This window comes from Triticum aestivum, chromosome 7A, assembly GCF_018294505.1.
Source record: "Triticum aestivum cultivar Chinese Spring chromosome 7A, IWGSC CS RefSeq v2.1, whole genome shotgun sequence".
NCBI lineage: Eukaryota > Viridiplantae > Streptophyta > Magnoliopsida > Poales > Poaceae > Triticum > Triticum aestivum.
Genome location: NC_057812.1, coordinates 169,935,199 through 169,997,719, shown reverse-complemented (window position 1 = coordinate 169,997,719; position 62,521 = coordinate 169,935,199). Strand labels below are relative to the sequence as shown.

At 45.7% G+C, this 62,521-nt stretch overlaps 2 protein-coding genes and 1 pseudogene across 3 annotated transcripts; 2 read left to right on the top strand and 1 right to left on the bottom strand.

The window, feature by feature from the left end:
- The first annotated feature begins 7,073 nt into the window (after positions 1 to 7,073).
- Positions 7,074 to 12,075, top strand: LOC123150461 (probable peroxygenase 5). Of its 2 annotated transcripts, XM_044570312.1 has the most exons (6): positions 7,074 to 7,324; positions 7,487 to 7,627; positions 7,785 to 7,870; positions 10,606 to 10,706; positions 11,540 to 11,665; positions 11,757 to 12,075. In XM_044570312.1, exons 1-6 carry the CDS (start codon positions 7,294 to 7,296, stop codon positions 11,914 to 11,916), a joined length of 645 nt encoding a protein of 214 aa, XP_044426247.1. In that variant the 5' UTR covers positions 7,074 to 7,293; the 3' UTR covers positions 11,917 to 12,075. The 2 variants fall into 2 exon arrangements, with proteins under 2 accessions (XP_044426247.1, XP_044426246.1); XM_044570311.1 differs by lacking the exon at positions 7,074 to 7,324 and having other exon boundaries at positions 7,331 to 7,627.
- A 3,458-nt stretch (positions 12,076 to 15,533) lies between these two features.
- Positions 15,534 to 30,153, bottom strand: LOC123151605 (uncharacterized). The gene is made up of 4 exons (XM_044571290.1): positions 29,963 to 30,153; positions 29,784 to 29,873; positions 29,493 to 29,717; positions 15,534 to 16,155 (listed from the first exon to the last, which is right to left on the bottom strand). The coding sequence occupies exons 1-4, from the start codon at positions 30,003 to 30,005 to the stop codon at positions 16,130 to 16,132; spliced, it is 384 nt and encodes a 127-aa protein (XP_044427225.1). The 5' UTR covers positions 30,006 to 30,153; the 3' UTR covers positions 15,534 to 16,129.
- LOC123155177 (uncharacterized) lies at positions 20,097 to 20,235 on the top strand (annotated as a pseudogene).
- Positions 30,154 to 62,521: the final 32,368 nt, after the last annotated feature.

Genomic DNA, 62,521 nt, shown 5'->3' with positions numbered 1-62,521 from the left:
GTATTTCATGTGTACACAAGGGAAAACGAAATAGATTCAGGAAATAAAAGGCCAGCTAAGGATTTCAGCCCGAAAACAAGGCTAGCCCACTTCTCTCCTCACCACCCCGACATGGCCCAAATCGCTGCAGCAAGATGCAGAGCCCGCACGCGCTTCGCTAATGAGGCATATCACACGAGACGAACCGGCGTTTCCCAATTCTGTTCGCACTTGTGGGATCGTGGGTAGGGCATGGCGGCAGGGCTGATCGCCATCCCCTTAACGCACGCGCGCACGGCGGCACAGGCAGGCGGGCGGCAGCGATGAAAGCATCTCACAGCACCCATCCCTCAACCCTCGCAGCTTCGCTTCATCTTTAATCCATTTCGTCAGTTGGCAGCATCAGACATCACCACATCAAAGGCTCTAGGTTTACTTCCAAAGTCACAAATTCAGTCGTTCAAGATTTGATTGATAATTTGATGCGTTCGTGTTTCTAAATCTGCAGATATCAGCGTGTGGTCGTCTTCTTCAGTTGTCTAGCATTGACTTACACCAGTAAGTTAACTTGGTTAGTTGGATTTCTATTTCAGTATTTTAAAACTACAAACTTGTTTGAAATGAATTATGAATTGTTTAGACATGATAATTCGCAATTTTCCACATGAATTACAATGTGGGAATGTTTAAAAATTGGAGAATTATTACAACAAGCATTATTAATAAAAAATAGTTCTCCTATAGTTTGTAAGTTTTTTTCTAATCATTTTCTATTTCCTATCTTTTGTACTCCTATATGTTAAGATGTTGTCAATTTCATATGTTGAATTATTAGTCTTTCTATCTGTTCAACAGTTTCAAAGTATGACCAATTTTATGATTCTATTACATTATGTTATATCTTTTATATAATATACAGTTAGTATAATATGGTGCCAAAAAATGGTGCTATAATCAATTATATACGCCAAAAAGAAAGATTTATAGGATTAAAATAGGCATTAAAATTTTGAATACATTCTCTTTAAATCTTGGGCTCGCCCTTGTAGGCACCTCGTCGTCAATGGGAACGTCTCCTCCCACTGAAAGTGCATCGCCGAAAATTCTGAAATAAATTCAGAAATAATACGAGCATCAGGAATTGAACTCTGATGAACTAAGAATACTACTGTCCCTCTAACCATCCAACCGTACGTGAGCACTAAAAATTGGACATGCAAGGTCGCATACAATCCCCGGGCACCCCATCACGATCCATCAACAACAGTCGCATGAAAATTATAACAGCATGGTGTAGCATCGTGTGGCTCTTAAAAAAATTGGTACAAACACATACGCACACATATACTCACCCATACGAAGAGCGTGGTGTAGCTTCGTGTTGGTCATAAGGGTCATGATAGTTTGGAATAAATCTCGGTGAAATCATTCCAGATTCATGTCTCCTGAAAGCAATAGCACAAGTTTGCATGCATAAAAAAAGAGTAGGTAAAATCCCAATAATTCTAAACGCACGAACAATCATGGATGGTTTACGGGCCCCTTAGCGCTAATTACCTCCGTCCTCATGATTTTCAGGTGGGTGGGCTCCACCACCCTCTCTAAACTTCAATAGAAAATTGTCATCTAGCATCAGTCAGTGAAGTCTGTAAAATATGCCTGTCGCTCTAGCATTGTTCATAAAATCCCCGCCAAAAAGAGAAAGAAATAGTAGGCGCGGCATCGTAGAAATTTGACTGCTAGGCTTTCATTCGAAGAAAACGGAAACACAAAACACGCAGAGAGGAGAAATACAGAGCGGCCAACTTTTCTAGAAGTACTTTTTTTGGACAAACTTTTTCTTTTTTTTTCAAGGAAAAAGGAGTTTTATTCCATATTGAGAGAGTTACAGTTAAGAGGTAAAAGATTCTCAATACATGATGGTTCTACCTGCATCCACACAGCCGTGGTACACTCTATACGACTATAATTTGTCAAACGATCGGCAACTCTATTTTGATCCTTATTCAACTTCTAAGAAATAAACTCCCTATGTCTCATCAACTCCTTAATTTCAGCCAGAAGATGACCATAGGTAGAACGAAGAAGTCCGTTTCCTGATAGACATAACAACATCTCACTTGAGTCAGATTGAACGATGACCGAAAGAGTGGAATGTTGTATAGCTACAGTGCGCAGTTTAGACTGCGTTTGGTGCACGGTAATTCTGCATGCCCAGTTTCCACCGGAATTTTTTCCTTGTAAGCTCGTCCGCTCCGCTGGAATCAACTATGTCCGTTTCACGGGAAATTGCCGTTGAGCTATACTTTTCACATGAAAAGTAACATCTACGCAGACCAAAGGAAATGCCCTGTTGGAGACCTGTGATTTACATTGTTCACCCAACCTCACTTCCTATGCTTTTTTCCTCCGTTTTGAAAAAAAAAACTTCATGTACTTTTTTCATTTCTTTGTTTTGCTCTCCTCCGGTCCGAACGCAGCCATAACTTGCCGTTGCTCGCGCCCCCCTTGGTCCATGGCCGTTGGTTTGTGCCAGCCCGGCAGCTAGACGATTCAGGCCTCATTGGGCCACGGTATAGCTAGCCTACGGCCGGGTAGCGTGCAACGGAGCCCAGGTGTGGAGTTCTTCTTGCCTCAAAAAAAAAAGGTGTGGAGTTCTCCTAGAGTGCGACGCTGAGCAACGGCGACGGCGAGACGATTTTTTTCTTCCTTTTCGGCAAACACGACGGCGACTCGACGGAACCGTGGAATCGCAGCGCGTGGCACAAGCCCCATGCGCATGCATGCATGCACGGGCGGCAGGTGGCAACACGCCAAACACCCATCGAAGGACCACGCGCACGGCACAGTGGGTATGCGGCGCACTCCACAAGAGGTCCAAACCAGAAGCAGTGCACCGCTATCACCTTTGCCATCGTCAGAGGCTTCCATTCTCGTCATCCTCGGCCAAGACTGATCGAGCTCCTTCGGTTCCGTGATTGCTCCTCGGGCTAGGGCATCTCTAGCTGGTCCGTTAAGAAATACAGGTGTAAACCATCCAGTAAAATTAGTGGAGTAAAGTGACCGGACATAGCCGAACTCTTGAATTTAATCGAGTATTTCCCCCCTATATTCTTTTAGTCTAGCCGCATGAACCTCAACCAATTGCATAAGGCAGTACTGGCATAAGGACATCTTCAACGCCGACTTTCAAATCGTCCGCATACGTTCGAACGACGCGGTCCGAATTGCGAAAGACATCCAACGCGGGTCTGCATCGGTTCGCGGGGCGGTTCGGACGTAATTTCTCCCGCAAATCGAAGAAATATATGGAGCGCTTTACGGGCGTCCAGACGGCTGCAATACCCGCTTCGGACCATCCTGACCCACAAAAGACCACCCACCCGCCTCTCCCACGTTTTCCATCAAACGCCCGTGTCGCTTGCCGCGACGCATTCATGCCGGTTGAGACCATGCAGCAGCCAACATTGATGTTGTGATTTGACCGAACGAAAGGGCGGCGCAGACAGACACGACCACTTCCAGCATTGAAGCGGCTCGTCAGCCTACAAAGCAACAAGCGCTGCACGCCCGACTGAACACACCTCCTCGCCGCATTCAAATAGCCGCAGACTGCCCGCCTTCCTCCAGTTAACCCGCATGTGCACTGAGAAACTTATTCTAACCACACGTTAGTTCGTCCGTCATTAAACACAACGCCAATTGGGTCCGGCTGTCCGTCCGCTATTTAAATGATGCCAGACACCAGGCAAAAATTGCACCACACTCCGCTCTCATCTCCTACTTGCACACCATTTTCTCCACAAGCTCCATGGCATCCGGTGAGCAGGAAGTCGAGTTCTCCAGCATAAAAGCTGGTGGTGGCCCATCGAGCCCGCCGAATATGAGCCAGGCAACTCTCTGCTCTGCCTCCATCGTCAGTCCAGGCGGCTGCTAGCCAGCTCGCTAATGCAGAAACTCCAAGTCGTCGTGTTGTTTAGCAACTCGCCGCTCCAAGCCAGCTTGCCGAGGAGTCTAGACGTGTTGCTCCAAGCCGGCACGTGGTGGACCACGACAGCATAGGCATCGTGGATGTCGTGGACAACGCCATGTCGCCCCGCTCCTCCCATGTATGCGACCGCGCCATCCGCCATCAACGTGTTTGTGACCGTGCCCTGCTGGTCGGATGCCATGGAGCTGACCTCCGCCGAGGCGACGCCTGCGTACACAACTGGTGTCTTGTCTGGTTCAGCACAGACCATCGTCGACCCCCTCTCGGCTTCACAGAGCGGAGCCCCCTTTCCCCTTCGGCTGGAGCACCCACTTTGCCACTCCGATGGATACTCGGGAAGAATAAACCTCCGAGGCTCATGAATGTACAACGAGCGGGCTACCGGACACAGGGAAGACAAAGGGATCCATCGCAGCTGGCCGTATACTAGTGCAGTGTATCGGTGTCGTGGGAATGGAGCTCCGCGCGGCCGGACGTGCACGTAATTTTTACCTATTTTATTTAGATATGTTCGAAATGTAATGAATTTCGTCCGGTTTAAATGAAATCCGCTGTGTTTGCATGAATCTCATCTAGTTTGTTGAAGGAGTGCTTAAAATATATGCGGACAGCGTCGGATGGCAGCCTTCCGCATCCGGTCCACGAATTGGTACCCCCTGTCCGGGGATGGATGCGGGAGGAAGTTTGTCGGTTGGCATTGGAGATGCCCTAACATATCATCAATAATTCAAATATTTTAAGATAAAAATGCACAACATATAAACTGTTAACAGTTATATAGTTTCATGGATTGATATTATCCAATTAAAACATGCATAGTTAATCCAAAATGCATCACTTTTGAACCAAAATCACCACAACACAACATTTTATGTTGTGGATCGAGATCAACCAATAGCATGCACGAACTCAAACATCGTCATCGTCAAAGAAATCACAACCACCACCACCATACACAAGGCCACCATCATCACCACCACCACCACCATCCTCTCGGCCACAACCACCATCATCACCACCACCATTCCGAACAGAGACCTCTGTTTGGGTCAAGATGTGTCCACTAGTGATCTCTCAATATTTTCTTGCGGTATCATTCATTGTGGTTGGGTTCATGAACATGATATCACAATCCTCGGCTCTCTTGGAATCTCGAAGTCTCTCTTCCTCAAGTGCTAGCCTACGCTCCTCCACCTTCAACTTCCTCCCTTCAGCTTCCAATTTGGATTTCCATTTCTCGTCCTCCAACATCTTGAGCTTGTTCCATCTTCCCGTATTCTCTTCCTTGTGTTCGGTCGTCAACACTTTTTTGGCCTCAGTCATGGTCACAAGTTCTTCTTTGTATGTGTCACCGAATGCACGTATCCTCTTTTTCTCGTTTACAATCTTGTTGCGTTTCAATCTCTTGTTGGCCTCAACGGGAATGCTCAATCTTGATATCTTTGAACTTCTTGTTTCTTCGTTTGAATAGCTCTTGAATGATAGGACCAAACTCTGTGACCGCCTGACCGGCATACCGCTTGTTGATGCATGGTTCACTTGATCAATGCAATCGAACCATCGGTTGCATTGATCTTGGATGGTGCCCCAACAGTGCCCACGTGAGCCTTGGGTGCGGCTAGATGCGACATCCAGAGTAGTTGTAGTACTCCACAATTCTCCCCCAAAACGATCCTTGAATTGGCTGTTCCAACCATTGCATCCATGGAGATGTTCATCCAAACATTACACAAAGCAAGATCTTCAACGGAGTTGTAGTTGTGAGTCCTACCCTCTTCGTGCTCGCTTGACTTCCGGTCTCCAATGGATTCTCAACCTCTTCTAATTCAGCCACCTTCTCTTCTCCCACCTCCTGTTCGGCCTTTTCTTGGGTCACTTGATCGAACACCAAATTGTAGTTGAGATCCTCAAGGCCAAGCGTATGAGATGACTCCAAAGACGCCAAGAATTCAGCCGTATTCATCTTTGCACTACGACAATAATATCAAAACACTCCATCATCCATCGGCTTCCAACAATCACCGAAAAATGCATAGGCCCAAATAACAGATATTTCTTTTACCTTGTGGGCATTTCATCAAGCACTTTGTGGCCGCAGCCCTTGTTGCCGACTGCAGCGACCCGATGAGCTGGAGCAGTGGCCATAGGGGTGGCTAAAGACGAGCACGAGCCACCGGAGTGGCTTTTCCCTCTTCATCATCGCCACCGCTTTTGACGAGGGCTAATGCGGCCACTGTTGATTTCCAAGCACGTTTGGCAGCGCCACCCTCCCGGCGCCAGAAAGGCAATGGCCACCCCGGCAACCTTGCTATAGGTGGTGGCAGCCAATGTGGTGGACCGGACGGGATTTTTTATGCCCAACCTTTTCTTCGGTGCGGGCAGCGGCACGGGGGTGGATCGCGGCGGCGACACGCCGGCGGCGGTGGTGGAAGGGTCTTAAGATCCATTCCGGACACAACAATAGTCATCGGCGGCGATGGTGGCGCACGGGGAGGCGGCGGCTAAAACTATGGCGATGTGTGAAAGAAGAAAGATGTGTGTAGTAGGGGAGGGGAGGGGGAGGAGGAATGGTTTACTCGGCCAGGTGGAGGATGACAATATTTAGACCCCATGGGCCAAATTTTCGGTGTAGGATTAATAAAAATTACTCCTATAACCGATTTAGAACTTCGGCTAAGTGTGATTTATTCAGTAAAGTAAACTGAAATTTTACTCTTAGTCCTTGAAGCCATCACATCACCGAACAGGAAAAGGTGGAACACGCGGGCGCGAGACTCACCCCATGCGTCAATGCGTGAGTCGTAATTAAGCAAGCAGGTCTCCCTTCCGCGACACCGCGAAGTCACTCGATCCGAACACAGGTGATCACGCGACAGTCTTTCTTTTGTTTCCGGAAGATACACGCGAGATGCACAAGAAATCAGTTACCGCTCTCCTATCTCTCCCCTTTCGTTTACTTATCGGCGACGGAAGAGAACGCCGCGTTCACGGGCACGGCGGGTGGCCGTGCATCGTCGTCGCGCGCGACGTCGGCCGTGCAGGAAACCGACGGGGATATATTCGCGAAGGCGAGAGAAACCGGTAGTTAAGCACTGTGTCTCTGTGCGTGTTAGCCTGGCGAGGGGGCCCGCGCGCGCATCTCCGTCGAGCGCATCGCCTGCATATATACCCCACGACCGCGCGCCGTGGATATCAGTACGCCACCCACAAGCCACCGGTCGCAACCGCACTCCGTCTATATCACCCCCGGCCTCGCCACCTTGGGACCAGTGCCTCTCCCTCCTCCCTCTCTCGCAACCTTTCCCCCCGTCTCGTTGGAATCCATGGCGTCCAAGTCCGCGGTCACCACCGCAGGTTAGTTCGACCTCCCGGCCAGTTATATTGAGAGTTATTAGTGAAGGCTGTTCCACCCCGGATCGGGAGCCGCCATGGCTCTGTTTATCCACGCTCTGTGGGGCGGCGGCAAGCCTCTGGCGCTGGTGCTCACCACGGTGCTCCTCTGTGTGCTGCGGCCAGGTGGGCAGCTGCCCAAGGGCAAGGAGGAGTTCTCCTCCATGGCGGACGTGTACAACCACGAGCTGACGCCGCTGCAGAAGCACGTCGCCTTCTTCGACCGCAACAAGGACGGCGTCATCCACCCCTCCGAGACCTACGAAGGTACGTATTTACGTGGCGCGCGCACAGCGCACACACGCCGATCAATCGCTTTCTACCTGCTTGGAACGCGGAAGTCGGCAGAAATCACGCGAGAAACGGCACAGCTCGTCCCGGATAACTCTCGCGATCGAAAACTGACAGTGGAGTTGGTCTGCAGGGTTCCGCGCGATCGGGTGCGGCGTCGCGCTGTCCGCCTTCAGCGCAGTCTTCATCAACGGACTGCTCGGTCCCAAGACCATACCGGTATATATGCACGCAACAAAAAACTGTGTTTTTTCTCTCTCTCCATGATTGATCCTTCTGTGCATGATTGAGATGCGTACCCTGTTACACTGCTGTCCTAGGTGCGGTTGTGGGGGCAAGGCTTGGGTTGCCTTTGTCATGTCTAGTTGCTTTCGGAGTTAACGTGGGCACTTTTAAAAACACCGTGCAAACACATATTCACACACGCACGCTCACCCTATGAACGCACACACATCATATCCTTATGAGCATCTTGTGAGACCACCGAAGTCGCCACAAACGCCCTGTAGCGAGTAGCATGCCATGCCGCTGAAAGAACAGCATCAAAAAGATTAAAGTAAATCTTGTAAAACACAATCACCCATGCCAAAGTCTAGAACTTAAACTCAGATGGACAGGTTCCGCCGCAAGAAACTTAGTCACCCGAGCATAAATTCACTACTTTTGCATAGTTGGTTAACAATATTCCAGTAGCACACGAACGAGTATTTAACCAAAGTTACCACAATTCATGGAACCGTACCCAGAAACTACCATTTTACGTTTTTGTGCGGAAAACTACCACTTTTGTTCTAATCCGTGGCAAAAAACTATCAAGTGTGAAAAGTGCCTGATTTACCTCTTCTAAACGCCTTTCTGACATGTTGGGCCCACAAGTAAGGTTGACCCTTAACTTTGACCGTTATTACAGATAGGGCAAACACGTCAACCCTCTTCTTCCACCTCTGTCCACCCTCATGTGCATTACATCGAACAGGTTATCTGCGTCTCGTGGCAGGTGACGTGGCCGGCGAGCCACACCCCGATGCAGTCCGAGTGGAAGGCTTGGCTTGGCTGCACTTGGTGAGGAGCCGGAGCTGGTCCCCGTCCCCGAACTCGCTGTGGCAGACGGTGCACTCGAGCACGGCCGTGCCATCTTCGCCCTTGCCTCCCGCTTCCTTCTCCCGGAGCGCCCTCGCCTCGGCGTAGGTCATGGCGGGGAACAAGGCGACCACCTCCTGGTCGAGCCCGCCCAGCCGCCAAGTTGTTAGTGGCTGCGCTGCGCATGCACGCGGCGGCCAGCCAGCAGCAGCTGCGCGGGCTCGCACGCGGCGGCTGCGCTGCGCACGCACGCATGCACATGGCCAGCCGCCGGCGGCCAGCTAGTAGCAGCTGCGCTACGCACGCGCACACGCGCGGTGACCAGCCAGTCGCGACTTCGCATGCACGCACGCCCGCCGCGGCCTGCCAGCGGCGACTGCTCACGCACGACCTCTGTTCGGACGACCGCGTACACAATCCAGACAGGGATACGACCACATGTGGGCAGGGCAACGGCGGCGTCGGCGAGCAGGCCACCGCGCCGGCAAGCAGGCAGGCCGCGCCGACGAGCAGGAAGGCCGTGCCGCTGCGCCGCTGGGCAGGCCGCGCCGCCGGGCAGGCAGGCCGACGCGCCGTGCGCTGGCCTCCGCTCGAGCTGGCTGGCTAGCCCCCGCCGTTGGCCTCTCGTTAACGGTCAACCTGACTTGTGGGCCCAGCATGTCAGGAAGGCGTTTAGAAGAGGTAAATCGGGCACTTTTCACACTTTGTAGTTTTTTGCCACGGATTTGAATAAAAATGGTAGTTTTTCGCACAAAAACGTAAAGTGATAGTTTTTGGGTACGGTTCCATAAATTGTGGTAGTTTTTGGTTAAATACTCCACACGAACAGAGCACAAACTAGATGGTTGCCTGATTTAGATGGAGGGCGGTATAAATAAAAGGCTGCACGAGATTCAAAAGCTAGTTGCTCATTGGTCAAAGGGCTCGTAACTAAACGGCGTCGAGATCTACAAATGACTAGCAACAGGCATTACTAAAACGCACATACGCGCATACGACTATCTCAGCACTAGAAACACATCGCCAGGTTAGCATATGCATGCACCATGCGTTGAGACGCACATGAGAACATAGACCAATGAACATGTTAGTTCATGTAGCATGGGTTCGGTCGCAAAGAGAAATGAATAGCCAATGATTTAGCTACACTTTCCTTTCTACTACAACGAGACAAAGAAACTTTAGCGAGATCTATTTGCACTTTGCTTATTCTAAGCAGGCAATGGTAACATGCAAGCACACCCTATGCTTTAGATTGGACCAACTGAACTCTTCCAGCGATGGACGGTCGGTGTATCATTGTATATCTCTTTCATAGACCATCGAGTTTCCCACTTGACCATCTACTGCCTCCGTTCGGTATTAACTGTCGCTGAAATGAGTGAATCTAGACGCGGAGGTAATAAAAATTAACCCTTGCCGCTCCCAAAAGAGATGAATTGTTTGCCTTCCCGGATAAAGCAGAGGATGGAAGCAAGTAAATCGGGCGTATCTACCTCGTGGTAAGAAGCCGCTGCCAGAGACGAGCTCGGTTCAGAGTATTCGACGGAGTGCCGTATGACTAGACGAGCTCGGTTCAGAGTATTCGACGGAGTAGTGCCGTATGACTAGACCACCTCTGGCCGAGAAACAGAAGACATATTCCTAGCGTGAGGACTTGTACACGCCAACACAGAAAAGATGCATTATTCACCCTTGCTTTTTTCAGAGAAGAAAGCGAAAACACCGAGCAAAGGAGCACTGTCAGGCTTTTCCAGTTTATCGATCTGTTCAGTCTTTACAGCAGGACCTAACATGAAATGGGGATTGGTTCAGTGCTGATTGGCTGGAGTTTTCCGTTAGTTATTAATCGTCGTGTGTCGCTACCGCTGCAGGAGAACATGAAGGTTGGAGCTTTCAAGTTTCCGATCTACGTAAAGAACATCCACAAGGGCAAGCATGGCAGCGATTCGGGCGTGTACGATGCCAATGGAAGGTACTAGCTGCCATCTCATATTTGTTTATGTGCACATCGCCGACAACCTCCATTTCTAATTAGGTGGATCCTCCAAAGTTTACAGTTAGACCTCTCTAACATGGAGTATCAAAATATAAATATGTTATTCAGATTGGTCAAATGAAAATAATGTTGTTCCATTTCTCATAAGTAATATCTCCTTTTTTCTGTAAATTCTTGCTAATATATTCAAATAACAATAGCGATCAAAGATACTTCATGAAGACATACTGATCTATCTAAAATATCATGTATTTTTACATAGGAGTATTTCCTTTATTAGCAAAGATATATACTAGCTGAATTAAAAAAAGGTCAGCTAATTACTCCTACTTGCAACGTAATGTGGAGAGAGAGTGACATAGATGTTAGTCGCAACTCCCTAATAAAACCTAAAAGAATCTAAAGTAGTCTTGCCGCCTTATGATACGGGTGCATGACTGTCAAACCACCTTTTGATATGAAACATAAAGTTAAGAGAAGCAGCTAGGAGTGCTGTGTTGTCTTTGTTCTTTCCCCGTTGTCTAACTAAACTCTGAAGGAAGAGATGCCACAGTGCCGCACACTCAACAATAAACTACTGGCCAATGTGAGTCGCATGAGATTAGTTAAGGTATTGTGGCACATGACAGTGTTGCTATGACGTGTAGAGAAGTTGAACTATCGATAAATTGTGCCGCCCGATGGTAACTAAAAAAGAAATAAAGATAGCAACACAACTCTAAAGCATATGTCTTATCTAGACGTACAAAGATAATGCAACATGTGTTCGGGTGCATATGTGCTAACCTTACAGTCTATCTAACTTGCAGGTTTGTTCCTGAAAAGTTTGAAGAGATATTCAAAAAGCATGCTCACACCAGGCCTGATGCCCTGACAGGCAAAGAGCTGAATGAGTTGCTTCAAGCAAACAGGGAGCCTAACGACTTGAAAGGACGGTAAGTTTCCATTCATCTGGAGTATGAACAATGGAAATGTAAGTTGTGCTCTTTAGCTCATTATTCTCCTTTTCTGGAACCAACAATGCAGAGTGGGTGGCTTCACGGAGTGGAAAGTTCTCTACTCGCTGTGCAAAGATAAGGAGGGATTTCTTCACAAGGAGACTGTCAGGGCAGTCTACGATGGCAGCCTGTTTGTGAAGTTGGAGCAAGAGAGGAAGCAAGCTAAGGAATCTGCCAAGAAGAAATGATGAAAACTATCCCAATACCCTGTTATTTGTGATTGTGCGCAAGTATGCGTAAATTATGGTGTGCTTGCGAGTATGGTTCTGTAAATTAATGTTGTGATTTGATTTGGTGTGTTTGTTTGTTCTTTTATGGAATGAGAATTCAAAGCCTGTTTGTCTAGATATCGCAGTAGTTTGCAAATGAGGATGTTTCCAATTACTTATAATCTTAATGTTGGTGTTTGTTTTATGTCTCCACAAACATACTTCATGCAAGAAGTTGCACAACAATATGCAGCGTGCAGCAGCATTACCTCATGACCATTGTCCATTGTTATATTTTACCATTTATAGTTGGCGAAAAATGTGAGGACCTATTTCGTCCAAAGGAATTATATATAATTTCAGTTCATATAAGTTTTTCCTATATAAAATCTATTTGGTCCAAAAGAACGAGTCCTCCAAAGAAGACATGAATCTCTAAAAACATTTCTGCATTTTTCATACGGTGCAACCAAACAACTACTATTATTGTGTTTCCGAACTATTATTATTGTGTCCTTATCCATGTAGAATCTGTCTACAATGTTATGACATCCTATTCTAGTATATTCCTTATACTTGAAATCCTACAAACCAAAGAGGCACTGAATTTTATTGTTTTTACTCAGATTACCATTAAATTGGTATTTAGTTTCACCACAACATTTTACTGTTAACTAGCTGGTGCATGCAACAATGAACACATCTTGAGGTGAGATTTGTTTAGCTGCTAGTGCACTTATGTAGAAACATAGCAAATAATCCCTCCGTTCACAAATATAAGATATTTTGGATATTTCAGTATGAACTACATACAGACTGAAGTGAGTCAACAAATACATCAAAATGTATCTATATATATATCTGATTCAGAAAAAGGTTTCCGCAAAAAAAAAAGAATCAGAAAAAAGTTAAAACATGTTATATTTGTGAACAGAGGGGTAATATATATTACAATAAAAGATTGTGCAAATGTGAAGAGATAGATACGAGTCAGTGACAGAACAAAATAATTGTGAAACTCTGTATGGTATGGATACACAACTGCCAAACCACCTCTTCAATATGAAACAAAAAAGTCAAGGGAAGAAGGTGAGAGTGGTGTGTTGTCTTTGTTCTCTTCCCCCTTTGTCTCGGGCAAGTGAGTGCCAAGCTGCGTCATGTGGCATAAGATTTAATTTAATGTGAAGCACATAAGGTGGATGGGGTGGCACTAATATTCATCGGTTGTTTAGGACCTGCATGCAGATCATAGGATGCCCTCACGTAGGAAAATCCAACGTGATATTGACAAGTGACATTAGCATATCTGATTAAATAAATGGAAGAACAAATGCACAGGTATGAGGTGTTGCCTGTCACCGTTCTCACTTTCTTGAACTAATTTATGTAAGACTAAAAATAAGACCACATGTCTTATCTAGAGGTACAAAACAAATGCAGCAGATTAAGATGGCTGGTTTGTTCCATGAAAAGTTTGTGGAGATTGCAGGAAACATGCCCACACCTGAAAAGTCTGATATTGAGAATTGAGAGCCTATTTGTAAGTGTTTCCTTGCAAGGCGTGGTGTACGACTGAATTTTTTTCCGGTTTATGTTTCCTTGCGTTGTTTACAAGGTATTGTTACTCTTGCTTGCAACGCGTGGTGTACGACTGAATTTCAGTTTTGTAAGTTCATCAGCGCAGAGTCTGTTTAGCAGCAAGTAATTCTTTTTACAGAAACATAGCAGCTAGTAGAGCTGGACATATGTTACTACTATAAAATGGGAACTAGGAGTAATAAACAGTTCTCCAGTTTATGTTTTTTTATTTATTGTTCGAGCCTGCTTTCTATTAAATTGTGGTTTAGTTTTTGGCAAGCAAACACAAGGACCACCACAGAGAAGCGATGCAACATGTGGCATTATTTTCTTCTCTATCTATGCCTATCAATCATAATTTCCCACTACCAAGATCAAGGACAAGTACCTACTAACAAACATAAGTACCACATAGAGAACATATTCATGTCTGGCTCTTCCCTGAGCTATTTAAACAAGACCATTCGTTGCCATCTGTGAGGTGTGCATTCGCCGTCAAATAGCCGCAGAATAAATAATCGCCGACGATGGCGGGCTGGCGACAATCGTCGGCAGCGGCTTCTCTGCAGCTGTACCTTCTGTTTCTGGGACACTATCCTTTCAGCGGAAACATTTTTACATACAAGTTTCATCTGATGAGTATCGTTGCTATGGTTCTCATCAAGGGGAACATGCGACAGCATCCCCTGATATTGCTAACATGACGGCGCTTCAGAAGCACGCCTCTTTTTTCGACCGTAACAAGGATGGCATTAATACTCATTCAGAAACGCTTGAAGGTGAATGTGGTCACGCAATGAATGTGCAAAATAAAATGTTCCTGCTGAGTGTTCAGAATCATATGTACGAATGAATCAGCAGGTCTTTCAATAAAATAATGTGTCTAGTGTTTGACGAGCAGAATATAAGCTCCGTTAAGTCACCTGACTTTGGGATGACTGACATGTGACCCCACAACAAGCTGGCCTCAGCCACAAGTAGAGCTTCTGTTGCCTATTTACGAAAATCGAACAAGATATTGACAAAGGACATTACCAGATCTGATTAAATAAATGGAAGGGAATAGTACAAGTATGAAGTATTGTTGTCGTGGTTCTCACTTTTCTTGCATTAATTTATGTAGGACTAAAAATAAAAGCATATACCTTATTTACAGGTACAATATAAAATTATAAATGCAACAAATTAAGGAATTAAATGGCATGAAGCTTTCTCAGTTCCACTTCCATCTATAGCACAAACGAAGCACATCACTTGTATCTATTTGCGACTAAGGGTGCTAACCATTTTCTTGATATGACACAAAAGGTTAAGAGAAGCAGCTGGGAGTGGTGTGTTGTGTTTGCTGCCTTACCCCTTTGTCTAAACTCTGAAGCAGGTGATACCAGGCTGTGGCTACGGCACACAATTTCCTTTTAATGTGAAGCACATGTGGTGAATTGGATGACATCAACATCTATCGGTTGTTTAGGACTTGCATTCAGATTATAGGATGTACAGGAGAATCCTCCTGTGATGTGATTTAGGAAAATCCATCTAGATATTGACAAATGACATTTCGAGATCTGATTAAATAAACGGAAGAGAATAGTACAGGTATGAAGTATTGGTGTTTGTTCTCACTTTTCTTGCATTAATTTGTGCAAGACTAAAAATAAGAGCACATATCTTATTTACAGGTACAAAATAAATGCAACAGATTAAGATGGCTGGATATATGTAAACTTCACAACCCTTTCCAAGTTGCAAGTTTATTATTAAGAAGTTTCAGATATGCAAAACCCATGCTGACACTAGGCCTGATGTCCTGGCAAGCAAAGAGAGCTGCAGAAGTTGTTTCCAACAAAAAGGTAGCCAAAATATTTCAAACGATGGCAAGTATTCCTCTGGAGTACAATAATGAAACCGTAACCAGTGCTCTTTAGGTGAGTGTGCTAAAGGCAAATAAGTAAACGAAATATGTATTTGGCAACCCTGTGCCCGATTGCAAAACTGCCACACCACTTGGTGTCCCTTCGATCGGCATCGCACGCATAAGTCTTCCTCCCGTATTCCTCCCCCGCGCCAAGTCCCCAGCCGATGGTGTCTTCCTCTGATTCCTCCTCCCTGCCGCCAAGTCCGAGCCCTCCTCGCCGCATCCTCCTCCGGCGAGCCGCCGCCGGCAAGCCAAACCGCAGTGCCGCCCCTTGCTCCCTCCTTTTCCCTTCATCTTCCTTCCTTCCTCCCTCTCCATCATCTCTTTCTTTCTGCTCACGGGAGCTCCCATGGCGCCGCCCATGGATCCGAGCAAGCTGCCGCCGGAAACACAACCCATCCACTGGACCCCCTCCGCCCCAACGGTCGCGACCTCTGGCGCCTCCCTGGCGTCCGCCGCTGCCTAGTCGTCATCCTCGAAGCCCAAGATTGCAACACCTCCTCCAGGGCCGGACTAGGGGGTGTGAGGCTCCAATAAATTATGTAGTTGGGAGGTGTAAACAAGCTCAGTTGACCAAAAAATGGAGTTCCGAAGGTTCCTGGATCCAAGCAGAGCGAGGAGCCTGTTGCGTCGCTGTAGAGAATGGACGAGACCCGGCGCCACCGCATCGCAGGAGTGTGTTGTGCGTCTCTTGCTCATTCAGTTCAGTTGTCTCGTAAGAAAACCTGAAGGAAAATGTATTGTCAAGAGATGCCAATACTATTGTTGCTTCTTTGCAACTTTTTTGTTCATTTCTTACAAGAAACTCTAGCCTATTCATATCTGGTGCTGCTACAAACTTACAAAGTGTACAGATAAACTAGCCTGGTATATTCAGTACTTCAATTTATTGTTCAGTTGTACCACTTGTTGGTACAAAAAAACTGTGTTAGTTCTACACATTTTCCAGTGTTATGTGCTAGAATTTCAGTGTTAAGTACTACAAAAATGTTCAATTTGGAGAGGTTCCGGTGCTTTGTTGCTGCTGTTATGTGCTAGAATTTCAGTGTTATAAATCGTTTCTTGTGTTCTTGTTAAGTCTATAAGTGAGGCTCTAAAAATGCAGTTTGGATAAGTTCCAGTGCTTTGTTGTTGCTGTTATGTTGTACACAATCTGCACTTTAAAGAGGGTCTAATGCTTGGATGGTGCCGTTTCTTGCTATTAAGCGTGCAAGTGTGTTGTGAAAATCTGCAATTTGAGATATTCTAGTGCTTTGCCGTTGTCCGTTATTCCTGTACTAGCACTTGTAAAAGTCAGAAATCAGGAGACGTTCAAGTCCCATGTTGTGGTTGTTTTCTTACTTCTGCTAAGTCCATAGGTGTGCACTATTTTGTTTTTGAACAATCTCGTGCATTGGATCTATATTGGATGTTAGATAAAAGAGGGCATGTTACAACACGACTTGCTAGAGGCAAGTTACTAGATTTCGGTCCAGATAGGACAAATAATATTAGGGATTGTTGCGTCTGTGTTGTGTGGTGTGGTAACTTAGTTATTTCTTGGCTAGATACACCACAATATTGGTACCAGTTTGAACTTGAGATCAATTTTCACCGCATGGATGAAAATTGATGCTATTTCCTAGTGTGAAGAATTTTTTTTCAGTCACACCGTAATTTTTGTTTCCTATTTTTGAAAGATTGACTACTCCTTTTTAATTCTTGAGGTTGACACCGTAATATCGGCAACAAAAATTGAAAAAGCAATTAGGTGACTAATGGGTGTTCACTTTTCACATCGTTTTTCACATGGTAATTTATGCATTACAACCCTCAAAAAAAATTATGCATTACAGATCTGATAACTTACATAGAAACACTGTGATAACATTTTGTGTATGTTTCTGAATTGAGAAATGTTTTTAAGTGTAAATAGCATGGTCATATATGTACCGCAGACCCGATAATTTAAAGACAAATCCCATGGTAACTTTGGCCCGGAAAAAATTTATTGAAAAAGATAACGTCACTAACTTACATGTAAATAACATCATAATTTATGCTCCGCAGACTTTATAACTTGCATATAAACATCATGGTAACTTTAATAGCGTAGGGTGGAGGGAGTTATTGAAAACATACCCCGGTAATTTTTGTATAAATAACACGGTAATATAAGTACCGCATAACTGATATTTTACATACAAGCACCGTGGTAACTTTTGATCCGGCAAAAAAGTTACTGAAAACACAACCCCGGTAACTTTTTCTGTAAATACTATGGTAATATACATTTTGTAGACATGATAACTTAAGTACAAACACCACGATAAAATTAAACAAGGGGAGTTGTTAAAAAATAAACCCAATAACTTTACGTGAAAATAACATGATAATATATGAACCATGTACATGATAATTTACATAAAAACATCGCTGTAAAATTGACCAAGGGAAAAATGTTATTGACAAATGTACTCTCAGTAACTTCTGTGTGAGTAGCTTGGTAAAATAGGAAACACCGACTTGATAATTTGGGTGCAAACACCATGGTAACTTTGTCCAAAGAAGGGAAAATTGTTGAAAAATATACCTCGATAACTCACGTGAAAATAAAACGGTAATATACGAATCATATACCCGATAACTTACGTACATACACCACGATAACTTTGACTAAAGAGCAAAAAAGTTGTCGAAAAACATACCCGCGATAACTTAAGTGAAAATAGCACTATTATATATGAACCGCAAAATCCGATAACTTACGTCCAAATACTATGATAAGTTTGATTCGAGTGGATGAAGTTGTTGAAAATATACCTCGGGAACTTATATGTAAATAGCACGGTAATAGTCTTGATTTAGGGAAAAGTAGTAAAAAGTGGTCGAAAAATACACATGATAACTTTTTTTATGTAAATAGCATAGAAATTACGCACCACAACCTTGATAATTTAGGTCCAAACACCACGGTAAATTTGATCTGGAGAAAAAAAAATTGTTGAAAAGACTTCTGTGTAAATAGCATAGTAATATACACACCTGATAATTTACATACAAATACCATGGTAATATTTGACTCGGTGGGGAAATTATTGAAAACATACCCCCGTAAATTTTGTGTAAATAGCATGGTTACATACGCATCACATACCTACATACAAACACCACGGTAATCTTGATCAAGTAGAAAAATATGTTAGAAACATACCCCCCGGTAACTTATATAAAAACACCATGGTAATATACGAACCGCAGACCTAAAAACAACATGGTAATATAATAACCGCAGGCCCGATAACTTATATGAATAAAGCATGGTAATATATGAACTGCAGGGTCGGTGAACCATTTTTATGCCTTCGATAACTTATGTGGAAATAACACGGTAACTTGCATATAATGGGCATGGTAACTTATGTAGCATAGGTGTGATAAATTTTGGCTGAAAAAAAGTCATCGGAACATGCCAACATGGGATCTAGTTTCGAAGATCTCGTCGCGACGAATCTTTTATGTAGAAACGGTTTTTACATCGGACCAATGGTTTGAGCTACAAAATATTTTAAAATTTTGGAATAAAGAGAATCTAGAATGACATCAGCTTTTTTATTCTCTAGTGTATGCATATAATTAGAAAGAGAAATGCACGTGAAAAAAGAAAGAATGCTAATGTATGCATGTATTTAAAGTGAATGAAGTAGAGGTGTGGCAGTTTTGCTTATATGGCACACATGTGCCAAATATCACAGTTCATAAGTAAAACATTCTAGACGCCCTCTTAGTTATGACCATGCGCAAGTATTTGGAAACTATTGGTGTTCTACTGTTATTGTGAGTGTTGGACCAGTAAATTAACGATGTAGCTTGATTTCGAGTGTTTGCTGATTCAACTTGCAGTGAGAATTGAGAGCCTGATTGTAAGTGTATCCTTGCAGAGCATGGTGTGTGTTAAACGATAGGCTTATAGGTGTGTACATGTGTTTGTGTACGTGACAACTTGTACGTGGTGTGTGTGTGTGTTGTGCATCGCAGGTACTTAGAGATGATCCTTATCTTTGTATAGCTTCACCTAGGGGTCCAGTCTACTAACTACCTGCAGCCATATTGTAATTCTATTAACCTATATAACACACACACGTCCTTGCTGATTGGCATATGCTTCCATGCATAGAACTTTACATGGTAATCAGAGCTAGCCTTGCAATCATCCATGGCAAGCTCTTCAAGTTCCTTCCCCTCATCTCCATTTGCTCATGCCGCAACCGAGAAGCTCACCAAGGGGAACCAGGTGCTGTGGCAGACGACCGTCCTCTCCGCCATCGGAGGAGCACAGATGGCGGACTACCTCAATACCACGAAGACGGTCCCTCCTATGACCATTGAGGTCGCTCCTCCGACGGGAAGATGACGACCAAGGCGCCAAATCCCAAGTTTCAGACAGGGTATGTGCAGGATCAGCAGATCTTCTCCTACCTACTAATCACACTTCCGCGAGAGATGGCGATCTAGGTGGCTTCCTGTCACGTGGCAGCGGAGCTGTGGAACACCATGGAAGATATGCTCACCTTCCACACTCGTGCCAGGACCGTCAATGTCCGAATGGCGCTTGCAAATCGGCAGAAGGGCAACGCCACCATCACTGAGTATGTGGGTAAGATCAAATCCCTTGGCCATATGAAAGAAAGTTAAAGAACAGGATATCGTCTCCCATATCCTTGCCGAGCTCGATGAAGAGTTTAACCCGGTCGTCTCCGCCATGTGCTTTCGGGTGGAGCCCGTCACTATCCCGGAGTTGTACTCTCAGCTCCTCAGCTTTGAGACCTGCATGAACCTCCGCAACGGGGCTCTCAATCGCCTGCCACAGCACCTGGTTCCTCTTGGTGAGCTTCTCGGTTGCGGCATGAGCAAATGGAGATGAGGGGAAGGAACTTGAGGAGCTCGCCATGGATGATTGCGAGGCTAGCTCTGATTACCATGTAAAGTTCTTGCACGCACGCACGCACGCAGAGAGGAAATCTTCATCCATAGCTCTTCTCCGAGTTATTAAACAGGGCCATGTGTTTCCATTTGTGAGGCGCAGAGCAAATAAATCCTCAGTGAGTCAGTGGCGATGATGTTGAGCCGGCGAAGATCACCGGTAGTGGCTTCGCTACAGCTGCCGCTGGTGACAACTCTTCTGTTTCTATGGGTCCTAAGCTGTAAGTACTTGATACATGCTGCAGTTAGCTACTCTGTTTCTGAGACATAATCCTTTCAGCAAAACACTGTTACCACCAGACAATGATGAATATCATCGTTATTTTTGGAAGGGGGGCATGCAACAGCAGATGCTGATATAGCTAACATGACGGCACTCCAGAAACATGTCTCTTTTTTCGACCGTAACAAGGATGGCATCATTACTCCTACAGAAACATTTGAAGGTGATTTGTGCTTAACTGCTTATGCAAAACATTCTGTAAAAAAGTGTTATCATTGAGAATTTAGACTCACATGTATCTGCATTTTCGTTTAATAGAAAGCAGGTTTACTGTTTGCGGAGCAGAATTTGAGTTCAGTTAGATTGCTTGTAAATATAGAAAGCAAATTCAGAAGCTCCACTTGTGCCGTATAACACAGACAAAATTCTAAGGCATGTTAAGTTCATTTATTTGCCGTGTTTGTATCTTCTTGATTTTGACAAACTATATTTGGCACAAGGGCTAACATTATATTTTCCTTTTAGCATAAGTACGACATGTATATTAACTAATTATGATATGCTGATGTTAAAGAAACAATTTTCAATATGCTTAAATTACCAATGTATGGCCCATGTGTTAACTTGTTAGTTCAAGATTTCTCGGGTAGTAGCTGTGGTGCATTTTGGATTGAGGAATACAGGCTTACCTTTCAAGGTGCAGTAAGGGCGCAAACCACTGGTTAGGGCAGCGGCTTAGGGCTAGAGTCTAATCTCCTTTTATGTTTATTAGTAATTTGATGGAAAAAATATAAATAATCTTAGAGGGATTTTGATCCATCAAAAAAAATCTAGGGATTTCAAAAAGAAATGCTTAAGCTGAATCTGAAGGATAAGGGAAGCACTAACAAACTTGAAAATAAGCTAAACAGACTGATACCTGATTTGAGCATTAAAGAGACTTGATGATGGTGGCCCATGCTCCTTAATCCTTATCCTTGCGCCGAGGGATATATGCTGGGTCCCACGTGCCAGAACTATTATGTTCATGTATATTTATTATTATGGCAATATATTTTATCTTGTAGGATTTGTTGCAATTGGTTGTGATGTTGCGTATTCTAGAGACTCTGCCTCTTCCGTGCATGCTGCCCTTGGTCCTATAACAAGCCCGATATGACTACCTCACAGACATCCATGTGCGCACACAGACAATGAACTTGATATCTAAAATTTGTTGTTCAATTCAGGTTGATGCACCATTGCCCCACATTAATATTCACATAGGCCTAATCCACAGAGCAATGCATGGAAGTGATTCAGGTGCATTAGATGCCAAAGGAAGGTAACTCAAATCACCTACTTATGTATGTGCAAATCTGGTAAATATCACCATGCATGCTGTAAAGTAAACAAAACATGGAAGTGATACAGCTAAATTTTTATTAATTTATTATACATATACTGAACATGTCAAGCTGTAGGTTTGTTCCCCAAAAATTCAAGGAAATATTCATAAAGCATGCAAAAGCCAGACCAGATGCGCTGACATCCTCAGAGGTGGAGGAGATGATACTAGCAAATCGAGATCCACTAGACCCTCGATCATGGTAATTTTTGGAACTTTTGGTTATTTGTTAATTGCATTCTTGAGAACCAATGGAGGCGTGCAGCATGATTCCATCATGTAGGTTCTCGTGCCAACTAAAGAAATGTTTCCTTTGGAACAACATGTAAGAAAGTCAATTGGGGGGGTTGGGGGGGGGGGTCAAATTATAATTTATGGATCTTAAATTCAACTAAGTTTGCTGCATTTCTAATAAATATAGGTCGGCGCCTGTAAATGAGTGGGGCCTGACATACAAGCTCGCAAGTGATAGAGATGGTTTTCTTCAGAAGGATAGTGTAAGAGGTATATATGATGGAAGTGTGTTTGTCAAGTTGGAGGAAAAGAGGTCTCTTCGGAGTGAAATATGATGGGCTATACCATTGTGTGTTTACACAACATTTGGGAAACCTATGTGTTCATATAGTTATCAAATATGATGTATATTGTTCAAGTGTATTTGACCGCACATCGTTATTGGATGTTTATAAGGAAACATTTTTTTTGAACGATCATCGAGGGGGAGAGGATCCCCACCTGTCGGTGTAGTGAAAACCAGGTCTACACTAACCGCCGGGCATGGGCCACGACTGTATGCAACTACGCTAAAGAGGATCCATCTTCGCCGACAAGCGCTACATCGACAAGCAAGAATCAAGCTACCTTCCCGGCAAGGAGCATCCTGCCCTGCTAGGGAGGACAGATACAAGGCCCCGGCAAGAGGATCTTGCCGGGAAGAGACAAGGCCCCGGCAGGAGGAGCTTGCCGGGAAGGCCAACCACGGCACTTCAAGAAACTTGCCGCGATGCACCGCACGTCCCGGCAAGGTCCGGTGAGCGATAAGCTTCTGGACTCGACAAGACGACGACCCCGACAAGGTACTCTCCGGGGGCCCGCTGCCACTCTGTACACACGCTCCAGCGCACCCACCCGCGTGTCGCCATGAGGCTTCCTCAGGGGCGCGTGGCGGGAGCCTGGGCAGCCAGGGGTACGCGGTGGCAAGCGGAGATGAAGAGAAGGCCATCGTGGCAAACGGTGGCGCTCCTAACGGTCACTTTTTGCACTGTTTAGGCAACTCAGACAGGCATTCAATGACCTTGTCCCCTGCCGTCAGAGTTAGGTAGGGTGCACTGTGTCCACAGTAGCGGTAGCTGCACCTACCGCATCCTTTTCCATTTTTACCCTTCTAGTCTACGTTGCCACCTGTCGGTGACCCCTTGAAAGTATAAAAGGAGGCCCAAGTGCAACGTAGAAGGGGTTCGGCTCATTCGAAACACCAGAAACACTCCCACGCTCAGTCTGGCAGCGTCCATCGCTCCTGAGCAAGGATTCAATACAATCTAACAAGCAGCAGTAGGGTTTTACGCATCCGTGCGGCCCGAAGCTGGGTAAAACTGCTCACGTGTACCGCCTCGATCCGCTCTTTGTGCAGCCCCCGCCCCCCTCCGAACCGAAAGGGGCCCTGTCCCCATAGGTGTTGGTGGATCAGCTTCCCCGACATCTTTGGCGCGCCAGGTAGGGGGCTTCGGCGGCAGCTGTTCCGTCCACGTCAAGGCTCAGCTGTTCTTCATCGTCATGGCTCCTAAGAAGCGGGCGAGCAAAAGAACGACGCCAGTGCGGCAACAGAAAAGCTAAGTCATGCGAAACTTTAGATATTTCCTTTCTATATAAAGTTATCCGCCTCGGAGATCTTGTTCTTTGTATGGAAAACCTGTGCGCGGAGGAATGAACTCGTAGCTAGTTGCGCCCTTACTTTGTTTCGAGTCCGCTCAACAACTTAAGTGAGCTGCTAGCGCCCTTACTTTGCTTCGAGTCCGCTCAGCAACTTAAGTGAGCCGCTAGCGCCCTTACTTTGTTTCGAGTCCGCTCAACAACTTAAGTGAGCTGCAACTAGTTGCGACAAGGTTGCTTGTCGGTAGCGACCCCGCCAGCAGGCTGCTGAAGTTCCGCACTCGGCGCTCGCGGCAAGGGTGCCTGCACCGGCAAGTTTCCCTAGAAAGCATAGGGTGGACGTACAAAGAGAGGTTGAACAGGCAGATACCATGCACTATTTATTTGAGATTTCTGCATAGACCTGTATGCCAAGGAGCCTTCTCGGGGCTAGTTGCGCTCCATGTTGCCTCGAGTCCGCTCGGCAACTTGTGCGGTTGCGCTAGAACCAAGAAGGTAAACCTTTCCGGGAGGCGATGTTCCCGAATAGCCGCTAAGGGCCCGTTCCCTCAAGCGCTGCTGGCTGGATCGTACGCACCGGAAAGCATTCCAGCAGGCATAGGGAATATGCAGCAAAAGTCAAAATTCGCAAGCGAGTTAAGTGCACTTCAGATGCTAATCACTTGTCATGTTTAAACGCAGTTATGGCCCGGGGGCTGGCAACGCCCTTAGGACCAATCTTCTTGGTGTCAAGAACGACGAAGTTCTTCGCCATAAGCCTTTCCGGCAACGATCTTGCCGGGAACCGGTGTCAAGAACAACGAAGTTCTTCGCCATAAGCCTTCTCGGCAACAAGCTTGCCGGAAGCCGGCATCGAGAACGTCAAAGTTCTCTGCTGAAGATAAAAGCCTTCCTGGCAACAAGCTTGCCGGAAGCCGGCATCGAGAACGTCAAAGTTCTCTGCTGAAGATAAAAGCCTTCCTGGCAACAAGCTTGCCGGAAGCCGGCATCGAGAACGTCAAAGTTCTCTGCTGAAGATAAAAGCCTTCCTGGCAACAAGCTTGCCGGAAGCCGGCATCGAGAACGTCAAAGTTCTCTGCTGAAGATAAAAGCCTTCCTGGCAACAAGCTTGCCGGAAGCCGGCATCGAGAACGTCAAAGTTCTCTGCTGAAGATAAAAGCCTTCCTGGCAACAAGCTTGCCAGAAGCCGGCATCGAGAACGTCAAAGTTCTCTGCTAGAGATAAAAGCCTTCCTGGCGACGAGCTTGCCGGAAGCCGGCATCGAGAACGTTAGATTTCTCTGCCAGAAAATTTCCATGGAAGTAGGCTCGGGGGTTTGTAGCTCCTTTGAGTGCAACAACAACCATGGCCCATGCCAAGTTTGGTCCCGTCTCCAGCGTCGAATTCATGAAGTTCTCCGCTGCAGCCGGGCCCGGGGGCTACTGTTGGTGTAGTGAAAACCAGGTCTACACTAACCGCCGGGCATGGGCCACGACTGTATGCAACTACGCTAAAGAGGATCCATCTTCGCCGACAAGCGCTACATCGACAAGCAAGAATCAAGCTACCTTCCCGGCAAGGAGCATCCTGCCCTGCTAGGGAGGACAGATACAAGGCCCCGGCAAGAGGATCTTGCCGGGAAGAGACAAGGCCCCGACAGGAGGAGCTTGCCGGGAAGGCCAACCACGGCACTTCAAGAAACTTGCCGCGATGCACCGCACGTCCCGGCAAGGTCCGGTGAGCGATAAGCTTCTGGACTCGACAAGATGACGACCCCGACAAGGTACTCACCGGGGGCCCGCTGCCACTCTGTACCCACGCTCCAGCGCACCCACCCGCGTGTCGCCATGAGGCTTCCTCAGGGGCGCGTGGCGGGAGCCTGTGCAGCCAGGGATACGCGGTGGCAAGCGGAGATGAAGAGAAGGCCATCGTGGCAAACGGTGGCGCTCCTAACGGTCACTTTTTGCACTGTTTAGGCAACTCAGACAGGCATTCAATGACCTTGTCCCCTGCCGTCAGAGTTAGGTAGGGTGCACTGTGTCCACAGTAGCGGTAGCTGCACCTACCGCATCCTTTTCCATTTTTACCCTTCTAGTCTACGTTGCCACCTGTCGGTGACCCCTTGAAAGTATAAAAGGAGGCCCAAGTGCAACGTAGAAGGGGTTCGGCTCATTCGAAACACCAGAAACACTCCCACGCTCAGTCTGGCAGCGTCCATCGCTCCTGAGCAAGGATTCAATACAATCTAACAAGCAGCAGTAGGGTTTTACGCATCCGTGCGGCCCGAAGCTGGGTAAAACTGCTCGCGTGTACCGCCTCGATCCGCTCTTTGTGCAGCCTCCACCCCCCTCCAAACCGAAAGGGGCCCTGTCCCCATAGGTGTTGGTGGATCAGTTTCCCCGACACCACCTGAATATATTGCTCAAAAAGCTGCCAAAGCCAAGAGTCACCCCTTAAGCTTTGGCTGATCCAGTTTATAAGGGAAACCAGATCAAAAACCTAAACAAGTTGACCCTGTTTATGAGGGAAACTGGGCCGAAAATCATACAGGTAACAAGGTTACAGAAGATGAGAAAAAGTGCCACCCAGGAGAGGGCATGACCTAGCTAGCAGGCAGAAAGACCAACACCAGGAGAGACACAAGTAGATGTGGGGTTCTGTCGAGGGATCACAATACCAAGACTCTGCAAACAACCTAACGCATCGCACCGGCGTGCGTACCGAGCCCCACGGCACTACAGACGATCAACCATAATCAACGAGTGCCAAACCATAACACGAACCTTGACTGGAAGATCCGCCACGGACGGTCAGAACGATTAGCAGGTTGGGGAGGCATCATTGCGTCATCATTGAGCAAAGGTGAACCAAGACAACACCAAGAGCCCAAGGCTCGCCGCAGCACAACGGCAACCATGGGAGGGTCTTGAGCATGCACAACAACAGGACGGAGACCACGTGAAGGACAACCAAAGAGAAACACATGAAGAAGAAACACACCACCGTCGGCCCCAAGCTCGCCGCACCACCACCACCAAAACGCACCACCCTCAACCACACGCCGCAACAGGAACCGTCGCTTTGGGCCCCCAAGATGACGCCTCCAAGGAGGAAGTGTTGTCGAAGACGCAACACCATCATCCGATCCGGCGAGCCTAATATTAGGTTTTCACCCGGTGACCACAAAGCAGAGTACCGTAGGTACTGGAGCTCCACAGCAGCACCTCCTGCGAGGAAGGCGACGCCCATAGACGTCGCTGCCGCCGGCATCGACAAAGTCGATGCAAGGTTCTCACCCTGAGTTTGAGCACATCCCTACAGCAAGACGACCTGAACCACGCCGAAGCAGATCCACGCAACATAGCTCGGAGACCACGCCTCTAGGAAGGTATTCGACGCCGGTGTGGCGCCGTCGTGGTCGGCTCACACAATGGGTGAGTAGGGATTTCTTCCAGAGCACAAGCGCACAGGACCCGAATCGGCCCAGTGAGGTCAAGATTGCCAGATCGGGGACGGGAACTCGGCAAACTCCGACCACTGCCAAAACTGGAGCCGGCACGCCGGCCGCTCCAGTCCCACCTCGCCCCGCAGCTCCCCATGCTCGCGCCCACCCTGGTGCAGCACCGCAGCAGCCCCCAGGAGCCAGCAGGAAGCCGACCCGCGTGGAGACGAAGGACCGGAAGGCAGGAAGGGGGGCGCCACCCACCCCCACTCTCTGGGAAGGAGCCGCCGGGCCACAACCCCGGATCCAGCCAACGACGCCCCCGCGGCTGCCACCCGCCGGAGGCGCAGCCTTGAGGTCACCACCAGCTGGAGCCGCAACGCCAGATCCGCGCCGCAAGGAGCCAGATCCGCGCCGCCAGAGGCCAGCGCGCCCGAGCCGCGCCCCGCACGCCCACTCGGGCCATCCCGCGCGCCCTCCCGCGCCTTCCCGAACGCGGACGCCCATGCCAGCGCGCGCACCCGCGCGAGCTCCCGCCGAAGCAGACGGCCCGCGCCGCCCCTCCCCGAGCTGGAGGGAAGGACCCCGCCGCCGCCGAGCCGCGCGGGCTTCGCCCGGCGACTTTCGCCGGCGGCGGCGAGGGAAGGTGGGGACGGAGGGGAGCTTGCTGGCAGCGCCTAGGGTTCGCTCCCGGGCCGCCCGCGGGAGCGACCAGGGGAGCGGTCTTCGTCCCTTTGCGTGGAATGTTGTCCTGATGTGTAGTGTGCCAACTAATTGGTAGAATACGATATTTACTGTTAAGCAACCTGTTTATGTTGTAAGTCACACGTCAACTTGTAAACTACAATTGTTTATTGTTTATTGCACTGGCATCATAGCTACAGTTAGCTTGATCAAGTACATTTTCAATCCATATCCTACCAAATTCACACCTGCTCTCATTTACAGATCCTTCATCCACTGATACTAGTGTTGATTTGATTTTGGAAAATCAGGAAAATCCGGATGTGGCCTATATAGTATGCTTCCTGAATGGAAAAGGTTTAGTTTTCAACTTACTTTCGACTAACAATCCCATGAGATGAATGCCAATATCCACTCTTGATAAGTCATTAACAGCGACAGTAATAAAATATTTGTAGACTGTCCCCTTGGGCCTTGTCTAACTAATATAACCACACAGGTGCACATTCTACATGGCAGACAACCATACCCATTCAAGAGATTATCTAGTTATATTGCACACAGATAGAACACGCAAACTTTAGGTTTAGCCTTCAGCTCCTCTGATCCACAGCTCAATATTAAATATTGCCACCTTGCACTTTGCCCGGAATTTTTTTACTTGAGACAGACTTCAGATAGCAAGACATGATAAGGAAGGATATGCGAAAATAGCATCACCATCTATCCTATCCATTCCCACGATTCGCATCTAACATGTCATTCACTCGGCCAGAATCAGGATTCAGGTTATATTTCTGTGACACGGATAGACAATGAGCAAAAACACAAGTGCCACCAAATGTTATTTGCTTAATTTGCACTGCTATCAAGTATTCGAATGACATTTTTCATTGCTACTTTGTGGCTTGTGATGTTGCGGCCCTTCTGCTTGCAATATTGGACACTGCCTATGTCGAACAACCACATCTCGCCATTCGCTCCAGAGAAGAGCGACTCTACCTATCAACTCGGCTCAGAGCCAGGGGTATTTATTTAGGTAATCTCACGCGCCAACTTGTCTAAAAGATAATAAGCAGAATAAGACATCGTGATGGATGTGTATGAATGAGAATTGGGGTTGGTCTGTGCTATACGTGGAGGCAAGAAAATTTTCTGCTATATATTAGTACTCCTTCCGTCCGAAAAAACTTGTCTCTCAAATGAATGTATCCAGCATTAACTTTGTGCTAGATACATCCATTTGAGGGACAAATTTTTTCGGACGAAGAAAGTACTAGACTAAGGGTTGTGCTAAAACCATCTCATTTGCACCCTCCACCGGTCCACCACTCCACCTCCATCCATATACAATTAAATTTACCGCCCAGACTATTTTGGGTTTGCTTTGACCCGGTTTATTCCTAATATTGTTTATGTCAACGCCTCCTGGTCAGCCATACCTCTGGTTGTCATGTCGCCATATGCAACATAAAAGAAATGACAGGGAAAAAAATGGAGGGCAGTGGGGGCACACCTGTCATTCTCTTCTTCTTCCTCTTACCCTTCCCATCTTCTGTTCTCGCCTTTCTTACCGGTTGCCACGGCGACCAATGGCTGTCCTTTCTTCTTCCCTGCTCTGATTCTATACCCCCCATCAGCAAATGGCCACATGCCAATATGATTAAGCATGTCCTGAAATAATACACATCCCAGTCCCGCATTCCGTCGAACACCTCATGAGCGACCACCATCTGTCCATCTGGATCAAAGAATTCTGTTAGATGGCATTGGACCTGCACTCGGAAGTCGGCAGGCTAGCACGTACCTTCATGCACGGTTGGTGAACCGTCAGCCAGATCGGCACAACCAAACCACGAGCAGTGATCAGGGACGACACGTACTCTGGTTCTGGTCACTACCGGAGAAAACCGTTAGGCAAATAGGCCATACCGGAGCAAGGGCAAGCGAATGTAGATGGTAAAAGCGTCGAGGTGCCGGGGATACCTGGACATGACTGTTCTTCGTGTAGTAGCTGATCATGGGACATGACGGTGCGGAGCTAGATGTGACGACCCGAGGATCTCAGATCGCACTCGAGGGAGAGAAGGGAAATGGGATGAGGAATCAGCCAGAACAGAGGGAAGCTTTACTTGCAGAGGAGGAAAGTTCAGAGTACGAGGGAGAACGAAATCACACATCACATATCACACACTCTCGCCCACGCAGGGGCAGCTACATATACTGGCTCTCTATCCTTGGCCCACTGGTGACCTGGCCGATCGATGACTTGTCCCTCGCTTCCCTATTCGTCGATGCAGTCCACCCTGGCACTAGTAGTTGCGGGTGTGACATTTTCCCCTCCTTCAGAAGGAGCGTCACCTGGCGCTCCGGCCGCTCCCTGCCAGATCGTCGCCGTAGGAAAGCGAAGCTTCAGGGTGTCATAATCCTCCCATGTAGTGGCCGAAGTAGAGGACGAAGACCAGCGGACTCGCAGCTGTACCAGGGCGGTGTTGGCGCGCTTGACCATGCGCCTGTCCAAAATCTCCACGGGCGCCGTCTCGTCCATGGACAGGTCCGGTGGCTTGGGCAGCTCGGCGAAGACAGGCGTATAACTTGGAGTAAAGGGCTTGAGCTGGGAGACGTGGAAGACGTTGTGGATGCGGCTTTCAGGCGGAAGAACCAGTCGGTAGGCGAGCGCTCTGATCTTGGCGTCCACCTTGAAGGGCCCGTAGAACTTGTAGGCGAGCTTGGCGCATGGGCGATTGACGACGGAGGACTGGGCGTACGACTGTAACTTGAGCAGCACCTCCTCGCCGACCTGGAAGCTTCGTTCGGTGCGGTGACGATCGGCTTTCTTCTTGAAATGGTGTTGAGCTCGAAGCAGCTGCTCGCGGAGGCGCGCGGTGTGCGCGCCCCAGTCCCACTGCTCGTTGTCGAGAACCGGCGCCGTCTTGTCGTCCCAGAGTGTCGTGGCGCCGAGGTTGGGCTCGGTGCCGTAGAGAGCTTTGAACGGGGTACAGTTGATGGACGCGTGGAAGGAAGAGTTGTACCAGAACTCGGCGGTCGGAAGCCACCGTCGCCAGTGGCGTGGGTCGTCGTGGATCGCACAGCGCAGGTACATCTCCATGCATTGGTTGACCCGCTCGCTCTGCCCGTCCGTCTGGGGGTGGTACGCCGTCGAGTACAGCAGCTTGGTGCCAGCGGCCGCGAACAGTTCCCGCCAGAGCGCGCTGGTGAAGACACGATCGCGATCCGAGACGATCGAGTTGGGCACGCCGTGGAGCTTGACGACGTTGTCCCAGAACGCCCGCGCCACCTTGGTGGCATTGAAGGGGCGACGAAGGGGAATGAAGTGCGCGAACTTGGTGAGGCGATCCACGACCACAATGATGGAGTCGTACCCCTCCGACGACGGCAGTCCTTCGACGAAATCCATCGTGAGCTCCTGCCACGGGGTGGTGGGCACAGGCAGGGGTGCCAGGCGACCCGCCGGCCGGCAATGCTCATGCTTGGCCTTACTCGTCCACGTCGCGCTTCTGCCCCGGCCAGCAGAACATCTTCTTGACGCGCCGGTGAGTGGCGGTAATGCCCGAGTGGCCAGCCACCGCACTGTCGTGGAATGCGCTGATGAGCTTGGTGCGAAGCGCGGTGTTGCTGCCGATCCAGAGCCGGTCGCCGCGACGAATCAGTCCCTTGTGCAGTTCAAATCCATCCTCATCCGGGCTGCGGATGGCGAGGCGCGACAACATCTCTTGTGCTGTAGTATCCGTCGCGTACGAGTTGGCGACCTCTTGCACCCAAGCTGGTTGGCAGAGCGAGAGAGCCGCCACGCTCAGAGCAGCACCCACTCTGGACAGAGCGTCTGCCGCGCCGTTTTCCACCCCGCGCCTGTACTGGAATGTGAACTGCAGCCCCACCAATTTGGACATTGCCTTTCGCTGCAAGTCTGTCTCCAATTGTTGATCGCCCAAGTTGGACAGACTCTTGTGATAAGTAAGAATGGTGAATGGCCCGCGCTGCAAGTAAGCACGCCATTTCTCCACGGCCATCATGACGGCCAAAAATTCCTTCTCGTAAGCTGAGAGCTTCTGGTTGCGGACGCCCAACGCCTTGCTGAAATACGCCACGGGGTGGCCCTCCTGGACCAGTACCGCGCCGATGCCGGCGTCGCACGCGTCAGTCTCGACGACAAACGGCTTGTCGAAGTCGGGCAGAGCGAGAACTGGTGTATTTGCCATGGCGCGCTTCAGCAGGTCGAACGCGGTCAGCGCCTGTTCCGACCACTCGAAGCCCTTCTTGGTCAGCAATTGGGTGAGTGGCTTGGCAATTATGCCATAGTGTGCGACGAACTTCCTGTAGTAGCCAGTGAGGCCGAGGAACCCGCGGAGCTCCGTGGCCGTCGTCGGCGTAGGCCACTGCAGCATCGCCTGCGTCTTGTCCGCATCCGTGGACACGCCATCCTTGGAGATAATGTGACTCAAGTACTCGATGCTGTCTTGCGCGAAGGAGCATTTCGAGGCCTTGACGAACAGCTCGTTTTGACGGAGAAGCTGATAACGAATTTGCGCGCATGCTTGCTGAAGATGGCATTCATCAGGCACTGGAATGTTGCCGGCGCATTTGTCAGGCCGAACGGCATGACACGGAACTGGAAGTGCCCACGATGGGTTTTAAACGCCGTCTTGTGCTCGTCCTCCTCGCGCATGCGAATCTGGTGGTAGCCGGCGCGGAGGTCGAGTTTGCAGAAGAAGGCTGCGCCAGCAAGTTCGTCGAGCAGCTCATCCACAATTGGAAGGGGAAATCGATTCTTGATGGTGATGTCGTTGAGCCGCCTGTAGTCGACGCAGAAACGCCAGGTTTCGTCCTTCTTCTTGACGAGCAGTACGGGCGCCGCGAAGGGGCTCACGCTGTGGGTGATGACGCCGGACTGGAGCATTTCTTCTACTTGGCGCTCGATCTCGTCTTTTTGCAGTGGAGATTACCGGTACGGGCGCCCGTTCGCCGGGGGCGCGCCGTCCACCAAGGTGACCGCATGGTCATACTGCCGGTGAGGTGGCAGCTTCTTGGGGTCGCCAAACACATCGGCGAAGTCGTCGAGCACAGCTTGAATGGCTGGCGGGAGAGGTTTGTCCGGGTCCTTGACTGGCGCGCGCCAGTCCACGACCGCCATGTACCAGATGTCATTCCCAGTGTGCCACTTCGCGAACTGGTCTGGCTCGATGTAGTCGATGTTTGTGGTCGTGCCCTTTGGTCGAACACCTTGCAGCTTCACGGTCTCGCCCTGGTGCGCGAATGAGATGGTCTTCTCCAGCCAGTGGCAGTTCATCGGGCTGTTCTGCTCCAGCCAGTCCATGCCCAACACGCCGTCGTAGGCACTAGCGCCAGTTGCCGCATGTCCGTGGAGAAGGTGTGCCCCTGACACCACCACTGGACAGCCGGAATCATGCTGTCGCACACCAGGCGCTCTCCGTTGGCGACGCGTACCTCCACGGGCGGCAAGGGCGTGCTCGTGGCCTTGATGCATTCCACAAACACCTGGGAGATGAAGCTGTGTGTGCTTCCGGAGTCGACGAGCAGCAGCATTACTTGGTTCCCCACCATGGCGCGAAGGCGAATTGTGCGCGGCGAGTCCCCACCCGAGACCGCGTGAGTGGAGATGAGGCAGCACTCTGGTGCGGGCTGTTCCGGTGCAGGCGCGTCCAGGAGATCGAGCGCATGCACTGCGTCGTCAGTGAGCACTTCATCATACTCGCCCACTTGAATGGTGAGCAGCTGTGTCTGTTGCTTTCAACGGTGCTCGCGGGAGTACCGGTCGCCACACTTGAAACAGAGCCCGTTGGCTCGCCTGAAGTCGTGGAGTTGGCGCTCGCGGGCGAATTTGTCGTTGGCCGGCCGTGCCGCTGCTGGTGGTCGAGGAGGAATCGCAGCGGGCAGAGGCGGGGGGCGTCCTGCCGGAATCAGGCGAGCATGTGAACAACGGACGTCGTTTTCCTCCTCCTGTATGCGGGCAAGCACCACGGCGCGCGTGATGCTGGACGGGGCCTACAGGCGCACAGCAGCACGTAGATCGTCCCGCAGTCCGAGGAGGAACTGGGTGACGAAGAAACGCGGGCTCAAGGAGGCATCGAGCGCGAGCAGATGGTACATGTGAGTTTCGAGCGCTGCACGGTACTCCGCCACGGTGCCGGTCTGCCGGAGTTGCAGCAATTGATGCATTTCCAACTCGAACTCCTCTGCTCCAAATTCTTCACGGATCGCGGCGCAGAAGGCGTCCCACCCGAGCGCGCGGTGAGCTTGTCGATACGCTTGAAGCCAATGTGCCGCGTGTCCTTTGATGTAGAGCGTCGCCGTGGTGACCCAGTTGTGTGGCAGAACGCGGTACAAGTCGAAGTAGGCGACGCATCGATCGATCCACAGGTATGGGGCCGAGCCGTCGAATCGTGGGAAGTCGTGCTTGGGTGGCTTGGTGAAGTGCTCGTCATGCCGCGGCGCCTCGAGGTCGTGGTGACCCGCAGTGGGATCGCCGAGCCGGGGACTGTCGACGTGGCCTCCGCCGTGTCGTAGTGGAAGAAGCGGCGACCCGTTGTTGACGAGGCAAGGCTGCTGCGCGTGCGGATCCACGGGTGCCGCTGAAGAGCCCGTCAGGAGGCCGCCCCGCGGCGTGAGCGGAGGCCGGCCGCGCGGCGAGGTCGCGGGTGGTGGTGCGGTCTCGCGCTGCTGACGGACCTCGTCGACGTCGGCTTGCGTCAGATCCACTTGCCGGCGCAGATGGGCTAGATCGGCGGAGACCTGCTGGTTGAAGGCGATCTGCGCCTCCGCCTGCTTGTCGCCGGCGAGCTTGGTCTCGTCGAAGCGGGTGAGCAGGGACGAGATCATGGATTTGAGCTCCTCTGATGATTCCGACATGGCGAGAAGGATGAACTTGGTCTGTGCGGAAGGCTTGGACGAGGGCGCCGTATCCGCGTGATCGATCTAACCCTGCTTGGGATTTCGCGTCGTACTGCCGAAGCAATTCGACACCCAGAGCAGTGGATGTTACAGATCAAACGCGGCGGAAGTGGGGAAAATTTTTTGGTCGGATCGAAGATGGCTCTGATAACCAGTTGTGACGACCCGAGGATCTCATATCGCACTCGAGGGAGAGAAGGGAAAGGGGATGAGGAATCAGCTAGAACAGAGGGAAGCTTTACTTGCAGAGGAGGAAAGTTCAGAGTACAAGGGAGAACGAAATCACACATCACATATCACACACTCTCGTCCACGCAGGGGCAGCTACATATACTGGCTCTCTCTCCCTGGCCCACTGGTGACCTGGCCGATCGATGACTTGTCCCTCACTTCCCTATTCGTCGATGCAGTCCATCCTGGCACTAGTAGGTGCGGGTGTGACACTAGAGGCTCGGTTCGCGCACGTCGGCGAACCCCCGCGTGGCAATCCGCGCGGCGAGCCTAGCTTTTCGGAGGGTCAGACGTCTGCACGACATGGGCGTGGAGGCGGACGAGATCGCCGGATGGCGGCGCTGGAAGGAGACCCCTATAGGCCGGGCGCCCCTATATCTCGCAATCAGCGACAGTATTTTTTTTGACACACCCTCGCTGAAGGGGAGGGCCGATTGGGCCGGCCCAGGCGCGCGAGAGGCCGAAACCTCTTTCTTACTTTCTTTTTTCATGTTTTCGGTGTTCGTTTTTGCTTTATTATTTCTTTTGTCTACACTATTAAAACTTCTATATATTAAAAAACACTCTACAAAAAACATTTGAAAAATATTGACAAAGCATTAAAAAAATGTTCAATATGTATATAGGAAATGTTCATCACGTATATGAAAAATGTATAAAAAACGATGTTTATGAAAAAATTGATCTTGTATTTCAAAAATGTTAGTTGACATTTTCAAAATTGTTGAACATGTATGAGAAAAATGTTAACCAAGCATTTGAAAAAAGTTAATCAAACATTTTAAAAATGTTAATCAAGCACTTGATAGATGCTAAACATGTATACAAAAAATGTGACCATGAAATTACAAAATGACGATTTTTTTATTATTATGTAAATAATAATGTTAATCAAGAATTTGAAGAAATGTTGAACAGGTATTTAAAAATGGTAATCAATCATTTGAAAATTGTTAAATGTGTATAAACAATGTTTACCATTTATTAATAAAATGATGAATATTTTAGATAATGTATATAAATGTTAATAAAACATTTCAAAAAATGTTGATCAAATATATTAAAAAGGCTGAATGTGAATATAAAATATGTTGACCGTGTATTAAAAAAATGTTAATGTTTTATTTAAAAATCAAGATCAATATTTTTTAAATGAATAGGAAATTTTTTGATCAATTATTCAAAAAATGTTAACCAAGCATTACAAAAATGTGTACAGAAAAGTACTGACCACATATTTAAAAATGTTAAACTTGTGTTTGAAAAATGTGCTATTAGATACATGTTCAGCATTTTTTGAAAACCGAGAGAGAAACAAAGAAAAGCGGAGCAAAACGAAGAAAAAAGAAAAGGAAAAACATTGAGAATCGTCAAAAGAAAAAAAAATAAAACAAAGAAAAAGAATGAAAAGAAAAAATAGTGAAAATGGAGAAAGGAACGAAGGAAAACCGTGAAAGAACAAAGAAAAACAAAAGGCAAAAAAACAAAAAAAAAGGGAAAACACTATGGAAAACCGGATCTATTCTGCTTTAGTATGCCGCGCCCTATAGTTTTTCTTGAGCATGACCCTAGTGTGTTGGTTAGCAGTGCTAGGACCTAGGATCGAATCCTGGTATGGCCCTTTTTTGTTTTCCATTTTTTAAAGTCACTATTGGTCGGCCCGGGACTGTAGATGCTTAAGCGAGATATCCTATCGTCTCGCTTAAAGCGAGATATCGTTGTCGTGCAAATGACGAGACTAGCCAAGGTATATGATTCTAGGGCATGTTTGGTTGGTCGCATGCGGCCCATACAATCTTGGTATGTAAAATCGGCATGTTTGCTTACCTGAATTGCATCGAAATTCTGCCCGACATGTTTTTAAAGTAGCAAGGTCTGGTTGAGGAAGAACCCTCGTTTGTTTCCTCTCGGCCCGAGTAAGTGCAAGTAGGTTTGTAGTAATTGGATTAGAGATAAGTTTAGCACAAAAAATGATGTACATCGACGTTGTAATTGTATTCCCATGATCGGTTTCTAATTTTGTCGATTATAAATCTTAAATTTGGTGTTTATGTTTGGACTTTTTAGCCGACTCTTTTCATATTGCTTGCATATAGTCGAGCTTTAAAAAAATTTGAGATGATTCAAAATTTTCTTTGAGAAGTAGTTTCATCTCGTTGTTTCACAAAACTTTATTGTTGTGAGTTTTATGTGCCAACGGTCATAGACGAGTATATTGTTCTTCGTTTCTTTTAAAGTCGCTATTGAGCCGGCCCGAGACTGCAGATGCAAATGACGAGACTGGCCCAGGTATATGGTGTCTAGGGCATGTTTGGTCGGTCGCATGCGTTCCATACAATCTTGGGATGTAAAATTGGCATGTTTGCTTACCTGGATTGCACCGAAATTCTGCCCGACATGCTTTTTAAAGCAGCAAGGTCTGGTTGAGGAAGAACCCTCGATTGTTTCCTCTCAGCCCGAGTAAGCGCAGGTAGGTTTGTAGATACCAGTGGCGGAGACAAGGGGGGGGGGGGGGGGGGGCGAGCAGGGGCCTGCCCCCCCCCCCCCCCACCCCCTATCGATCGAGTAATCATCGAGTATTATGCTACTAATTAGCGATATGTTTCACGTATAGAAGTACTTGCCCCCCCTATCTTGACGTGAATTATGAAAAAAGAAAAAGAAACCAGACCTATGTGAAAGCCCACGAAAAAGTTGTTTGTTTGCAAGTCCATTGTAGGGTCCGATTTGGCATTTGGCCTCCGCTAAGGTCTCCTCGGCGCGTGTGCGTGGGTGGATTAGTGATACGCCGCTGCGGTCGTGTGCCTGTCCAGCCTACCCGCCTGCCGCCTCTACTATCCCTGCCCGCGATTCGGTTCATACGGCAAGGCAGGCTGATCCTCTTTCCAATTCTTAAGTCTGCAGCCAACGAATTGACCAAGGTTAACCTTTACTAATCCCTCTCAGTTCTCATCTTGTAGTGTTATAAATCATAGTATTTTATTTATTTTGGCTGTGTGATTTGTGATGAGTTGCCACGCTAGGTCATACCCACAAACCATTTGAAAGCTCTGATCGATCAAGCTTCCTCGAGCACGGCTGCATTGGTAAGCAGTGATGTCTATTACACGTTTGCCAATGACAACCAACCGGTCTACTTTGACCTAGCGGCAGAGGGGACGGTGAGGGTCTAGGTTTTGTTCTCTAGGTATGTATTTTGACAACACTGATCAATTTTCCTAATACAACAACCAAATTTTATAATACTAGTGATGATTTTTCATTCAGACCTATATACAATAATTGGTGTTCTCTGTATATCATAAATTTCTGTATGACAACGTTTTGTAGCAAGGCATGTCATGTCATATTTTGGAGTAGTTTGATCAACTTCTTGGTGCGTATGTGGAATTATTGACCTATATTAGCTATAGCTAGACACGCTCGAGCTGAAAAATAAAATTGTGTGTATGTAGGCAAAATAAAATGTGAATGATACTTGAATATAAAACTATTAGGTAATTTGTGAAGCAAAAAAAAAATTTCCTGGCTTTACCATCGTCTTGGCCCCTCCTATGTCTAAATCCTGACTCCGCCCCTGGCAGATACTTTGGTTCGAATAAGTTTCACACAAAAATGATGTACATCGACGTTGTGATTGCATTCTCGTGATCGGTTTCTAATTTTGTTGATTGTAAATCTCAAATTTGATGTTTATGTTTGGACTTCTTAGATGATTCTTTTCAAATTGCTCGCATATGGTTGACCTTTGAAATTTTCTTTGAGAAGTAGTTTCATCTCATTGTTTCACACAACTTTATTGTTGTAAGTTTTATGTGTCAACGGTCACAGGCGAGTATATTGTAGTGTACTAACATGTTCACCTCTCATTGTTTCAAACAACTCTCATGTTGTAATTTCTTTTTATTTCGATGCTCGTGCACAAAGTTGTTCAAGTGAGGTGGTGTGAGTAAGTTCATCATGTAGACAAAGATGTAAGATTAATCATCGGTGCACATGTAACCAAAAAACCGAACATTGCATCCTGAGGAACACATGCAACCAAATGCCATACATATGTTTCTGCTCTCATCCAACCTATAGGTTTGTGAGCAACCAAACACAGTGCACAACATAAACCAAACCTTGTATTTACGCAACCAAGCCATAACAGGCTACAAGTGCAAGAAGGAGAAAATTGATGCAGGGAATCAAACACGGTCTGTAGAACTTGCACGAGCTGGCCATCAACTATGGTGTGGTATCATGGAATCAATTTCACACATAGGTCATTGAATAGGGGTACGTTTGTGACTCGCATGTAGCAAGACAGAAGCACGCCCCGCCTCAAGAAAGGCTACAGTGGTCGGTCAAGCAGCGTCTTCGTTAGGTTGCTTCTTGGTTTGGTTCATTTCTCTTTTTTCCTTCTCTCCCTCTTTTACTTTTTATTTATATTTCAAAATGTTATATTTATTTTTTAAAATTAATTAACTTAGTTTTCAAAAAATCCACCCCACATTTAAACGTGTCCGTGCAATGTAAAAGCTTCTTTGCAAGGTTTTAAAAGAAATTATACAATTCAAAGAATGCGCGTGAATTTTAAAATACCTTTAAAAATATGTTCATGGTATTTTAAAATAATACATGAAAATATATATTTGCTCTTTTAGTTTGTAAAAAATCATAGTATCACTCAAAATATTGTTATTGACATTCTAAAACGGTTGACATGTCTAAAACATAATTCATGACCTTTTTTTAAAGGGAGGGGCTATGCGTTCGCCGGGTGATCCATATAAAATATCCGCCACCTCGACGGCCGTTCGATGTACACGCGCGCAGCCGTACGATCTACTTCTGGCGCGTGGCTCGGTCTCCTCCCCCGACCCATTAATTCCTGAAACAACGGTCGAGTTGCAGAAACAAAGCGTCTCGCGAGCCATTTGATGCATGACGCGAGCCGTTCAATCCCCCTCTCTAATTTCCTGCAACGATACTCTTGTTGCAAGATTTGTTCTTCTCTAATTTCCTGCAACAAGACTGTTGGAGAACGCGGTAATTTCAAAAAAAATCCTACGCACACACAAGATCATGGTGATGCATAGCAACGAGAGGGAAGAGTGTTGTCTACGTACCCTCGTGGACCGTAAGCGAAAGCGTTATGGCAACACGGTTGATGTAGTCGTACGTCTTCACGATCGACCGATCCTAGCACCGAATGTTGGGGAACACAGTAATTTCAAAAAAATTCCTACGCACACGCAAGAACATGATGATGCATAGCAATGAGAGGGAAATGTGTTGTCTACGTACCCTCGTAGACCGTAAGCGGAAGCGTTATGACAACGCGGTTAATGTACTCGTACATCTTCATGATCGACCGATCCTAGCATCAAAGGTACAACACCTCTACGATCTGCACACGTTCGGCTCGGTGACGTCCCACGAACTCACGATCCAGTAGAGTGTCGGGGAAGAGTTTCGTCAGCACAACGGCGTGATGACAGTGATGATGATGCTACCGGAACAGGGCTTCGCCTAAGCACCGCTACGATATGACCGAGGTGGATTATGGTGGAGGGGGGCACCGCACACGGCTAAGAGATTAATGATCAACTTGTGTGTATGGGGTGCCCCCCTCCCCCGTATATAAAGGAGTGGAGGAGGGGGAGGAGGCCGGCCTCCGAGGCGCGCCCCAAGGGGAGTCCTACTCCCACCAGGAGTAGAATTCCCCCCTTCCCTAGTTGGATTAGGAGAGAAGGAAGGAGGAGGAAGGAGGAAGGAAAGGGGGGGCCCGGCCCCCTCCCAATTCGGATTGGGCTTGGGGGGGGGGGGCTCCTTTGCTCCCTTCTCCTCTCTCCTACTATGGCCCAATAAGGCCCATACACCTCCCGGGGGTTCCGGTAACCTCTCGGTACATCGGAAAATGCCTGATCTCACCCGGAACCATTCCGATGTCCAAATATAGTCATCCAATATATCGATCTTTATGTCTCGACCATTTCTAGACTCCTCGTCATGTCCTTGATCATATTCGGGACTCCGAACTACCTTCGGTACATCAAAACACATAAACTCATAATACGATCGTCACCGAACGTTAAGCATGCGGACCCTACGGGTCCGAGAACTATGTAGACATGACCGAGACACTAGGGCATATTTCCTTCAGTCTCCCACTTGCACTAGAGTCAATAATCTAGATTACATTGTAATGATTCTAACACCCATGGAGTCTTGGTGCTGATCATGTTTTGCTCGTGAGAGAGGCTTAGTCAACAGGTCTGCAACGTTCAGATCCATATGTATCTTGCAAATCTCTATGTCTCCCTCCTTGACTTGATCGTGGATGGAATTGAAGCATCTCTTGATGTGCTTGGTTCTCTTGTGAAATCTGGATTCTTTTGCCAAGGCAATTGCACCAGTATTGTCACAAAAGATTTTTATTGGACCTGATGCATTAGGTATGACACCTAGATCGGATATGAACTCCTTCATCCAGACTCCTTCATTTTGCTGCTTCCGAAGCAGCTGTGTATTTCGCTTCACACATAGATCCCGCCACGATGCTCTGCTTGGAACTGCACCAACTGACAGCTCCACCATTTAATAAAAACACGTATCCGGTTTGTGACTTAGAGTCATCCGGATCAGTGTCAAAGCTTGCATCGACATAACTGTTTACGACGAGCTCTTTGTCACCTCCATATACGAGAAACATATCCTTAGTCCTTTTCAAGTATTTCAGGATATTCTTGACTGTTGTCCAGTGATCCACTCTTGGATTACTTTGGTACCTCCCTGCTAAACTGATTGCAAGGCACACATCAGGTCTGGTACACAGCATTGCATACATGATAGAGCCTATGGCTGAAGCATAGGGAACACCTTTCATTTTCTCTTTATCTTCTGCAGTGGTCGGGCATTGGGTCCGACTCAACTTCACACCTTGTAATACAGGTAGGAACCCTTTATTTGCCTGATCCATTTTGAACTTTTTCAAAACTTTATCAAGGTATGTGCTTTGTGAAAGTCCAATTAAGCGTCTTGATCTATCTCTATAGATCTTGATTCCCAATATATAAGCAGCTTCACCAAGGTCTTTCATTGAAACATTCTTATTCAAGTATCCTTTTATGCTATTCAGAAATTCAGTATCATTTCCAATCAACAATATGTTATCTACATATAATATCAGAAATGCTACGGAGCTCCCACTCACTTTCTTGTAAATACAGGCTTCTCCAAAAGTCTGTATAAAACCATATGCTTTGATCACACTATCAAAGCGTATATTCCAACTCCGAGAGGCTTGTACTAGTCCATAAATGGATCGCTGGAGCTTGCACACTTTGTTAGTACCTTTTGGATCGACAAAACCTTCTGGTTGCATCATATACAACTCTTCTTTAAGATATCCAGTAAGGAATGCAGTTTTGACATCCATTTGCGAAATTTCATAATCATAAAATGCGGCAATTGCTAACATGATTCGGACGGACTTAAGCATTGCTACGGGTGAGAAAGTCTCATCATAGTCAACTCCTTGAACTTGTCGAAAACGTTTTGCAACAAGTCGAGCTTTGTAGATAGTAACATTACCGTAAGCGTCAGTCTTCTTCTTCAAGATCTATTTATTTTCTATGGCCCGCCGATCATCGGGGAAGTCAACCAAAGTCCATACTGTTGGGGAACGTAGTAATTTCAAAAATTTCCTACGCACACGCAAGATCATGGTGATGCATATCAACAAGAGGGGAGAGTGTTGTCTACATACCCTCCTAGACCGAAAGCGGAAGCATTAGCACAACGCGGTTGATGCAGTCATACGTCTTCACGATCTGACCGATCCAAGTACCGAACGTATGACACCTCCGAGTTCAGCACACGTTCAGCTCGATGACGTCCCGCGAACTCCGATCCAGTAGAGCTTCACGGAAGAGTTCCATCAGCATGACGGCATGGTGACGGTGATGATGTTGCTACCGACGCAGGGCTTCGCCTAAGCACCACTACGATATGATCGAGGTGGAATATGGTGCAGGGGGGCACCGCACACGGCTGGGAGAGATCAACTGATCAACTTGTGTGTCTAGAGGTGCCCCCTGCCCCTGTATATAAAGGAGCAAGGGGGAGGCCGGCCGGCCATCTATGGGCGCGCTAGGAGTAGGAGTCCTCCTCCTAGTAGGAGTAGGACTCCCCTTTCCTACTCCTACTAGGAGTAGGAAAGGAAGGAGGAGAAGGAGAAGGAAGGAGAAGGAGGAAAAGGAGGAAAGGGGGGCCGACCCCCTAGTCCAATTCAGTTTGGGCTAGGGGGGCCGCGCGCCCTGCCTCCTCTCTTCCACCACTTGGCCCATGAGGCCCATTACATCTTCCTCGTATTCTCGTAACTCCCCGGTACCCCCGAAAATACCCGAATCACTCGGAACCTTTCCAATGTCTGAATATAGTCGTCTAATATATCTATCTTTACGTCTCGACCATTTTGAGACTCCTCGTCATGTCCCCGATCTCATCCGGAACTCCGAACTTCCTTCGGTACATCAAATCACATAAACTCATAATACAATCGTCACCGAAACTTTAAGCGTGCGGACCCTACGGGTTCGAGAACTATGTAGACATGACCGAGACATGTCTCCAGTCAATAACCAATAGCGGAACCTGGATGCTCATATTGGCTCCCACATATTCTACAAAGATCTTTATCGGTCAGACCGCATAACAACATACGTTGTTCCCTTTGTCATCGGTATGTTACTTGCCCGAGATTCGATCGTCGGCATCTCAATACCTAGTTCAATCTCGTTACCGGCAAGTCTCTTTACTCGTTCTGTAATACATCATCTCGCAACTAACTCATTAGTTGCAATGCTTGCAAGGCTCAGGTGATGTGTATTACCGAGAGGGCCCAAAGATACCTCTCCGACAATCGGAGTGACAAATCCTAATCTCGAAATACGCCAACCCAACAAGTACCTTCGGAGACACCTGTAGAGCACCTTTATAATCACCCAGTTACGTTGTGACGTTTGGTAGCACACAAAGTGTTCCTCCGGTAAACGGGAGTTGCATAATCTCATAGTCATAGGAACATGTATAAGTCATGAAGAAAGAAATAGCAACAAACTAAACGATCAAGTGCTAAGCTAAAAGAATGGGTCAAGTCAATCACATCATTCTCCTAATGATGTGATCCTGTTAATCAAATGACAACTCATGTCTATGGTTAGGAAAGATAACCATCTTTGATCAACGAGCTAGTCAAGTAGACGCATACTAGTGACACTTTGTTTGTCTATGTATTCACACATGTATTATGTTTCCGGTTAATACAATTCTAGCATGAATAATAAACATTTATCATGATATAAGGAAATAAATAATAACTTTATTATTGCCTCTAGGGCATATTTCCTTCAGTCTCCCACTTGCACTAGAGTCAATAATCTAGTTCACATCGCCATGTGATTTAATACCAATAGTTCACATCACCATGTGATTAACACCCATAGTTCACATCGACATGTGACCAACACCCAAAGGGTTTACTAGAGTCAATAATCTAGTTCACATCACTATGTGATTAACACCCAAAGAGTACTAAGGTGTGATCATGTTTTGCTTGTGAGAGAAGTTTAGTCAACGGGTCTGCCACATTCAGACCTGTACGTATTTTACAAATTTCTATGTCAACAATGCTCTGCACGGAGCTACTCTAGCTAGTTGCTCCCACTTTTAATATTTATCCAGATTGAGATTTAGAGTCATCTGGATTAGTGTCAAAATTTGCATCGACATAACCCTTTACGATGAACCTTTTGTCACTTCCATAATCGAGAAACATATCCTTATTCCACTAAGGATAATTTTGACCAATGTCCAGTGATCTACTCCTAGATCACTATTGTACTCCTTTGCCAAACTCAGGGCAGGGTATACAATAGGCCTGGTACACAGCATGGCATACTTTATAGAACCTATGGCTGAGGCATAGGGAATGACTTTCATTCTCTCTCTATCTTCTGCCGTGGTTGGGTTTTGAGTCTTACTCAACTTCACACCTTGTAACACAGGCAAGAACTCCTTCTTTGACTGTTCCATTTTGAACTACTTCAAAATCTTGTCAAGGTATGTACTCATTGAAAAAACTTATCAAGCGTCTTGATCTATCTCTATAGATCTTGATGCTCAATATGTAAGCAGCTTCACCAAGGTATTTCTTTGAAAAACTTCTTTCAAACACTCCTTTATGCTTTGCAGAATAATTCTACATTATTTCCGATCAACAATATGTCATTCACATATACTTATCAGAAATGCTGTAGTGCTCCCACTCACTTTCTTGTAAATACAGGCTTCACCGCAAGTCTGTATAAAACTATATGCTTTGATCAACTTATCAAAGCGTATATTCCAACTCCGAGATGCTTGCACCAGTCCATAGATGGATCGCTGGAGCTTGCATATTTTGTTAGTACCTTTAGGATTGACAAAACCTTCTGGTTGCATCATATACACTCTTCTTTAATAAATCCATTAAGGAATGCAGTTTTGTTTATCCACTTGCCAGATTTCATAAAATGCGGCAATTGCTAACATGATTCGGACAGACTTAAGCATAGATACGAGTGAGAAACTCTCATCGTAGTCAACACCTTGAACTTGTCGAAAACCTTTTTTCGACAATTATAGCTTTGTAGATAGTGACACTACTATCAGTGTCCGTCTTCCTCTTGAAGATCCATTTAATATCAATGGCTCGCCGATCAATGGGCAAGTCAATCAAAGTCCATAGTTTGTTCTCATACATGGATCTCATCTCAGATTTCATGGCCTCAAGCCATTTCGCAGAATCTGGGCTCATCATCGCTTCCTCATAGTTCGTAGGCTCGTCATGGTCAAGTAACATGACCTCTAGAACAGGATTACCGTACCACTCTGGTGCGGATATCACTCTGGTTTACCTACGAGGTTCGGTAGTAACTTGATCTGAAGTTACATGATCATCATCATTAGCTTCCTCACTAATTGGTGTAGTAGTCACAGGAACAGATTTCTGTGATGAACTACTTTCCAATAAGGGAGCAGGTACAGTTACCTCATCAAGTTCTACTTTCCTCCCACCCACTTCTTTCGAGAGAAACTCCTTCTCTAGAAAGGATCCATTCTCAGCAACTAATATCTTGCCTTCGGATCTGTGATAGAAGGTGTACCCAACATTTTCTTTTGGGTATCCTATGAAGACGCACTTCTCCGATTTGGGTTTGAGCTTATCAGGTTGAAACTTTTTCACATAAGCATTGCAACCTCAAACTTTAAGAAACGACAGCTTAGGTTTCTTGCCAAACCATAGTTCATACGTGTCGTCTCAACGGATTTAGATGGTGCCCTATTTAACGTGAATGTAGCTGTCTCTAATGCATAACCCCAAAATGATAGCGGTAAATTAGTAAGAGACGTCATAGATCGCACCATATCTAATAAAGCACGGTTACGACGTTCGGACACACCATTACACTGTGGTGTTCCAGGTGACGTGAGTAGTGAAACTATTTCACATTGTTTTAACTGAAGGCCAAACTCGTAACTCAAATATTTTACTTCTGCGATCATATCGTAGAAACTTTTATTTTGTTATGATGATTCTCCACTTCACTCTGAAATTCTTTGAATTTTTCAAATGTTTTAGACTTGTTTTCATCAAGTAGATATACTCATATCTGCTCAAATCATCTGTGAAGATCAGAAAATAATGATACCTGCCGCGAGCTTCAATATTCATCGGACCACATACATCAGTATGCATGATTTCCAACAAATATGTTGCTTGCTGCATTGTTCCGGAGAATGGAGTCTTAGTCATCTTGCCCATGATGCATGGTTCGCAAGCATCAACTGATTCATAATCAAGTGATTCCAAAAGTCCATCAGCATGGAGTTTCTTCATGCACTTTATACCAATATGACCTAAACGGTAGTGCCACTAATAAGTTGCACTATCATTATTAACTTTGCATCTTTTGGTTTCAATATTATGAATATGTGTATCACTACGATCGAGATCCAATGAACCATTTTCATTGGGTGTGTAACCATATAAGGTTTTATTCATGTAAACAGAACAACAATTTATTCTCTTACTTAAATGAATAACCGTACTGCAATAAACATGATCAAATCATATTCATGCTCAACGCAAACACCAAATAACACTTATTTAGGTTCAACACTAATCCCGAAAGTATAGGGAGTGTGCGATGATGATCATATCAATCTTGGAACCACTTCCAACACACATCGTCACTTCACCCTTAACTAGTCTCTGTTCATTCTGCAACTCCCATTTCGAGTTACTACTCTTAGCAACTGAACCAGTATCAAATACCGAGGGGTTGCTACGAACACTAGTAAAATACACATCAATAATCTGTATATCAAATATACCTTTGTTCACTTTGCCATCCTTCTTATCCGCCAAATACTTGGGGCAGTTCCGCTTCCAGTGACCAGTCCCTTTGCAGTAGAAGCACTTAGTCTCAGGCTTAGGACCAGACTTGGGCTTCTTCACTTGAGCAGCAACTTGCTTGTCGTTCTTCTTGAAGTTCCCCTTCTTCCCTTTGCCCTTTTCTTGAAACTAGTGGTCTTGTCTACCATCAACACTTGATATTTTTCTTGATTTCTACCTTCGTTGATTTCAGCATTACGAAGAGCTTGGGAATCGTTTCCGTTATCCCTTGCATATCATAGTTCATCACGAAGTTCTACTAACTTGGTGATGGTGACTAGAGAATTCTGTCAATCACTATCTTATCTGGAAGATTAACTCCCACTTGATTCAAGCGATTGTAGTACCCAGACAATCTGAGCACATGCTCACTGCTTGAGCTATTCTCCTCCATCTTTTAGCTATAGAACTTGTTGGAGACTTCATATCTCTCAACTCGGGTATTTGCTTGAAATATTAACTTCAACTCCTGGAACATCTCATATGGTCCATGACGTTCAAAACGTCTTTGAAGTCCCGATTCTAAGCCGTTAAGCATGGTGCACTAAACTATCAAGTAGTCATCATATTGAGCTAGCCAAACATTCATAACGTCTGCATCTGCTCCTGCAATAGGTCTGTCACCTAGTGATGCATTAAGGACATAATTCTTCTGTGCAACAATGAGGATAATCCTCAGATCACGGATCCAATCCGCATCATTGCTACTAACATCTTTCAACTTAATTTTCTCTAGGAACATATCAAAAATAAAATAGGGGAGCTAAACGCGAGCTATTGATCTACAACATAGATATGCTAATACTACCAGGACTAAGTTCATGATAAATTAAAGTTCAATTAATCATATTACTTAAGAACTCCCACTTAGACAGACATCCCCCTAATCTTCTAAGTGATCACGTGATCCATATCAACTAAACCATGTACGATCATCACGTGAGATGGAGTAGTTTTCAATGGTGAACATCACTATGTTGATCATATCTACTATATGATTCACGCTCGACCTTTCGGTCTCCGTGTTCCGAGGCCATATCTGTTATATGCTAGGCTCGTCAAGTTTAACCTGAGTATTCCGCGTGTGCAACTGTTTTGCACCCGTTGTATTTGAACGTAGAGCCTATCACACCCGATCATCACGTGGTGTCTCAGCACGAAGAACTTTTGCAACGGTGCATACTCAGGGAGAACACTTGTACCTTGATAATTAGTGAGAGATCATCTTATAAAGCTACCGTCGAACTAAGCAAAATAAGATGTATAAAAGATAAACATCACATGCAATCAAAATATGTGACATGATATGGCCATCATCATCTTGTGCCTTTGATCTCCATCTCCAAAGCATCGTCATGATCTCCATCGTCACCAGCATGACACCATGATCTCCATCATCTTGATCTATATCAATGTGTCGTCACATGGTTGTCTCGCCAACAATTGCTCTTGCAACTATTGCTATCGCATAGCGATAAAGTAAAGCAATTATTTGGCGCTTGCATCTTATGCAATAGAGAGATAACCATAAGGCTTTTGCCAGTTGCCGATAACTTCTACCAAACATGATCATCTCATACAACAACTTATATCTCATCACGTCTTGACCATATCACATCACAACATGCCCTGCAAAAACAAGTTAGATGTCCTCTACTTTGTTGTTGCAAGTTTTACGTGGCTGCTACGGGCTGAGCAAGAACCGTTCTTACCTACGCATCAAAACCACAATGATAGTTTGTGAAGTTGGTGCTGTTTTAACCTTCGCAAGGACCGGGCGTAGCCACACTCGGTTCAACTAAAGTTGGAGAAACTGACACCCGCCAGCCATCTGTGTGCAAAGCACGTCGGTAGAACCAGTCTCGTGTAAGCGTACGCGTAATGTCGGTCCGGGGCGCTTCATCCAACAATACCGCCGAACCAAAGTGTGACATGCTGGTAAGCAGTATGACTTATATCGCCCACAACTCACTTGTGTTCTACTCGTGCATATTACATCAATGCATAAAACCTGGCTCGGATGCCACTGTTGGGGAATGTAGTAATTTCAAAAATTTCCTACGCACATGCAAGATTATGGTGATGCATAGAAACGAGAGGGGAGAGTGTTGTCTACGTACCCTCATAGACCGAAAGCGGAAGCGTTAGCACACCGTGGTTGATGTAGTCGTACGTCTTCACGATCCGACCAATCCATGTATCGAACGTACAACACCTCCGAGTTCAGCACGCGTTCAGCTCGATGACGTCCTGTGAACTCCGATCCAGCAGAGCTTCACGGGAGAGTTTCGTCAGCACGACGGCGTGGTGACGGTGATGATGTTGCTACCGACGCAGGGCTTCGCCTAAGCACCGCTACGATATGACCGAGGTGGAATATGGTGGAGGGAGGCCCGCACACGGCTGGGAGAGATCAACTGATCAACTTGTGTGTCTAGAGGTGCCCTCTGCCCCTGTATATAAAGGAGCAAGGGGAGGCCAGCCGACCCTCTATGGGCGCGCCAGGAGGAGGAGTCCTCCTCCTAGTAGGAAGGAAAAGGAAGGAGAAGGAGGAAAAGGAGGAAAGGGGGGCCGGGCCCCTAGTCCAATTCGGTTTGGGCTAGGGGGGCCACGCGCCCTGCCTCCTCTCTTCCACCACTTGGCCCATGAGGCCCATTACTTCTTCCTCGTATTCCCGTAACTCCCCGGTACCCCCGAAAATACCCGAATCACTCGGAACCTTTCCGATGTCCGAATATAGTCGTCCAATATATCGATCTTTACGTCTTGACCATTTCGAGACTCCTCGTCATGTCCCCGATCTCATACGGGACTCCGAACTACCTTCGGTACATCAAATCACATAAACTCATAATACAATCGTCACCGAAACTTTAAGCGTGCGGACCTTACGGGTTCGAGAACTATGTAGACATGACCGAGACATGTCTCCAGTCAATAACCAATAGCGGAACCTGGATGCTCATATTGCCTCCCACATATTCTACGAAGATCTTTATCGGTCAGACCGCATAACAACATACGTTGTTCCCTTTGTCATCGGTATGTTACTTGCCCGAGATTCGATCGTCGGCATCTCAATACCTAGTTCAATCTCGTTACCGGCAAGTCTCTTTACTTGTTCCGTAATACATCATCTCGCAACTAACTCATTAGTTGCAATGCTTGCAAGGCTCAGGTCATGTGCATTACCGAGAGGGCCCAAAGATACCTCTCCGACAATCGGAGTGACAAATCCTAATCTCGAAATACGCCAACCCAACAAGTACCTTCGGAGACACCTGTAGAGCACCTTTATAATCACCCAGTTACGTTATGACGTTTGGTAGCACACAAAGTGTTCCTCCGGTAAACGGGAGTTGCATAATCTCATAGTCATAGGAACATGTATAAGTCATGAAGAAAGCAATAGCAACAAACTAAACGATCAAGTGCTAAGCTAAAAGAATGGGTCAAGTCAATCACATCATTCTCCTAATGATGTGATCCCGTTAATCAAATGACAACTCGTGTCTATGGTTAGGAAAGATAACCATCTTTGATCAACGAGCTAGTCAAGTAGAAGCATACTAGTGACACTTTGATTGTCTATGTATTCACACATGTATTATGTTTCCGGTTAATACAATTCTAGCATGAATAATAAACATTTATCATGATATAAGGAAATAAATAATAACTTTATTATTGCCTCTAGGGCATATTTCCTTCAGTCTCCCACTTGCACTAGAGTCAATAATCTAGTTCACATCGCCATGTGATTTAATACCAATAGTTCACATCACCATGTGATTAACACCCATAGTTCACATCGACATGTGACCAACACCCAAAGGGTTTACTAGAGTCAATAATCTAGTTCACATCGCTATGTGATTAACACCCAAAGAGTACTAAGGTGTGATCATGTTTTGCTTGTGAGAGAAGTTTAGTCAACGGGTCTGCCACATTCAGACCTGTACGTATTTTGCAAATTTCTATGTCAACAATGCTCTGCACGGAGCTACTCTAGCTAATTGCTCCCACTTTTAATATTTATCCAGATTGAGATTTAGAGTCATCTGGATTAGTGTCAAAATTTGCATCAACATAACCCTTTACGACGAACCTTTTGTCACTTCCATAATCGAGAAACATATCCTTATTCCACTAAGGATAATTTTGACCAATATCCAGTGATCTACTCCTAGATCACTATTGTACTCCTTTGCCAAACTCAGGGCAGGGTATACAATAGGCCTGGTACACAACATGGCATACTTTATAGAACCTATGGCTGAGGCATAGGGAATGACTTTCATTCTCTCTCTATCTTCTGCCGTGGTCAGGTTTTGAGTCTTACTCAACTTCACACCTTGTAACACAGGCAAGAACTCCTTCTTTGACTGTTCCATTTTGAACTACTTCAAAATCTTGTCAAGGTATGTACTCATTGAAAAAACTTATCAAGCGTCTTGATCTATCTCTATATATCTTGATGCTCAATATGTAAGCAGCTTCACCAAGGTATTTCTTTGAAAAACTCCTTTCAAACACGCCTTTATGCTTTGCAGAATAGTTCGATATTATTTCCGATCAACAATATGTCATTCACATATACTTATCAGAAATGCTGTAGTGCTCCCACTCACTTTCTTGTAAATACAGGCTTCACTGCAAGTCTGTATAAAACTATATGCTTTGATCAACTTATCAAAGCGTATATTCCAACTCCGAGATGCTTGCACCAGTCCATAGATGGATCGCTGGAGCTTGCATATTTTGTTAATATCTTTAGGATTGACAAAACCTTCTGGTTGCATCATATACAACTCTTCTTTAATAAATCCATTAAGGAATGCAGTTTTGTTTATCCACTTGCCAGATTTCATAAAATGCGGCAATTGCTAACATGATTCGGACAGACTTAAGCATAGATACGAGTGAGAAACTCTCATCGTAGTCAATACCTTGAACTTGTCGATAACCTTTTTTCGACAATTATAGCTTTGTAGATAATGACACTACTATCAGTGTCCGTCTTCCTCTTGAAGATCCATTTAATACCAATGGCTCGCCGATCAATGGGAAAGTCAATCAAAGTCCATAGTTTGTTCTCATACATGGATCTCATCTCAGATTTCATGGCCTCAAGCCATTTCGCGGAATCTGGGCTCATCATCGCTTCCTCATAGTTCGTTGGCTCGTCATGGTCAAGTAACATGACCTCTAGAATAGGATTACCGTACCACTCTGGTGCGGATATCACTCTGGTTTACCTACGAGGTTCGATAGTAACTTGATCTGAAGTTACATGATCATCATCATTAGCTTCCTCACTAATTGGTGTAGTAGTCACAGGAACAGATTTCTGTGATGAACTACTTTCCAATAAGGGAGCAGGTACAGTTACCTCATCAAGTTCTACTTTCCTCCCAACCACTTCTTTCGAGAGAAACTCCTTCTCTAGAAAGGATCCATTCTCAGCAACGAATATCTTGCCTTCGGATCTGTGATAGAAGGTGTACCCAACATTTTCTTTTGGGTATCCTATGAAGGCGCACTTCTCCGATTTGGGTTTGAGCTTATCAGGTTGAAACTTTTTCACATAAGCATTGCAACCTCAAACTTTAAGAAACGACAGCTTAGGTTTCTTGCCAAACCATAGTTCATACGTGTCGTCTCAACGGATTTAGATGGTGCCCTATTTAACGTGAATGTAGCTGTCTCTAATGCATAACCCCAAAACGATAGCGGTAAATTAGTAAGAGACGTCATAGATCGCACCATATCTAATAAAGCACGGTTACGACGTTCGGACACACCATTACACTGTGGTGTTCCAGGTGACGTGAGTAGTGAAACTATTTCACATTGTTTTAACTGAAGGTCAAACTCGTAACTCAAATATTTTACTTCTGCGATCATATCGTAGAAACTTTTATTTTGTTATGATGATTCTCCACTTCACTCTGAAATTCTTTGAATTTTTCAAATGTTTCAGACTTGTGTTTCATCAAGTAGATATACTCATATCTGCTCAAATCATCTGTGAAGATCAGAAAATAATGATACCTGCCGCGAGCTTGAATATTCATCGGACCACATACATCAGTATGCATGATTTCCAACAAATATGTTGCTTGCTGCATTGTTCCGGAGAATGGAGTCTTAGTCATCTTGCCCATGATGCATGGTTCGCAAGCATCAACTGATTCATAATCAAGTGATTCCAAAAGTCCATCAGCATGGAGTTTCTTCATGCGCTTTATACCAATATGACCTAAACGGTAGTGCCACTAATAAGTTGCACTATCATTATTAACTTTGCATCTTTTGGTTTCAATATTATGAATATGTGTATCACTACGATCGAGATCCAATGAACCATTTTCATTGGGTGTGTAACCATATAAGGTTTTATTCATGTAAACAGAACAACAATTTATTCTCTTACTTAAATGAATAACCGTACTGCAATAAACATGATCAAATCATATTCATGCTCAACGCAAACACCAAATAACACTTATTTAGGTTCAACACTAATCCCGAAAGTATAGGGAGTGTGCGATGATGATCATATCAATCTTGGAACCACTTCCAACACACATCGTCACTTCACCCTTAACTAGTCTATGTTCATTCTGCAACTCCCATTTCGAGTTACTACTCTTAGCAACTGAACAAGTATCAAATACTGAGGGGTTGCTACGAACACTAGTAAAATACTCATCAATAATCTGTATATCAAATATACCTTTGTTCACTTTGCCATCCATCTTATCTGCCAAATACTTGGGGCAGTTCCGCTTCCAGTGATCAGTCCCTTTGCAGTAGAAGCACTTAGTCTCAGGCTTAGGACCAGCCTTGGGCTTCTTCACTTGAGCAGCAACTTGCTTGTTGTTCTTCTTGAAGTTCCCCTTCTTCCCTTTGCCCTTTTCTTGAAACTAGTGGTCTTGTCTACCATCAACACTTGATATTTTTCTTGATTTCTACCTTCGTTGATTTTAGCATTACGAAGAGCTTGGGAATCATTTCCGTTATCCCTTGCATATCATAGTTCATCACGAAGTTCTACTAACTTGGTGATGGTGACTAGAGAATTCTGTCAATCACTATCTTATCTGGAAGATTAACTCTCACTTGATTCAAGCGATTGTAGTACCCAGACAATCTGAGCACATGCTCACTGCTTGAGCTATTCTCCTCCATCTTTTAGCTATAGAACTTGTTGGAGACTTCATATCTCTCAACTCGGGTATTTGCTTGAAATATTTAACTTCAACTCCTAGAACATCTCATATGGTCCATGACGTTCAAAAAGTCTTTGAAGTCCCGATTCTAAGCCGTTAAGCATGGTGCACTAAACTATCAAGTAGTCATCATATTGAGCTAGCTAAACGTTCATAACGTCTGCATCTGCTCCTGCAATAGGTCTGTCACCTAGTGATGCATTAAGGACATAATTCTTCTGTGCAACAATGAGGATAATCCTCAGATCACGGATCCAATCCGCATCATTGCTACTAACATCTTTCAACTTAATTTTCTCTAGGAGCATATCAAAAATAAAATAGGGGAGCTAAACGCGAGATATTGATCTACAACATAGATATGCTAATACTACCCGGACTAAGTTCATGATAAATTAAAGTTCAATTAATCATATTACTTAAGAACTCCCACTTAGACAGACATCCCCCTAATCTTCTAAGTGATCACGTGATCCATATCAACTAAACCATGTCCGATCATCACGTGAGATGCAGTAGTTTCAATGGTGAACATCACTATGTTGATCATATCTACTATATGATTCATGCTTGACCTTTCGGTCTCCGTGTTCCGAGGCCATATCTGTTATATGCTAGGCTCATCAAGTTTAACCTGAGTATTCCACGTGTGCAACTGTTTTGCACCCGTTGTATTTGAACGTAGAGCCTATCACACCCGATCATCACGTGGTGTCTCAGCACGAAGAACTTTCGCAACGGTGCATACACAGGGAGAACACTTGTACCTTGATAATTAGTGAGAGATCATCTTATAAAGCTACCGTCGAACTAAGCAAAATAAGATGTATAAAAGATAAACATCACATGCAATCAAAATATGTGACATGATATGGCCATCATCATCTTGTGCCTTTGATCTCCATCTCCAAAGGATCGCCATGATCTCCATCGTCACCAGCATGACGCCATGATCTCCATCATCTTGATCTATATCAATGTGTCCTCACATAGTTGTCTCGCCAACAATTGCTCTTGCAACTATTGCTATCGCATAGCGATAAAGTAAAGCAATTATTTGGCGCTTGCATCTTATGCAATAGAGAGATAACCATAAGGCTTTTGCCAGTTGCCGATAACTTCAACAAAACATGATCATCTCATACAACAACTTATATCTCATCACGTCTTGACCATATCACATCACAACATGCCCTGCAAAAACAAGTTAGACGTCCTCTACTTTGTTGTTGCAAGTTTTACGTGGCTACTACGGGCTGAGCAAGAACCGTTCTTACCTACGCATCAAAACCACAATGATAGTTTGTGAAGTTGGTGCTGTTTTAACCTTCGCAAGGACCGGGCGTAGCCACACTCGGTTCAACTAAAGTTGGAGAAACTGACACCCGCCAGCCATCTGTGTGCAAAGCACGTCGGTAGAACTAGTCTCGCGTAAGCGTACGCGTAATGTCGGTCCGGGGCGCTTCATCCAACAATACCACCGAACCAAAGTGTGACATGCTGGTAAGCAGTATGACTTATATCGCCCATAACTCACTTGTGTTCTACTCGTGCATATTACATCAATGCATAAAACCTGGCTCGGATGCCACTGTTGGGGAATGTAGTAATTTCAAAAATTTCCTACGCACATGCAAGATTATGGTGATGCATAACAACGAGAGGGGAGAGTGTTGTCTACGTACCCTCATAGACCGAAAGCGGAAGCGTTAGCACACCGCGGTTGATGTAGTCGTATGTCTTCACGATCCGACCGATCCAAGTATCGAACGTACGACACCTCCGAGTTCAGCACGCGTTCAGCTCGATGACGTCCTGCGAACTCTGATCCAGCAGAGCTTCACGGGAGAGTTCCGTCAGCACGACGGCGTGGTGACGGTGATGATGTTGCTACCGACGCAGGGCTTCGCCTAAGCACCGCTACGATATGACCGAGGTGGAATATGGTGGAGGAAGGCCCGCACACGGCTGGGAGAGATCAACTGATAAACTTGTGTGTCTAGAGGTGCCCCCTGCCCCTGTATATAAAGGAGCAAGGGGGAGGCCAGCCGGCCCTCTATGGGCGCGCCAGGAGGAGGAGTCCTCCTCCTAATAGGAAGGAAAAGGAAGGAGAAGGAGGAAAAGGAGGAAAGGGCGGCCGGGCCCCTAGTACAATTCGGTTTGGGCTAGGGGGGCCGCGCGCCCTGCCTCCTCTCTTCCACCACTTGGCCCATGAGGCCCATTACTTCTTCCTCGTATTCCCGTAACTCCCCGGTACCCCCGAAAATACCCGAATCACTCGGAACCTTTCCGATGTCCGAATATAGTCGTCCAATATATCGATCTTTACGTCTTGACCATTTCGAGACTCCTCGTCATGTCCCCGATCTCATACGGGACTCCGAACTACCTTCGGTACATCAAATCACATAAACTCATAATATAATCGTCATCGAAACTTTAAGCGTGCGAACCTGGATGCTCATATTGGCTCCCGCATATTCTACGAAGATCTTTATCGGTCAGACTGCATAACAACATACGTTGTTCCCTTTGTCATCGGTATGTTACTTGCCCGAGATTCGATCGTCGGCATCTCAATACCTAGTTCAATCTCGTTTCCGGCAAGTCTCTTTACTCATTCCGTAATACATCATCTCGCAACTAACTCATTAGTTGCAATGCTTGCAAGGCTCAGGTGATGTGTATTACCGAGAGGGCCCAAAGATACCTCTCCGACAATCGGAGTGACAAATCCTAATCTCGAAATACGCCAACCCAACAAGTACCTTCGGAGACACATGTAGAGCACCTTTATAATCACCCAGTTATGTTGTCACGTTTTGTAGCACACAAAGTGTTCCTCCGGTAAACGGGAGTTGCATAATCTCATAGTCATAGGAACATGTATAAGTCATGAAGAAAGCAATAGCAACAAACTAAACGATCAAGTGCTAAGCTAAAAGAATGGGTCAAGTCAATCACATCATTCTCCTAATGATGTGATCCCATTAATCAAATGACAACTCATGTCTATGGTTAGGAAACATAACCATCTTTGATCAGTGAGCTAGTCAAGTAGAGGCATACTAGTGACACTTTGTTTTTCTATGTATTCACACATGTATTATGTTTCCGGTTAATACAATTCTAGCATGAATAATAAACATTTATCATGATATATTGCCTCTAGGGCATATTTCCTTCACATACTTTGTTCTCATACATGGATCCCATCTCAGATTTCATGGCCTCAAGCCATTTTGCGGAATCTGGGCTCATCATCGCTTCCTCATAGTTCGTAGGTTCGTCATGGTCAAGTAACGTGACTTCCAGAATAGGATTACCGTACCACTCTGGTGCGGATCTTACTCTGGTTGGCCTACGAGGTTCGGTAGTAACTTGATCAGAAGTTTCATTATCATCATCATTTGCTTCCTCACTTACTGGTGTAGGAATCACTGGAACTGATTTCAGTGATGAACTACTTTCCAATAAGGGAGCATGTACAATTACCTCATCAAGTTCTACTTTCCTCCCACTCACTTCTTTCGAGAGAAACTCCTTCTCTAGAAAGGATCCATTCTTAGCAACGAATATCTTGCCTTCGGATCTGTGATAGAAGGTGTAACCAACAGTCTCCTTTGGGTATCCTATGAAGATACATTTCTCTGATTTGGGTTCGAGCTTATCAGGCTGAAGTTTCTTCACATAAGCATCACAACCCCAAACTTTAAGAAACGACAACTTGGGTTTCTTGCCAAACCACAGTTCATAAGGTGTCGTCTCAACGGATTTAGATGGTGCCCTATTTAACGTGAATGCAGTCGTCTCTAAAGCATAACCCCAAAATGATAGTGGTAAATCAGTGAGAGACATCATAGATCGCACCATATCTAATAAAGTGCGGTTACGACGTTCGGACACACCATTACGTTGTGGTGTTCCAGGTGGCGTGAGTTGCGAAACTATTCCGCATTGTTTCAAATGAAGTCCAAAGTCATAACTCAAATATTCACCTCCATGATCAGATCGTAGAAACTTGATTTTCTTGTTACGATGATTTTCCACTTCACTCTGAAATTCTTTGAACTTTTCAAATGTTTCATACTTATGTTTCATTAAGTAGATATACCCATATCTGCTTAAATCATCTGTGAAGGCGAGAAAATAACGATATCCGCCACGAGCTTCAATGTTCATTGGACCACATACATCAGTATGTATGATTTCCAATAACTCTGTTGCTCGTTCCATTGTCCTGGAGAATGGAGTTTTAGTCATCTTGCGCATGAGGCATGGTTCGCAAGTACCAAGTGATTCTAGAAGTCCATCAGAATGGAGTTTCTTCATGCACTTTACACCAATATGACCCAAACGGCAGTGCCACAAATAAGTTGCACTACCATTATCAACTCTGCATCTTTTGGCTCCAATACTGTGAACATGTGTATCACTACTATCAAGATTTAGTAAAAATAGAGCACTCATCAAGGGTGCATGACCATAAAAGATATTACTCATATAAATAGAACAACCATTATTCTATGATTTAAATGAATAACCGTCTCGCATCAAACAAGATCCAGACATAATGTTCATGCTCAACGCTTATGACCCACAAGTGTAGGGGATCTATCGTAGCCTTTTTGATAAGTAAGAGTGTCGAATCCAACGAGGAGCAGAAGGAAATGATAAGAAGTTTTAAGTAAGGTATTCTCTGCAAGCGCTAAAATTATTGGTAACAGATAGTTTTGTGATAAGGTAATGTGTAACGAGTAGCAAGTAGTAAAAGTGAATAAGGTGTAGTGATAACCCACAAGTATAGGGGATCGCAACAGTTTTCGAGGGTAGAGTATTCAACCAAATTTATTGATTTGACACAAGGGGAGCCAAAGAATATTCTCAAGTATTAGCAGCTGAGTTGTCAATTCAGCCACACCTGGAAACTTAATATATGCAACAAAGTATTTAGTAGCAAAGTAATATGATAATAATGGTAACGGTGGCAAAAGGTAACGGTAGCAAAAGTAATAGTTTTGGGTTTTTAGTGATTGTAACAGTAGCAGCGGAAAAGTAAATAAGCGAAGAATAATATAGGAAAAGCTCGTAGGCATTGGATCGGTGATGGAGAATTATGCCGGATGCGATCGATCATGTAACAGTCATAACATAGGGTGACATAGAACTAGCTCCAGTTCATCAATGTAATGTAGGCATGTATTCCGAATATAGTCATACATGCTTATGGAAAAGAACTTGCATGACATCTTTTGTCCTACCCTCCCGTGGCAGCGGGGTCCTATTGGAAACTAAGGGATATTAAGGCCTCCTTTTAATAGAGTACCGGACCAAAGCATTAACACATAGTGAATACATGAACTCCTCAAACTACGGTCATCACCGGTAAGTATCCCGATTATTGTCACTTCGGGGTTAACGGATCATAACACATAATAGGTGACTATAGACTTGCAAGATAGGATCAAGAACTCTCATATATTGATGAAAACATAATAGGTTCAGATCTGAAATCATGGCACTCGGGCCCTAGTGACAAGCATTAAGCATAGCAAAGTCATAGCAACATCAATCTCAGAACATAGTGGATACTAGGGATCAAACCCTAACAAAACTAACTCGATTACATGATAAATCTCATCCAACCCATCACCGTCCAGCAAGCCTACGATGGAATTACTCACGCACGGCGGTGAGCATCATGAAATTGGTGATGGAGGATGGTTGATGATGACGATGGCGACGGATTCCCCTCTCCGGAGCCCCGAACGGACTCCAGATCAGCCCTCCCGAGAGAGTTTAGGGCTTGGCGGCGGCTCCGTATCGTAAAACGCGATGAATCCTTCTCTTTGATTTTTTTCTCCCCGAAAGTGAATATATGGAGTCAAGGTTGAGGTCGGTGGAGCGTCAGGGGGCCCACGAGGCAGGGGCACGCGCCTAGGGGGTAGGGCGTGCCCCCACCCTCATGGACAGGGTGTGGGCCCCCTTACGTGGATCTTTCTTCCAGTATTTTTTATATATTCCAAAATAATTCTCCGTTGATTTTTAGGTCATTCTGAGAACTTTTATTTCTGCACAAAAATAACACCATGGCAATTCTGCTGAAAACAACGTCAGTCCGGGTTAGTTCCATTTAAATCATGCAAGTTAGAGTTCAAAACAAGGGTAAAAGTGTTTGGAAAAGTAGATACGATGGAGACGTAGCAACTCCCCCAAGCTTAAACCTTTGCTTGTCCTCAAGCAATTCAGTTGATAAACTGAAAGTGATAAAGAAAAAGTTTTACAAACTCTGTTTGCTCTTGTTGTTGTTGTAAATATGTAAAGCCAGCATTCAAGTTTTCAGCAAAGATTATGAACTAACCATATTCACAATAACACTTAGGTCTCATGTTTACTCATATCAATGGCATAATCAACTAGCGAGGAATAATAATAAATCTCAGATGACAACACTTCCTCAAAATAATCATGATATGATATGACAAGATGGTATCTCACTAGCCCTTTCTGAGACCGCAAAACATAAATGCAGAGCACCTTTAAAGATCAAGGACTGACTAGACATTGTAATTCATGGTAAAAGAGATCCAGTCAAGTCATATTCAATGTAAACTAACAGTAATGGATGCAAATGACAGCGGTGCTCTCCAACTGGTGCTTTTTAATAAGATGATGATGACTCAACATAAAAGTAAATAGATAGGCCCTTCACAAAGGGAAGCAGGGATTTGTAGAGGTGCCAGAGCTCGGTTTTGAAATAGATATGAATAATATTTTGAGCGGTATACTTTCATTGTCAACATAACAACTGAGAGATCTCGATATCTTCCATGCTAGACACATTATAGGCGGTTCCCAAACAGAATGGTAAAGTTTATACCCCCCCTCCACCAACAAGCATCAATCCATGGCTTGCTCGAAACAACGAGTGCCTCCAACTAACAAGAGTCCCAGGGGAGTTTTGTTTGCAGTTATTTTGATTTGATTTGCATAAAGCATGGGACTGGGCATCCCGGTGACCAGCCATTTTCTCGTGAGTGAGGAGCGGAGTCCACTCCTCTTGAGAATAACCCGCCTAGCATGGAAGATACAGACAATCCTAGTTGATACATGAGCTATTCGAGTATACAAAAAAATGTTTATTTGAAGGTTTAGAGTTTGGCACATACAAATTTACTTGGAACGGCAGGTAGATACTGTATATAGGTAGGTATGGTGGACTCATATGGAACAACTTTGGGGTTTATGGAATTGGATGCACAAGCAGTATTCCCGCTTAGTACAAGTGAAGGCTAGAAAAAGACTGGGAAGCGACCAGCTAGAGAGCGACAACAGTCATGAACATGCATTAAAATTAATCAACACCGAATGCAAGCATGAGTAGGATATAATGCACCATGAACATAAATATCGTAGAGGCTATGTTGATTTTGTTTCAACTACATGCGTGAACATGTGCCAAGTCAAGCCACTCGAATCGTTCAAAAGAGGATACCACCCTATCATACCACATCACAACCATTTTAATAGCATGTTGGCACGCAAGGTAAACCATTATAAGATCCTAGCTAATTAAGCATGGCATAAGCAACTACAATCTCTAATTGTCATTGCAAACATGTTTATTCATAATAGGCTGAATCAGGAACGATGAACTAATCA

Excerpts from the sequence above, each read along its gene's own strand:
- LOC123150461 (XM_044570311.1), top strand. The coding sequence starts at position 7,399 with ATGGCTCTGTTTATCCACGCTCTGTGGGGCGGCGGCAAGCCTCTGGCG. Across the intron at positions 7,871-10,605 it reads TCGGTCCCAAGACCATACCG|GAGAACATGAAGGTTGGAGC; the intron begins GTATATATGCAC and ends CTACCGCTGCAG. Across the intron at positions 10,707-11,539 it reads GTGTACGATGCCAATGGAAG|GTTTGTTCCTGAAAAGTTTG; the intron begins GTACTAGCTGCC and ends TCTAACTTGCAG.
- LOC123151605 (XM_044571290.1), bottom strand. The coding sequence starts at position 30,005 with ATGTCCCATGATCAGCTACTACACGAAGAACAGTCATGTCCAG. Across the intron at positions 29,874-29,962 it reads CGAAGAACAGTCATGTCCAG|TGACCAGAACCAGAGTACGT; the intron begins GTATCCCCGGCA and ends TTTCTCCGGTAG. Across the intron at positions 29,718-29,783 it reads TTCACCAACCGTGCATGAAG|ATGGACAGATGGTGGTCGCT; the intron begins GTACGTGCTAGC and ends TCTTTGATCCAG.